Below are 72,089 nucleotides of genomic sequence, written 5' to 3'. Positions count from 1 at the left end.
CCAATGTAATAGCGACACTCTATTCAAAAGCCCGAGCAACAACAGTTATAGGATATAAATTCACAGCAACATTTTCTGAAAAGAAAGTACATTGTTCACAAGTCTCAAATGGAAATAAAAACCGACTTGACCACGAATCATTCTACCAAAGTAATATCGAACGACTTTTACATCTCAATCCCGAAGATTGTAAAAACGAGTTACTCAGACTAAATATCACAAGAAATAAAAACACAGATAGAAAGTTAGTATATTTCCAAGTTTTTGCAGATTCTGTACATCAAGCAGAACTTGAAAGATATCAAGGACATATAAAACTAGATGAAAAATACCCATACAACGGCGCACACGGAAGATTAACTTATGACATACACGATAAACACTGGATACCACACATTGGTATAAATAACCCATCAAACTGCAAAGCAGACACAAAAAATAAAGGATATCAAGAAATAATGTTTTTCGATTGGAAATACAACTCGAAAAAATACAACTCACACGCGATTTATCTGACAACACAATGATCTATCAAGGAATTAGATTACCTTGTAAAAACGATCAAGGCTATTTTGACCCACAACTCGAACACAAGCAACAATTGTTTGGTTCCCCGAAGACACATGTACAACATTTCAAGTAGCAAAAACATACGCCCGAATGATAAATTTTCACGAAAAATATTTTATACAATCAATTCCATATGAACAAGTAAATCCATCACGAAAACAAAGTTCTAATTTTAGGAACATACACAATATAGAAAATAAATTGACACGTTTTCAAATATATCAAGAAACAGAACTTGCATGTAAATACAGAAACCCACTTCACAAAACACAATACTCTGAAATATTAGTTGAATACGAAAAAGGATTTGACATGACCACTGGAAAAATAAAAATCGACCCATATGCCACAGGTCATCCTCCAAACGAAGGAACATCATATATACCAGTTAATTTTCAAAAAAGTAAAGGTCAACCTGGTGGACATCTCAAGCCCCATGACACTAGAAGCACACGTTTACGAGAACTATCACTAATGAATAGTACATATTTCGGTAATATCCACTATGATATTCACTTAGATATGAAACTAGACTACACGATTAGCCGAATTTTTCAAGAAATGTCACTCTCCGAATTAGAAACACTACACCAACTATGCGAATTAGAAAGAACACAAATATTACAATCACTTGCACTAGCAGTATTAAAAATACCCTACGCAGGATATTTACTATCAGGAAATAGATCAAATTTTTTAGACTACGAAGGAAACATTTTATGGTTTTATACTTGTACCAAAAAAAAATCACCACTATACGTTTTTGAAGACAAACGATTCTATAAAAGAATCCCTATCTTTTATAAGAATAAAGTACATTTCGTTGACACACTTTCAAGAAGAACCTATTTCTGGGATACCGCAGTCCCATGTGGATCAGAAAACAGCCACAATGTAGTACAACTAAACCCTGATGAAGATAAATATTACCTTCTCACCCCATATCCCACATTAATGCAATCACTCCAAAAATTTTCACCAGAAAGCATTCGCGCTATCGCTCGAAACCCAAATATAGACTTACAATCAATAGGAATATATTCAAAATCAGATATTCAACATCACATAAGAACACAACAATTTCAAGAATTATTAACACAGATGGACACAATACAAAGACAATCAATTGACCAAAACTTACGCAAACTTGCCGAAACCGCAGGATTTGCAGACATCTATACGCAAGACTATAGCGGATATTTTAAAGACATTAAAGATTATATATATCTAAACGGTGAAAAATACCGTCCCCAAGATATATCACCTATCAATATTTTTAGCTTTGTTACACTCAAGAATGAAATACTTGATTTTCTAGGATGGCCCTACTACATCTTAGAAAAATTAACTATTTTATACGCAATGTTTAACTTTATTGGATTTCTTTTCTCACTTTTAAAAGGAATCTACAACACATGTGCTATACACACACAAGTAAACAGACAAGCAAGTGTAGCACGCATACTATTTGCAGGATTTTTTGGAAATTTTTCTACATCAATAAACAAAATTCTTTTAGATGCACAAATAAAAGAATACAACACAAAAATAGCAACAAGACAGAACACATACGACGAAGAACATAACAATGTAGACACAACGCCAACAGCACCACAGTTACCACCCCTACCACATAACCATCCATTATCCCTAGTCCCACGTAATTTTCGAAATTTAGCCATAACACATAATCAAAATTTTAGACCAACCATATCACAAAGTCCCATCCAACATATAATGCCACACCACTCACAAGATGAAAATACTTATGAACAAATTATAGAACAACCCCATACCACCGCTTTTCAGTCTCAAAATAATAATTTTTTTAGCCCACGATGAGCCGACAACTTGGATCCCTACACCGTTCAAATTCCCATCCAACCAACCTCACTACTCCAATTACAATAATACCACTTTTTGCTTTCCCGCCACCCGATTTCCCAACCAGTAATGTAACATCAGGCATGAATTCCGATACTAATTCACACATCTCAGTTTTATACTCCACCTCACAACTCAATAACCCGAATATTGAAACCCCCGATGAATTTGCCGACTCTGAACCATCTCCATCCAATAATTTTCACACCAACCCCTCAATTTTTTCCCAACCCCCTTTTCAACCAATACTACCAAATAACCCTGTTCCAACCAATTCTACACCCTCTTATGCTTCCCAAGTCACTCCAACCTACTCTTCACTTCATTCAGACCGATCATCCAATTCTCCAGATACCCCCCAAATCTCCCCAGAAGTAGATAATTTTATTACCCTACAACAACAACCCTACCACCTTAACACCCCCACCATAAACCAAATTTCATCCACAATAGATTCATCCAACCCTCCTACCCCTACACCCTCTTCAGTTTATACCGAATCATTAGCACCATCATCCACATCTACTGAATCTTCACTCAGCACTAATAGAGCTTACCGCACTTTTAAAAGAAAGTTCCCCAACCATCCTTTCCCAGCAAAACCAGGAACAGCCCGTGAATATATAAATCATCCAAATCACACTAACACAAAAGAATTTTTAGCTATCACCTTACCCTCATTTCCACAAAACACCTTAAACACCCCTCACGACACTAACGAAACACGTAGCTTTGTAGACGAACACGTTTTAATGCCTACCCTCCCTTGGACCTCATATTATCATTTTACTAATCCCCTTTGCTTACCTTTATCTAACACTCACATCGGTATAGAACGAAATAAGGACATGCTATATCGACTCACTACACCACTAACAACTAGACAATTTACTTACATCGGATATAAAAAATCACTAAAAACATACACTGCACCCCGAGCTAACGAATATACGCTAGAGTATTACGATCATAACATCATCAGAACTAACCAAGATCAATTCTTAGACGATGACCGCTTCGCTAACCCACAAATTACAGAAAAATTTTTCATCAAAACACCATATGTATTTACACTCAATATCTTTGATCGCAAATTTGACCACATCATCTCAGAAGCACTAACAGACACACAAGCCTACGAAAGTTTTAAAGAACGCTTCCAAATATTTTCACTAACCTTTCATTTCCTTGCACCACATGAAAGAGATTTGCACTGCTCACACGATATTATGTTACGCACTAAACAAACTCACACATATACATATTATCGTTTTATCCAAAATCACTTCGACCTACACACTCCCTCCAGACAACCACACCACCGTTTTCAATTCATCAATTCCAAATACACCTCACCATTCTTTCTTAACTTCACATATTGCATTAAAGATACTAACCTTCATGGTATTCTTCCAAATTATGATCCCATAACCCAAATGTATATTTTTTGTCCCATCACCAAGACCTTCAACGCAGAAGAATCCCGACCCTTCCTTGTCCCACACGAGTTTGTTCAACCTATAGAAATCCCCATTTTAGAATTCATCCATAACACTAAATTCAATCACAAATTATATAATCTAATCCAAAACACACCTTATGAGTTTGCAGTTGGCACTGAAGAACTAACCACCATTAAAGCACTTCAATTGCTTTGGCCACTGCTTCAAACTAAAAATATCATCCGCATCTTAGCTAAATTACTAACAACTTCAGATCTCATTCACGACATCTTCCCCCACGGTTTCTTCCCCGACAACTAACAGGTAAGTATGAATTATACATATTATTAACTAATTAAAATAAAAATTAGAAACTAACCATTCTTTATCCATGTCTTCTTTAGAATTTTAGCCTTCATCCAACGATCATCTGAAAAATTCACAAAAGAAAAATAAAAAATAGAAAACTTCTTCAAAACTGTTTAAAACCCTATTAATTTTTTGCACCAACAATTAAATAAATATAATACCAATGCAGTAATTTAATTTAAAAATTTTTTCCCGCACAAGCAGTAAATCTAATTATGATGAAAATTTGTAACTTAATTTTTCCCAACAAATAGCAGTAAAATTTGAATTTCTATGTAATAAATTGATAAAACGAAAAAGCAGTACTAACCTTTTGATATTTCCATTCATTCGCACAAACATTCTATCCACACTCGCACAGCTCGCCCACGAAGAATTGCTTAAAATAATGAATTTCAGTTTCAAACTTTCACACTCAACAACTCTAACACAAGATAACACGTTTCAAACTTTCCTTTAACCCGGTTGGAAAGGAATTATATACTAAACAACACTAACCAACGCAGCTTACTAAACACCACAAATCATAGAATAACAGCATGACTAAGAAAAGGAAACCAACGGTACCCAAACCGGATTAACCCAGTTTAAAACTGGATAATTTATTCTTTTGAAGACTATTATAAAGTCTAAGAAAGAAATAATAAAACACAAAAAAGTCGAAAGACAAACCCATACCACAAACAATTTGATTTTTGAAAAAAGGACACAACCAACAAAACATAAGAAAAACCACAACAAACCCAACATAAAACGTTGTCACATAACAGGACCTCTCACAAAAACCGCATGCAATCATACTCCCACTCCTGGCCTAACCCACCAGAAGAGGACGTCCTGAGCATGCTCTATAGCCGGCCTAACCCACCGCGCTACATCCACGCTTTGTGACTCAAGGGTGAGTAACTCTTCAAAATAACTGAACTAAAACAAAAAGCTTTTGTGAAAACAACTAACCAAAATCATAATTAAAAAACATTAAACTAATAAAAGTTTTATAAAATGTAAATTATATTATGCAATATATAGATCAGCATACAACACCAAGGACGAACATCCAAAGACAAAACGACCCCACCACACTCGAAAAAGAATGGCCAACCACAATCGATATGCCGCTCACAAACACAACTCAAAGGATTTAGAGTACGACTTGACTTCGCAGAAAAGGACTTCATTGAACTAGACCAATGACCACCTCGATGTTCAAGTATACGTACAGATCCGAGTAACCAGGCATCCCCTCCACGCACAATCTCCACGCCATTCCCAGACAAGATCAAACACAAAGAAGTTCTCGACAATGAAACAGAAAAACCTGACATAGCAAACCATTCTGAAATCAGATTTGAGTTTGTTGCGAAAGCACAGTCGTTGTCGCAAGAAGACACAAAGTTTGGTGTCCCTAATTCCAGCATCCTGGAACTTCTCTAACAAGAGAAAACGGAAAAGAAATATGATGTTCGCCAAATACCAACGTCCATCATCCATCCTTCGAATTGCAGAAAAACTATTCTAAAAAACTCTGTAAAACCCGGATGGGTGGAACCTGATCTAAACTACATTTTATGATTGGATAAATTAGATATTTTACCAATGTAAAGTATTTAATATTAACCAATCATGATCCATCTGACTAACAATCCACTTATTTGTAAGTGCTGAAATTACTTGTAATTTCAGCACCAGAGAGATTTGAATTTAACTTAGAAATTAGTTGAACTCTCCCGAGTACTTCAGCAGCCGCAATAAACCAGTATACCCTAGATCTACTGAGCTTAGGAGAGACTAGTTAAACAACCTGAGACTAGATAGTATAAGAGTAAGATTAGGATTGGTATTAGACTAAGAAGTTGCACGAATCTATCCGGCCGAAAATAAGATAGCGTGACGAGCAGACGGTGTACCCTATCCGAAATTACTCTATGAGTTATACCCATCGGTCCTAACTCAAAAACTAACTGTATAAAAGTAGAACCGTTCAATTTTCAGTAATTAATCGGTTTTGATCCATTTTTGCCACTGAAGGATAAGCAGTTTTTTTCCGTTCCAAAAAGTGGAAGCGGAGCTTCGCACCACTTGCGATAGAACACAATCATAAAAAGCATAAGACGAAAAATATTTAGAAACAAGTTGAAAAAAAACCAGATGAACCAAATTTTGGAAAGTCTCGATGAAAGGCACCTAGGTCCAAGCTTCTGCAGGAAAAATTCACGCAACCGTTTTCTTATATATGATTTGATATGATAGTTCTTAAGAAAAGTAAAAAAAATTCTATAAAACTGTCAAACTTCGAAATCTTGACTTTCCGAATTTGTAGCTTTTTAAAAAACAAGTTCATAAAAATTCAAAAAACAGTCAAAAAATCAAAATTTTAAAAATTCCGATGACCATCTTTTTTGTCGCAAAACAAGGCGTTGTTGCCTGAGCCAGAAAAAAAACAATTTCCTAAAACTCGGACTAAACCCAAAATCTCAGATATGACAGGTATTTTTTGGTAAACTTCATAAAGTGTAAAAAAAACACTAAGAAATTTTTTTTAAATGTCTTTTCCGAGATGATAACTGTTTTTAAAAAAATTGGTCGTAGCCGCTGATGCAGAAGAAATTCTCCTAAACTGCGATTTCGTTTGAAAACAAAATGCCAGGTATGGCAGGGTAGTTCTCGAGTAAAGCCAAAAAGTTTCAAAAAACAGTCGAAAAATCAAAATTTTAAATATTCCGATGACCATCTTTTTTGTCACAAAACAGGAAGTTGTTGCCTCAGCCAAAAAAAAACAATTTTCCAAAACTCGGATGAAACCCAAAATCTCAGATATGACAGGTTTTTTTTGTAAACTTCATGATGTCTTCTCCGAAGATGTTAACTTTTTATGTAAAAAATTGCGAGTGGAAAACAAAGAAAACAGGGGAGCTTACAACTGTCCTTTATCTCCATTGAAGCCTCAACCTTATTTTTAGGAGGTTTGTTTTCGAGCAAAGTTGAAAAAAATTCAAGAAAAGGATAAAAATCAAAAAATTGACTTTTCGGAGGGTCATAACTTTCATTAGATTTATTCGTTCAACTCCGTTCAATTTATTGAAACAAAAATCTAGAATTTGGTATGTTAGTTTTTGAGAAAAAAAATTATCGGTCAAGTATTCCCACCAGGGATTTTTTCGAAAAATGTAGACAAAGGGGTACAGGAAAAAAAGACTAATTGAGTACGCCAGCACACAAGAAATCAGGCGGTCTTCTATGAATATCCTTTTTGAAAATTGGTGGAAACGCTTTTGAGAAAACAACTAAATTTTGCAAAAAAAATATTCCAAAGTAACTCAAAAGAATTAAAATTAATATAAACCATTCCCATACGTTTTCATAATACCTGCTTTTATCAAACTGGAGTTATAGGCGAACATGCCATTAAAGACATTTCAAATTCAAATTAGCAATTGAACTGATTTTGGTGGAAAATTGTAAAAACTTTTCAAGCCCCTTGAAACTAACCTGTAGTATCATGTACCCACACAGTAGCCAGTAGTCAATTTTGAGTTTTCATAAAACTGAGCATGTCAGCATGGCAGCAATATAGGTGATAGCAGAATCATAAGTGATTCAAATTAATATGTTAAATTAATTGTTAACCCGAAAAAAAATCTACATTCCGATTTGACAACGCTTGCTAATCGCAAGTGTAACTATATTCACAAACACAAAACAAATTGAAATGTTTCGAGTGTGTCAAGTTTTTTACATACCAGAAAAACGAGATCGTATGCAGATTTTGCGACGGATAATACAATATATCCTCAAATTAAATACGGATTAACAGATTATATACGAATTATAAACAGAAAAAATACCGATTTAATCAAGACAAAATACATTTACATGCAGAGTGTATGCTGATTTTTAACCACCCGCCTATCAATTTTTAAAATTGAAAAGTAACGAAAAAAAGAATGGATTCTTTTCAGATACTTTTCTTTTTCTTGATGATGTTTAACTTGGAACAAAAACTAAGAAAAACAGCCATCTGTAAAAGTTTACCATCAAAACTAATAGATATAGATCAAAACTTCTAGTTTTTTGTAGCTTCTTTAACATAAATCAGCGCTCAATTGGTTGATTTTACAAAAAAAATTTTGAAACAAAATTGCTTAAAACACCTTTTCGCAATACCAAATCTCTCGGCTTTCAAAACTTTGAATTGACCTCACGAAACTTTTGTTTCGCGGTGAACAAATCTTCTCAAGTAATTTTAGTTCTCAAAAACACTCGTGGAGAGTTTTCCAAATCCAAAATTGATATTTTACTATTTTTTCTCATTCTATTCATTTTTCTCTTTTCTTTTGCAAGCAACATTTCAAACGTTTGAACAAAGTTATGATACAGGCCGGTCAAAGTACTTTTCAAAATTTCTGTAAATTCTACATTATTTTTTCAGATAACAAGTTATACCTAAATATCTAAATGTCTAAACTTCAAATTCTTACCTGTGGTTGTTAGATACACTAGAGGACAAAAATAAGCACTAATTCAGGGTTTCACTTTACGAAGGAAATGTTGTCTAAAATGTACATTGAAATCAAATGTAGAATAGAATCTAGAATTTGCGGTTACTTTTGTCCACAAGTATAGTTTCAAAAAGACAATTTAAAATGCACTGAGCTATACTTCATAAACATGCATTGGCATTAAACACTCAAAAGCTTAGATGTCTGAGTGTTTCATATAAACGACCCTGAACAAAGTCAGACAATCAATACTTTCATATATACCAAGAACATAGAATATGCAAAATACATGTAATTTGAATTGCATAGTTAGAACTTGAGCCAAAAACAACTCTTCAAAAATAAATTTTTTAAGCAAAGACATGGAGATGAAAGTTGCTTAGCACACACAACTACGCATGAAAACATATACATGATTAGAATTTTCCCTCATCAAATGTAGTAAAACTCATCAAGGTCATAGCACATCAAATTATATCTCATAAAATGTTACTTTTTTTACTATAGTAAGTACCATGAAAATTGTTCAGCAGCGTAAAATGGGTCCAAAAAAATGCCTTGATCAAGTTTCGTTTCATCCTCTGTAGTAAAAATCATCAACGTCTAGTTATATTATCTTATATCTCAGAAATTTTTGACTTATTGAACACGGGCATCAACACAAAAAGCTCCTCTTCAAAAATTATGTTTAAAAAGTGAACTTTTCAAGTATAGCCTCATCATTTAGAATGACTCATCAAGGTCATAAAACATAAACTTATATCTCATTATTAGTTTTTCGACAACGTTATGAACATGAAAGGTGCTAAGCCTCAAAAATGTTAGCTAAAAACAAATGCCTTGGTCAAGTATTACCTCATCGTATTTAGTATGGAACATCAGGATCATGTTTCATCATCTTTTATCTCAATTTTTTTTTGAACATGGACATGAACACAAATATTTCTCACAGTCGGAAATATTTTCCAGAAAATAATAATTTCTCAAAGTTTGCCTCATCAAATGTAGTACGAATCATCAGGGTCATCTTACATCATCTTATATCTCAATCTTTTTTAAATACGCGCGTGAACACAAAAACTGCTCACAATCGAAAACTATATTTGAAAAAAATGCATTGTTTAATTTTTGCCTCATGAAATGCAATCTGACTCATCAAGGTTATATAACATCGTGTTATATGCCAACAAATGTTAGTTTTTCGACCATATTTATGAAAAAGAAAATTGCTCAGTATTGGAAAGAAAATCTGAAAAGTTAAGATATTTCCAACTATAGCGTTATCATTTAAAGTATGATTCATCAATTTCATGTTACATCATCTTATATCCCATTAGCCGTTAATTTTTTCGACCATAGCTTTGAACGTTGAAAAAACTTAGCATCAAAAAACCTTCATCATCTCCGAGTAACATCATCTGCTACCTCAAAGATTATTCAATTTTTGACCAGAAAAAGAACATTGAAAAAGTTCAGCATCAAAAACAGTTTTTAAAATTATGCTTTGGTAAATTTTTGCCTTATGATATGTAATATGACTCATCGAGGCCAAGTGACATGAAATGCTATCTCAAGGATTATTAGTTTTTTTGACAAAAAAATGAAGGTAAGCCGCTCAGCGAGAAAACCATGTCTAGAAAATTGTAAATTTTGTCTAATTCGCATGAACTTTTGTTGACTCAAAGAGTTTTTTGAATTTTTCTGATATCTTCTATATTATTAAGGGCTTTTGAGCTTAAAGACGTAAGATTTTGCTCACTTTTGAAATTTTTGATAGAAAAAATAGAGTTTCGGTCGGTTTTATGCTTCAACTTATTTGATTTGACTAATCTAGGTCACTCTACGTCATTTATTGTCTTAATTAAAACTAGTTTTCGCCCATGACTATAAAAAGAAACATAAAAACCAGTGAACTTTCTGGTCAAAAAAATTTACGAAATTGACTTTTCCATCGGTGAGTACAAATAATGACTCATTGAGATCGTGTAACATCATTTAGTAGCTCATTTTCGTCTGCTTTTGAGCAAACCATTGAAAATCAAACTGGTCAGCCTGAAAAAATATCCAAAAAAAAACAATGTTTTACAAACTTAGAAGGTAACAATTAGCCAGGTCGTTTGAACGCATTTGTTCTTGCATTGTCTAGTGATTTTTTGAGCATAAGCAAGTTATCTTTTTTGCTATTTGCTCAAATAACAATTTTTTGAGAAAAATATGAAAAAATAGGTATCTTTTTTAAAGACTACCGTTATCAAGAAAGTTGTTTCATTTTCAGAATTGAGTACAAAAAAAATTTTGTTTCCTAAAACTGACCTAAAATGTGTCCTGAGAAAAAGATTCGTTGGCTACCTGAACCTATAAACGAATTGTTTTTCTTTTCTGCTGAGTTCACATTTAAGAAGAAGTATTTTTAAATTAGGTTAATTTATCCTTTAAACCAACCTAAACTCTTCGTTTTTGTGCGGCCATCGTTAACGGACAAAACGCGTTAAACTTGAAAGTTAAAATGCATTTTTCTCAAATTGGGTTGAGTTTAGGTGAAAACTTATGAAGACAAAACTTTCTTAGAATTTTATCAGATATATTATGGTGTAATTTGTTTTGCAAAATTCGGGTCCGAAATTTCACCCCAAAAATGGGTCATTTTGGTTTTTCTTAGTTAATAGAAAATTACGCCAAAAATACCCAGTAGATGACAGACACAATTATATCAAAGTGAGGCCCTTACGTAGCTCAACAAACTTTAAGAGGGGTATTTTCTTCAAAATTAATTGCGTAGTGTTTAAAAAAATTGTTTTTAAAAAAAAGTTGGTATTTTATATAGCAAAAATGACCTTTTTTCTATCAAACAAAAAAAAATAACTTAAACAATTTTTTGGAGATTATGCCCTTCTTAAAGTTTGTTGAGCTACGTAAGGGGCTCACTTTGATATAATTATGTCTGTGATCGACTGGGTATTTTTGGCTTAATTTTGTATTAACTAAGAAAGCCAAAATGACCCATATTTGGGGTAGAATTTCGGACCCGAACTTTGCAAAACAAATTACACCATATTAATTCTGCTAAAATTCTAAGCAAGTTTTGTCTTCATAAGTTTTCACCTAAACTCAACCCCATTTGAGAAAAATGAGTTTTAAATTTCAAGTTTAACGCGTTTTGTCCGGTTTATTTAAATCAGCGCTGTAATAATTCAGATAGTAAATGACAGAGTGACCTAGATCAGTCAAATCAAATATTTTGAAACAAAAAACCGACCAAAGCTCTAATTTGTTTATCGAAAACTTCAGTAGTGAGCAATTTTTTTTTGCCGTTTTGGATTCCTTAAACAAATACCTAAAATATTGAACTGTTCAACATCGCTCCAGAACCGTTTGTGATATCCCCAAACAAATAATCGGACATGTGTATACTTAAAATGAACTATTGCGGAATTGGCAACTGTAAGCGGAGTTCGCAGTTTCTAAGTCGAATCCACAAATTTTATTTGAAAAAAGGATTCCGCATTTTCTTTGCGGATTCCAGTAACATATATGTGTATAAGTAACACAGATTTCATAGAGAAACTCACTGAAGTCAAAACAGGAAAGATCAAAATAGTACTACGATTTTAATTTAAGACTAGGCATGATGGTATTCAAAACTGATAACTAAACATCCATCAATTTCTCTGAAAATATTAGATGATCTAACCATTGACATGACCTAAAACTGCCCTCATGATTTGAGTTCGCTGTATCATCCCAAATACTGCGTTCATGATTTGAATCCACTCTCCACCAACTAGATCCTTATTTAGGATTAGTGGAATCACAAAAACACTGACCTAATTTGGCGATTCAGTGTGCATTGTGTTTCCAAACACTCAACCGATTAACTCAAAATAATGAATTTATTCGGTGCTGTGTTTCCAACACTGTGATCCTAAAAATACTTGTTGGGATATGTATGACAAAAACTAAAGGGTGACAACCACCAATTTAGTTAGCCAATGTTTCGAAATTTGTTCGTATATTCGCTGAAAATGTTTAAGTCATTGCTTTTAAAATCCGCGATGTCATAGTTAATTTCACTAAATACACTTACAGTTTGCAGAATCTGCTTACATTTGCAGATTCCGATAACAAAATTTGCGAATTCCACTTGCATTTCCGGATTCCACTTACATTTTGCGGAACCCACTTTGTTGCGGAATCCAGAACAACTAGCTATGTTCGCTTGCTGCGGAATACTGGCCATAAATGTGCCGACAATAATTTTTTTTACAGATATTTGTACGCGGAATCCACGGAAAGTTTGTAGTCGGAATCTACTTACATTTTGGAACAAGTTTAAGAATGTCTCAGGAATCCAGGATTATACAGAATGGACTATATCCAAAACTTATATGCAGTTCGCAGTTTGGCCTCGTAATGTTTTTCGCGATAACCTAATTTGTAAGCCTGTTGTTTGATAATGAAACATCATTGTTGGTCCAAAATTGAAGTATAACTAGTTTGTGAATTGTCTGACAGCAATAGAGTTAAACTTTTTGCAAACTTGGTAATTATTTCCAAATTTCGAACTTTTCGCAAATCTCAAAACTTATTAATAAATTCTGTCATGATTGTATACTGAGCAAACATAGTTTTTAAATAAATGTTTGGAATAAGACTGTTTTGCACATTGAGAAAACTTGACCAAACGTTCCCTTATATTTCTTTTGTTATAATCCACAGCAAAGATTGTGGATAAATTTCGGTAATGAGTTTGCGAGCGAGAAACAATTAAAATCGACTTGATTACGAATCAGAAATTCAGACCATTGAATCAGCTATGTTGCAATTATAACGACACGCCCACTTTAATTCATGATAACATATTTGAACTCATTTAATACATGATCGATAGTTTTTGTTCAAGAAATCCGCGATAATCGATATTTTGTGGATGTAAGTTGTATACTCTTGTCATAGGGATTAAACTAGCTCACTCATCGTGTCTTGTTATGTTGGTTAAACCGCATCTGTCAATCAATTAACCTTACACCGGTGCAAGACATATTTGACAGGTAATACCCTTCGGAGCGCTTTGCCACCTTTGGTAAACTCCTAATTTAGTTGTCTTTTATGATCTTGATTGAATACAGCTGTTTATTAACATTGGAATTTATTAGCGATCACGGAAATAGCAATTTCAACACTACAGAGCTGATTTCTATTATCCGGACAAAATGAACAAAACTTGAATTTTCAAACGCGTTTTTCTTAAATTGGTTTAAGATTAGACAAAAAAGAAGAGAACAAAAGTTGCTTACAATTTCACCAGAATTAATATGGTGCCACTTTTTCTCCGAAATTCTCAACAAAAATTTTACCCCAAAAATGGGTCATTTTGGCTTTTTTCAATTAATCAAGAATTACGCTGAAACTACTTTGTTAATTGATAAGAAAATTATATCCCAGGAAGCCTCTTACGCAGTTCAACAAAGTTTAAGGTTAATTCTCCAAAAATTTGCTCTCTTAAAATTTTTTTCTCTTATACTGGTTTTTGGAGATTTAACCCATCTTATACTTTGTTGAACTGCGTAAAAGGTTTCCTGTGATATAATTTTCTTATCAATTAACTAAGTAGTTTCAGCGTTATTTTTGATTAATTGAAAAAAGCCAAAAAGACCCATTTTTGGGGTAAAATTTTTGTTGAGAATTTCGGAGAAAAAATGGCACCAGATTAATTCTGTTGAAATTCCAAGCAACTTTTGTTCTTTTCACTTTTTGTCTAATCTTAACCCAATTTGAGAAAAACGCGTTTGAAAATTCAAGTTTTGTTCGTTTGTCCGGATAATTTAAATCAACACTGTACTTTTGCAGCTATCTGCATAACTCGCACCCAAGCAATAACTTTTGACAACCACGTTTACCACCCCTCCTTCCTCTTTTTTACGCTGCCCCGTCATTTCCTACCGTTCAATTCGACCCCAACGCGTGCGACTTAGGGGGCTTGTAGTGGTTCAGCAACGGTGAGTCCCTCCAATTCTAACTATTACCCAATCCTACGTCCAACCAACCCCCTCCCCCAGCTTCACCGAAACTGACCATGTGACAGATCATAGCTAAAAGACAGATGGAAAAAGAGTCAATGAAAGCAAGGAAACTTAACTAATTTTGAAACATTTTCATCTTTCGAATTTCAAAGTAAAGAATCAGCATTTCAAAATTAGGTAAGTTTCCTTACTTTCATTGACTCTTTTTCCAACTAACTTTTAGCTATGATCTGTCACATGATCAGTTTCGGTAATATATACTATATATACTTTGGCGCCAATATATACTAACTTTAAGGGGCAGCGCGCAAAAAAAAAACGATTTTTTTGTCAAAATTTTCCAAAAAGTGCCCAAAAACGGCTTTTTTGACCTGTTTTTTCAAAGATTTGGCTGCTGCGCAGAAAATTTGGCCAAAACAGCGTCTTTTTAGTACTTAAGGAGAGCTTGGAAAAATCAATTTGGTCGACCAAAAAAAAGGTCGTCAAAATTTTCGAAAATCCGCCGATCCCCCCCGCCCCTCGAGAAAATCCTAGAACCGCCCCTGTTTAAGAGTCCTGAATTCGTTCAGTGACTCTTAAACAAGATGAATAAGTGACATCGCTTTTTCGAATGTGAACTAATTTAATTTTTCATCTATTTTTGACAAATTACTTACTTCGCAGCATTTAGTTCTGTTTGCGCAGTAGCCAGTTACTTTTTGGATCATAAAGACTATTTTAGAAAATGTATTCTAATCCAAGTAATACGGTATTAACGTGCAGTACAACTATACCCGCTTTATTAAGACTAATTTAAACAATTTAAGAATTTACTAATATAGCTGCTTAATTAACCTACAGTAAAATTACAATTGAATTCAAGTATTCGCACCAATAATATTGAAATGAATGAGAATAGTTTGCACCATTAAATTTGTAAGTTTTTTAAATTTTTTTCCCTTTAAGTCGATTATGTCATCCAGCTGAACCGCTGACACTGCTTGTATGTTGAAAAAGTGTTCGCTAGTCTTCGATCGTTAAACGAATCATCTATTCGAAAAGTGACCTTCTTTGAAATTCGGATGACGATAAATATAGTTGACAGCTGAGGATAGAAATACAGCAATCTTTGATTCCGAAACGATCTTTGGATCGATTATTTTTTCTGATTTAAACTGCCATCCAATTCAACGACAACAAACTCTCTCCCACCCTTTGAACTTATGGCCGGGAGGGGGAGAACTGGGGATCTCGAGGCACTTCGGTGAATGTTCTTAGTTCGTAATCGTTCCCAAACAGTCCTTGGTCCACTTTTCCCTTTCCAATACTGGATCCTGATCCCGAGCCAGTGTTAGTTGCTGAGTCATACCCCTGGCTACGGGAGAAGATACATCTAAAACAGGCAGATCAATACAATGCAATAACTAAAACGTTCGGTTAGATGGACAAAGCAGTGCCAGAATTGGCAAAGAAAAACGCGAGTTTTCGATTCAAGATTTATCATTTTATACAATGAAAAAAAAAGGAACATGCTCATTTTTGAGCGTCTGGGAGCACAAATCGGCTCTTAAAACAAAAAATTAAAACAAAAATTACTACGAAGTCAACTGGTTACCTGATGTCTGTGTGTAGATATATTTTGTTGCTCGAAGTTGACTGGAATCTCAGATGCAACAGATACTTGAGCACCGAGCCAGAACCAACTCCACCTGGTCCAGAGTTCGAACCAGATCCCACGCCTTGCCACCTACTAGCACACATGACACGCAAACTACCAAAGACAAAAATCTTCAGTACTTTTCAAATCTTGCATTTCATAAGGATTTCAATCAATTCAGTAGTTACGAAACTAATGACCATGGTATGTACATCGCTAAAATGTTCCTGTGCCAATTAATTCTCAGCTACAACATTTTCAAGACTGATCTAACAAATATGTAACAACTCGAAAGATGCCCCTGCCTATCATCAGAATTGCACAACCGTATCTAATATTCAAGAAGTATGATAAGAGCTAAACTACTTGAAAATTGCATGGTGTGATAATATCGAATTTATTAATTTTTCAGTCCAGCTTCTATAAGAGCTAACATTTTTAGTAAAATAGAAGTCTTGTGCGAAAAGATCCGAATATTCTGCCTCAATTTTTTTTAATATAGATAATTTTTTTAAAACAATTTTTGCGTTTATTTTGCTGGAGAAACAAAGTTTCAACGCAAACGCAAAGCGACACTGCGCGAAAAACAACATTGAAGTTTAATTTACGATGAGGCAAGCTAAAACACGAAAAATATTTTTACGTGCGGAACTTTGTGAAAAAACCTTCTTTACGGGGAAAAAGTCTAGTACCAGGTTGCAATAACCCTCTTTATCGCAAGTGTACAAACTCATCACTTATACCGTATAAATAAGGAGATCAATAACTTGGTCTCTTTGCTTGAAACTACATTCAGATTTACAGTTCATGAATTAAAATTCAGTTTTTTTCTAGAATTTCTTAGTGAAATTGCATTGAAATTGAGTCCGAATCAAGATTGCTAAAGCTCCTAATTAGTATACCACTCGACGTCACGCTAATTTTAATTATGGTACTTCATTTTTTCATGGTAAAAGCATCCAAATCTAAGGGTCTTTCTAAATTACGTAAGCGAACATTAATTATCTCCAGAATTAACCTTACCTCCTGCTATTACTGGATGAAGAAGTGTTCAGGTTGTTATTGTTGTTTTCTAAGGCATTGCTGTTATTTTGGGTAGTTGGTACTAGGAAGGTTCTCTGCCTGAGGAATGTCTGATGAAGGGGCGGCATCTGTTCCAGGTCATACATCACAATGAACACTTTGATCACAGACCCATTAGGGTTGAACAACGTCTGAACAATCAAAAAAATTAATGTCATTATTATCACGAATACCTGAAAAATATCAGATGAAAATTAAGAAAGGCAAACTTTTGAGGAGCATACAATTTCTAGCAGCAATCGAGTGTTTAAAAATAAGCTTTGAATGTCTTGGGCAGCTCTTCCCATACTTTTTTTTTATTGAAACTTTTGTTGCATTTGCTTGGAAATTATTTTTTGCATAATTTCAGTTTGTATATTTCACTTTGTATTACTTCGCACACAAGCCTTCGGCAACTCATAATTATGCAATTCTCTAACAGTAAAACTTTTAGGTTTTTTTTGTTTCAATTGATTGAGATTTCTTTTGTAACATAAGGTTTTTAAAAAGCGTTTTGGCAGCATTTCTGGGTGTTCCAAATTTTTTAATCAGTTGATGCGTAAACAAGGACTACATATTGTAGAACGGGCTGAACGAAAACTTTACATGCCAAAAAGGCTGTTTTTTGGTCAACGTCAACAACTATCTCAAGTCACCAAAAAAAGTCATTATTGGCTCATTTTTTTTCAAAATAATTAATTTGTTTTTAAAACGTTAATTTGTCATCTAAAAATCATCAAGATATTTAATTTCTTAACTTAGTCTATTTTTCGCCATTTATTGTTGTTTCTGTTGAGCGTTTATCGATTGACTTTTTACCAAAAGGCATAGTTTTAGTTTCAGTGTTCAACGTAAGTTTTTTGCTGTTTAACACAAACAATTTTCGTCTAAGACTTTGGTGATCTTCAACATAGTTCAATTTTTGAATTTCAAATTAAAACATATTGCTTTGAAGACATTCGAAATTCAAGAACAATTTAGTATTGACACTTTTTTAGACCCACATTTTTTTTTTAAAATGGATCATTAGATAAATGTTTCATTCCATTGGGGAATCTGAAAATTTAATTCCAATTTCGAAACTACAAATCGATCACGTTTTTTGTGACCTTCACATTTTAGCTGTTCGATAGTGGAGTTTTCATTCCTTGAACTGAAGGAAATGAATCAACTTGGAAAGAAACCATAAATCGAATCGCGAAAAACCAAATTTGATGGTGAACAAATTTCAAGACTTTTCCTGAAAAAAAAACAAACACAAAAAAAACGAAGGGAATCTAAACTATAGGAGACTGAATTAGAATTGAGCCTGATAAAGATCCATGCGGTAAACCAAATTTTAATTCCTCAGTTTTGATTTTTGTCGAGATGAATAATATTATTCTCTGTTCACTAAATACGATTTCAAAAAGGATAGCCTGTTACTGAGCAATTAGCACAGAACGTTTCGATCATAGTTTTCAAAAACAACTACCAAATTTTTTTTTGATCTGGAATAATATTATAATTTAGGTACATTCGACAATCATAGTAAAATAGGCAAAGAGGACAACAGTTTTTGATGGAAATGACTAGAAAAACAAAAAATATTTTTAAAAAATTTCAAAAAACCAATTTTTTTCCAATTTTTTTGCAGAATTTTTTTAAACTTTGAAGTTTTTGATTCGTAAAACGGCATTAAAATCTTGAAAACTAATTCTACTCAAGTAAAATTAAAATTAATTATAAAAAGATATTTTAAAGCTTAAAATAAGCATAAATAAGCCTGCTCGCTGGCTTTCGTCGCTCGAAATTGGACGAAAAAAACACAGAGGCGAAGCTGAGCTTCGCATCACTCGCAATAAAAAAGTTCAAATTTATTAAAAATTTTCAAAGAGTTCCAAGAGGGGTTGAATTTTAGCATTCAAATTCTTAAATAGAGGACAAAGGCTTAACTATCTAAACACAATCAAAAATTTGAAGGAAACAAAAGATAAGGTAAATGAGCCGACCAAATTAAGGCCCACAGCCAATTAGATGAAAATCAACCAAAATTGTTCGAACGTTATTGGAAAATATACAAGTACTAATCAAATAGTATCCACGAAAACCAAAACTTTTCTCTGTCATCAAACATTAGAGGGCCACTAACTGCATATGAAATAAACCGAAAACGATTGCACCAAAAAAGGAAAAAAAAGTTTTAACAAATCGAGACGGTAAAATTAAAACCAATCAAAAGCAAATTTCGATTCAGCCGGCTTTTTAAAAAGCTAAGACAACTAAAGCAAATGTTGTGAAAATTGTTTGCACCAATTCTCAGATCTGGCAACTAAGCCGACAAAACATGAGCAGACAAATAATAGACTGAAATCTTTTTGAACCGGAATTTTTACCGTCTAAAAAAAACAGGTCCTGGCCAGATTCAAACCCAAGACCTTTGCCTTTCCAGGCGTATTTGTTACCTCCAGGCTGTGTGCAGGAGACAGTAAGAAAATTCTATTCCTTATGAATCAAAGTACCAAGGGGAGTCGAGTCCTGTGGACAAAATTGTTAACCGGAGAAAAAAAATCTAATACCCGATTTTAATAGGCTTGCTGATTGCAAGGGTAAATTTTTCAAATCAGTTTCTCTCGAAACTGTAAAAAAAAATTGGGAATTTTTAATGTTGTTCGAATCACGACTGAAAGGGCTTTAAAAAGAAATGTCATTCAACCACGTCCGATGATAATTTGTGGTACCTGATATTGCGTGGAAAACAAAAATAAAAAAAACACACCCGACTACAAAGTTCCTCTTCATTTTCAATGGTCGGAGCAAAAAAATTCATGGTAGGTCCCATAACTATATCACTCTCAGTTATTCAGCTCAAAACCATAGTCGACTGTATTAAAGCTTCTTTACAGATCGACAAATGTGCACTGGAATAAAACGGAATGATCATTCCAATAAAACCTAATTTCTCCAATCAGCGATACAATAGCATCTATTGCATCGCTGGTTGAAGAAATTAGGTTTCATAGGAATGAACATAGCCAACTGACAGTTGGAAAAGAGGAATGAACGCAAGGAAACTGAAAAAAAAAACGATTTGTTTTCAAAAATCTTCAAACTTTTGACTTTCGAAGAAAATAGATGGCCTTAAAGCACTTTGAATTTGTAGAGCAATCCATGATGGACACTTTTATGTTAAAAATAACCCAATTTGAGAAAACTGGATACTTTTATTTCGCTGGGAAATCTGATAATTAATATACATTTTCGAATTTAAAAATCGATCACGTTTTTCGTGATCTTAACAATTTTACTGTTTGATAGTTGAGTTTACCTTCCTTTTAACAATAGAAATGCACTGAACAAGTTAAACCGCAAAAAATCAAAAGAGCGTGAACAAATTTTAAAACTTTTTCCTGAAAAAAAAATAAGCAAGACCTGTAAGCGAACTCACTACGTTCATTACTCTTAATCAATCCATTTTAACCGAGGGCACATTCATCGATCTGAAAAAAGCTTTCAATACAGTCGAGCATGGTTTTAGGTGGATGAATGAGTCATATAGACTTAAGGGACCTATATTTATTTATTGAAATCGTATTTAGCAAACAGAGATTCACTTCCGAAAGTAGAATTCGACGACGTTTCTCGTGATTATTACACTTATGCTGTTCGATACTGGGTTTTGCCATCATTTTGAAAGAAAAAAATATAAAAATATACCGCAAACAAACAATCAAACTTGAGCGTGATAAAAAAAAACCATGCCAACCTATATTGGTGTCTTCATTACGTTCATTGTAACTTTAACAGACAGTTGCGATTTACTTTGGAAAAGTAGATAGAGTGACATTACAAAACAATCGCTACTTGTATACTCCATAACGAAATGTGACTTTCATAAGTTGAATTATGATCAGAATTAACTAACCACTTGTATCTGTCCTTTGCGTGGCACTCTGTGCCCTCTGCTAATTCCATTTCCAGCTCTCCCTCCCCCTCCTCCGCCACCTCTCACTCTACCCCTTCTACTGCTGCTGCTGTTATTCTCATCTAGTCCCACATTCTGCAGACTGATGTAGCCCTATTTAATCACAAACAATCAGGGCACTGGATTTTGATAAACAGATCCCTGAAATTACCACTAGACCCGATAACATACTGATATAATAATAGACAAAAAGCCTGCTTGAAAAAAAAACTGAAACGCTTTAACGGCGGTTGCATTCCGAGAATTAGTAATTATCGATATAAATCTTTATTTGACCATTCATTTCTCGGCAAAACTTAAACAAACCAAAGGATTGATTGAATTTACGTGCAAATGAGACTCCTACTAGGTACCAACACAGTAGCGTGCCGAGGGCGGGGGGACGACCTTCCCGTTCTCAATTCTAGTTGCCACATTTTTCCAAAAGATCCACGTTTTGGTATAATTTCACTAGATCCATTTTTGGCTGACCAACAAAACTTTTCTAAAGGCGCCAATTTAACTAAATTTGCGGAGGGAGGGGGAGCGCACACCAAAAAAACTCAATTTCTTGATCAAAATTTATTTTTTCATTGCTAAAAACGTCATTTCAGCCTGTTTTTTCATAAGTTTGTCAGCGGCGCAGAAAAATTTCAATTTTAGCCATGGCAAATAGGGTCATTTTAGTCCTCCTAGAAAAATTACTGCGCGAGCCACTGTACCAACCAACACATCAAATTTTGCCGAATGGACCTGCTTGATGGACCGGGACCGAGACCGAATCAGCCAAAAACAGCGGGTCAAAAAAAAACAATTTTTTTATATTCCAGTTCATTTGCTCTAATTATTTCAGATGGGTCCTTTTTCAGAGCTTTCTGAGCATGATTTAAGAATAAGTTATTTTAGTTAGTGACTCCATTTAATGCGTGAAACAATATGGTACTATCACGCATGGAAAGTAAAACACACTGAAACGTTTAAAGCATAGCAAGCAAATACTTATTAGTCACTCTCTTTCCGTCTTACGTAACACGATATAGATTAAAATTGAGCTCTTAGAGAAGTTCAATGTGAAGTCAAATCATTTCTTCTTAGTTTGCGATAAACCTTAAAAATATGCGATGATAGCTGGTTGGTTTGCAAGTAGCACAAAAAATTTCCGCCACACATATTTTCGATAAAATGAAACATTTTGTAAGCAAAAAAAATGAAAGCTATAAAGTAAGTACATAAATATAAAAATAAGTAATAAGAGCAAAAAAAATTCAGAAATCGAATAACAACTAGTAGGGCTTTATTAGCACCGTTGACCTGGGCTTTCTTCGAGTTACTTAAATTTGAGCGCACAAAAAATCCAAACTATGCTCTAGTTTCTTCCAAATTTAAGTTTTTCAATTAAGGTTAAATTACTAATTACTGAATTTTGATTTCCGACTATAGGATATTTTTTCTCCAAATTAACAAAATCCATGTTTGAAAAAACAAGCAAAGTTATTTCGTCATAGAAACAAGAGTAATCGGAACTACTTTTGATCACCTCTTATAGCACGACCGACAGTTTTTTCGAACCGACCCTCCCTCCCGCAACACTTTAAGGAACCTATTTAAACAAAACTATTCCCCTCGCGAACACATGTTAGTGGTTTAAGTTACTGAGAGTATCGTTGTCTTACAAAATAGGGCGACGGGGATCCGTCGTCTGACAGGTGATAGTAACAGGCGGAGAAGTCCACTGATATGTGGCTGGGACAGAATTTGGCTCCAGCAGCTCCAATGTCAGCTTTGAAACCCTGCAAAAAACCCAAAATATCATCATAAGGGCTTTTACCATGATACCTAGAATTAATTATGAGAGATTGTGTAATAAAAATGTGTGGTAAAAAACTCTCTCTTCAATTTTCACCAAGCTTTTTAAAGTTAACTTGAACAAAGTTCTTACACAGGGACAGGGGCGGATCTAGGATTTTCTCGAGGGGGGGGGATTTTCAAAAAGTTTTCGCAATTTTCTGGACTTTTTTTTAGATTGAGCAAATTGATTTTCGGAGCTCTAACGAAGCAGTAAAAAGTCCCTGTTTTGGCCAAAGTTTCTGCGCCGCAGTCAAAATTTCGAGAAAAAAAATAGGCCAAGAAGGCGTTTTAGGCACTTTTTGGAAATTTTTTACCAAAAAAAAATGGCGTTTTTTCGGCGCGCGCTCCCCCCTTTCATTTAGTATATATTGGTGCCGCAGGCGCCTTTAGAAAAATTTTAGGGTCCGTCAGCCAAAAATGGATATCTCAAAATAGTTCAAAAGGGGACCCTTGTTTTTTCACAGGCATTGAGTTTTCTTCAATTCGACAACTTTCATTTTTTGATTATTCGGGACTTCGCCCACATACTGCAAGAAAACTGAACACAGAAAAAGAACTCGAAAATGTGCGACTTAGTCTAGACAGCAAAAATGTGGACAGCTAAAACGTGCTGGTAAAGTTGAACTCGCATTATAATACAATCGTTCACTTGGGTAGTTATAAAAATGCATTTTTAAGACCTATCAAAAAAAATAAGTTCACCGCTATTGTCGACCATTTTTAACATGAAGTATATTATACCTGTATTATTCCGAGTGGTTCCATCCTGCCATTGAGAACACTCTCTTCAAAATTGACCACCAGACTCAGCTGACTGGAACTGCTGCTGGATATGCTACTTGACACACTGCAACTTCTACTAGACAGAGACCTACACAAAACAGATGAAAATACGATCACAATTCAAGGCAAACTAAATTAAAATAAGAAGCAATGACTCAGAAGGAAGGAAAGTAACGACTAAAAAAATGTTAAACAATTAAACAATTGACTCTCAATGGTACTTATTGTGCCTTATGTCTAACCCCTCCTAGTTATTCAACTTGACGATAACTTTTGACAGTTGATGATTATTTCTTAACGAATTCTCGTTCAATTACTTTTTTTAAAAGCTAATAACATCTTCTTTCACAGCATACTGCCAATGTCCCACTTTCGACTAGTGCCTCTCTCTGATCACGTTATATTAATTCAAATAAACTAAAATTTTCAAATGTTTAAGTTAAACAGGTTTGCTATATGACTTCTTGTGTCATTACTTGAAAATCTGGCTAGTTTGATCAGTTCAGTGAAGTCATTGAGGAGAAATTCTAGCCTACATTTCAACTTGAAGCTCGCAACATTTCAAGCTCGCAACACGTTGACAAGACTGGGACGGTCACTATTAATTCGGCCAATACAACTTTTAAGCGAACGGTAGAAATCGGATCTTTGCCATACTTTTTTTTTAAAATGTCGGATGTTTGTCACAGTTAATCTTTTTTCAGATGTTTGCAAATTTTTTGGGTTTTTCGGATTTTTAACATGTCGGATGATTGCACGGTACCCATTTCACTTACCTGGGTCTTGACAAAGTATTCAGTGGGGGTGAGAGAGGAGAGGATAGAGGTATGTTTTTAGAAGCTCTTGAGGAGTCCCTACATCCACATGAGTCACAGTTGGACGAGGCAAGTGAAGGAGGCATCAGTCTGTTAAAATGAACAGAATGACAGCTAATCATGTTCAGAATCGAGACTTTTCTGATGATGATAAATAGCTTGCGCTATTATAACGCGTATCCTATCTCAGTTAGAACGCCTTTAATAGCATCCTAAATTGAGTTTAATACAAACAACGATCACTCGGATACAAGAAAGCAAAATATAAATAATGATGATCGTTTTGACGATGACCATGAAACTCTCAGCTTCTCAATATCAAATATTTTTCTCAGGTTCTCAATATCAAATATAGGTTGAACGGATACAAGTTCAACCTATATGAACTAATATTGAGAAGAATATAGGCCGAACAGATACTAAAAGTTGTGAAATTAAGCAAGTTAAAACTTGTCAATGAGTTATTAAACCATGTTCAAATTGGGCATTTACTTTTTCAGATAAATTTCAAAAGCCAGGCAGTATCCTTGAAATATAAGACAATTTACCCTTTAGTGTCGGCAATATTGTTCGGCTGTTTCCCTCCAATTCCTGCTGCGTTATTGTTGATTAGAACATCCTTCGAGTGGAATGAAATAGATTTGCTCATCCTGCGAAAAGCAACCTGAACACAGACAAAAAGTAACTTAACTGTCGAGCACTGCAAATGAACCTTTTTAGTCATCTCAATTTAAAAAAAACGAAAACAAATGTTTTTTATCTAATAATTCACACAGAGGCAAATCTGCTCTTCGCAAACACTTGCGAGAACACGACCAAAAAGCAGTTTTATCATGTGAAATTAAAAAAAAGTAGAAATAAGCCTCGAATCAGCAAAAATTCGTCTACGTGTCGGATTCGAATCTGCGACATAGTAAATTTGAGTCTTACACATTAACCACGCATTCACGGCTGGTCAAAATCCAAAAAATTAGCCACCAATAACGCAGCTACATATGCTAATAAATTGCCAATTCGATACAGCAAAAGTAGCACCAAATACAAAAAAAACACAATTTTGCATGTAATAAATTGGAAAGCATAAAGCCAAGTTATGTATAAATTTTGCATTTCGAAAAATTGCGATATACATTAAGTTGCAAAACTTCTGAAATCGAGCTTTTTATCATTGTACTGCTGTTTCAACAAATAACTTTTTTTCGGCTAATTTGATAAATTAAAAGTGCATAAGCTGTATTAACTTTTTACTAATCAAATGTCGAAGAACATGATATTATACTGCTACCGCAGCCTACAGATTCAAAAGTGCCACCAAAAGTCGCACTTTTATTTGCGACTTAGGTTGGAAAAAAAGTTCGTGCTAATACACTTTGCTTCGCAATTGTAATAAATATCGACAAAAGATAAAATTATGTCTACACGATAAAATTTGCCTTACAACATGAAAAATAGCAAAAAAATGAATGCAATCAACGGCTTAATGTTTTTTTTCTGCAAAACTAAGAGGAACGGCGGTGAAGCGACTAAAGAATCCGTCTCAGTTAAAATTTAACCAAGATCAAGAATTCGAGAAATATCAAATAGTTTCAGAAAATGGTCAAAAAATCACACAAGACTTTTCCGATGACGATAACTTTTTTTGTAAAAAAAAATAGGCGTAGCCGCTAATACAGGGGAGCTTCCCACAATCTGTGCTTTCGATTGAAATCAAAATCTCCGGTTTAAGAGGGTAGTTTTCGAGAAACTAAGAACAGATCGAAACAAGGATAATCGGTTGCTGTGCAAGTAGCACAGAATGTCCGACCATATTTTTGAAAGAAAAATTAAATTATTTTTCTAATTGAATATCGTTTTTTTTTGTGCGTGGTTTGATAAGAAGATGGACGAAAGCCTAAAAAATTGTAAAATTTGCAAGATAAACAACAATTTTAGTTTAAAAAAATGACTAGAAAAACAACAAGAAACGTAAGACAAGTTTTGAAAAACTTATCTGAAAATTTAGTTTTTTTTTTAATTTTTAAATCCCAAAATGGAGCTCAAAACTTCAAAAACTTAAATTATCAGAGTTTGAGTAGGCTTATCATTCAGTAAAAAAAACCAATTATATGCCAGCTCGCTTGCTACTTTATTCGCTCGAAATTAGACTTTATAAATATCAAATCGGTTTTCTTGACACCGAGAATTAATTTTTGAATGTTCGAATCATGACTAAAGGGTTTTTAATACGATATATCACTCGACACTGCCCGATGATTAATTGTGGGACCTAATTTTGCGTGAAAAAGAATAAGCTGAAAAAAAAAGAAACTAAAACACCCGATTAGAAAGTTCCTCCCCATTTCGAATGGTCGTAACAAAAGCAGTCAAAAATCCAAATTTTGACTTATGCGAGGGTCATAACTTTTTGTGGAAAAAAGGTTAGGGCGCAACCTCTTCCGATTCTCCCACAGACTTTTTCAAAGGCTGTAGCAAGTGAGGTATGGTAAAAAGGGACTAGGCTAGGGCGGTCACCCAGATGCGTGGGCGATCTTTCCATTGGTATGATTTTGTGAGCAAATCAAAAAAGTAGTTTCAAAAGAAAAAAAATTTCCAAGGCGTCTCAAAAAAAGCAAATCCCATACCATTCCATAATACCTGTTCTTATCAAGCAGGAACTTTGAACGCAAATACTGAAATCATCATTCTTCTAAGTATGAGGCTGTTCTCATGAGGGAGGAACCGAAAGATGATAAAGTTTCGACCAATCGAATCGTTAGACGTTTCAATTCACGAAAAAAAAAGTTTTTGCCAAAAACCAAAGTCAAAATTAGCAGAAAATAAGTTTTAGCAGTACAACAAGTTTTGCTGTACTAGTCATGCAGATATCAAACAAACTTTATTTTGTTTTTGAATTGTCTTAAAACCGGCTTTCTTCAATTATTGAAAATTCATGTCTGCTTATTTCGCCAACTTTGATTTTGATGACCTGGATTTATCTGCTTAATTTGAAATTTTAAACATTTTTGATTACTCAGACTTACATTTTTGAATACACCAATCTGATTCTAAACATCTAATTACTCACCCTCTAAACAGAATAGAATTGAAAAGCTCAGATAGAGAAAATTGTTTGTCAGACTAAGCTCTGAATTTTAGCTCAGATTATCAAATCATAAGAAGTGACCATTTTTTTCAAAACGGCAACTAATTTGGCGAAACAACCTCACAAGTCAGTCGATAAATTTGGCAAAACTTCATGCGCTAGAAACAAGCTGTTTTCCCAGATAAGTTTGCGAAAGGCGAAATTTTTCAGCCAATGGAAATATATTATTTGAAGCCGTGATAGCAATTTATATTCCTTGCTTAATCGACGTGTTTTGTCACATTTACCCTCACGACCACTAACTCCATCTCCTCAACATTTTCCAGGAATGACAACTGATCGCTAGTTTTATCAGACATGTTGCTAGTCCCGCCCTTTAAATGCAGTCATCTCACGCCCTTCTTTATTACTCAATTTAATACCGGACTTGAACAAGGAGAATCTGCCTGCCTGAACAGGGGTTTATACATCTATCGAAAACACACCACAAAATCGCCCGGAAACCATTATTAAGCCATGCCAAGACCTGATGATGTTACCATCTCTAGCGAACAGGCACCATTTTATTCGGTGCCTTATGATAAGTTTCTCATTTTTCTGAAGCAGCTTTTCAAACTTATTTGATTCCAGGCCTAGGTTTTGAGGCCCCCCCAACTTCCATGATCCGTGCACGATGTTTGAGCCTGAAGAAAAATTTTCACACCGATAACAAAAATCACGTAAGTAATTTCGGTCCGTATAACCAAGTCCGAACCCTGAAAGGAAAGGTCGACAAGAACGACTTCTACTACTGTTCAAACTAATCTGGTATTGGTGGAGACGGTGTGCTCCATCAGGAAGTTAAGCAGAAAAGTATTGAAATGCAGCGTATCTCCGACAGAATCATCATACTCAAATTGATGATAGGGAATAGACTTCTCAACTTCGTCTGTTTATGCTCACCAATCTAGCCTGCCCGCTGTTGTCAAGAAGCTTTTCTTTGACCAACTGCAAGATGTTGTTGCCAAGGTTCCAGACTCTGAGATACTCATCCCGTTAGGCGAATGGAATGGAAACCTTAGCTCTTTTGCCAGTAGTTACCAAGATGCACACGATGGACACGGGGTTACAGCTCGCGTAATGCCAAAGGCGATCGGCTCCTGGAACTTGCTGTTGCCAAAGGCCTTCGAGTCGGCAACACCCGGTTCAAGAAGAGAGACCCTCTGCTAATCACATACAGCTAAGGTGGCCACTACGCAACTGTACAACACACTATCGCAAGTCCTGTCGCAGTGCAGTTTCCACCCGACAAGGAATGCGTACAACAACATCCCCTTGTCGGGTGCTAACTCTCCGTGCACTTATCCTGTGCTAAGAAGTCCGATTTCATACCCCTCATAAGCGCATAGAAGCTTAAGGACGCTACTAAAGACGATCAATTCCAGAAGGCCCTTCTCGTCTAAAGCTTCTGATTTTGAAGGTAGCCACTGAAGCCAGACATATCAAAGAATTGCAAGTAAGACCTGGACTTAGTTGTGGATGAAAAAAATGGCGACGTTGTGCATGAGAAGCGCGCACGTTTGAAGATTTGTAACGCCGTGGAGAAGTGTTTGATTGGCTCAGTGTAGCGTTTCACTGGATAAAAGAGACGCTTCCGAAGACTGCGTCGATTGATAGACTGCCGCCTGAAGTTTTCCAGTTCCCTCAGCAAAATTACGTGTGACAAAGCCACATGCCCGTCTGGGATTGTTGTTGAGATGCTGAAAGCATTCAGAGATTTTGGCGTGGAACTGTGAGGCAACTAACTGGGGCTGTTTTAACAAATGATGTGATCCCAGCAGAGTAGGAGAACTATAAGGTAGAAGGGAGGTCCTGAAGCGTGGCAACTTTCGAGGCTTCGAACTCACAAACAGGGTCAGGAAGCCGATAAAACGGGTGCTGGAGTCCAGCAATATGGTGCATATAGAACATGCAGTTTGGCTTCGTACCTCGGAGACGTACCACTGGCACCATATTCAAAGTTCGACAGCTGCAAGAAAAAACATTGTGCCAACAGACCTCCCTCCAGTGCTTTCGTTGATTTCGAGAGAGCTTATGACCGTGCACCCCGGCAGGTACTGTTGTGGCTCCTTCGAAGTCTCTGTGGCGAAAAATGTGCCCTGCGTGTCGTCCAGGGCATGTACTGCAATGCCCAGAGTCGGATTGGTTAAACGGCCAGAACATCGATAATTCAATGATGGTGTCGGTGTAGATCAGGGCTCTGTTCTTAGTCTTGTTCTCTTCCGCGTCGTCCTCGAGGCCCTTCCAGAGAGATTCACGCAACGTTAAAGGGAGAGTTGGGATTTCCGCCATGCGGATGACTTAGCGACTTAGCGCCATGCGGATGACTCATGGAGAGCAGGGGGTCTCCGCTTCAACATGAAAACGACATATTTCCTGATCTCAGGCATCGGCCTTGAGCTCCTCAGTGCAAGCTCTATGTTCACAAGAAATACTGCAAGTTATCAGACCGACTGGTGGCCAATCCAGATGTACTGGATTGACACGCCCTTCGAATATGATCGATTTGGAGAACTACGCTCGATGTTGAGCTTATCTTTTGCTACCTGGGTGACTTGCTCAGTGCTGACGGGGGCTGTGATAGTGCAATCGCTGTCCAATGCTGCTCGGCTTGGGGTATGTTCAAGAAACTACTCCCTGCATTAACCTCAATGCACACTTGGGCTCACAGTGAATCAGATTATATGGTCCCAATGTATCAGATCTGCAACGACTTGGAAGAAAAGACCGTGCAAATGATCCGTTGGATCTGCGGTGTTGAGCCTCGTGTTGATGATCCAGGTTCACTTCTTGATAAAAAATTGTCGTTTGACATTATCGACGTTCTTCTTAGCTGACGCCTCAGATGTTTTGGAAATGTTGAGCGCGCTCTATTTAAATCATGCATCAAAATGGCCTAGTAATATGACGATCTCATCCATCGAAAATGTGGTAGACCAAGAAAGACTTGTTAAAATTGTGACAAAAACGATATAAAGAAACGTTGCCAAACCCACACTGACCCGCAAGACCGTATATTATGGAGAGCTGAAGTTCAATGATGCATAGTGCTGCCAACCCCATCTGATAGGATATAGACATCAAATCAACATAATCAAAAATCGGATATGATGATGATGCTGTATTAATCAGAAACAATTGTCAATAAATAATCTCAACTGTCAAGTTACATCAGATATAAAAAATATATGTCATTTGCAATCCGCGAGATCAAAAATAGAATTACTTGCCAAAACTATAGAAGTCCTGTCAGATTTTTAAAAAAATTTAAAAAAAAAACAGGACTAACTGGACTGCTGGAGAGTGGCAAGCCTGTGTTGGGATTGAAGCCCATTCCAGTTCCTACCCCCATCACTGTAGGACTACTGCAGTAGGAAAAGGCTCTCTTCATTACTACAACACTGGGGTCTGCCAAAATTCCTCCTCCCCCACCTAAAACAAAATATTTTTACTTTCGTCCCAGAGTAGAACAAAATAATAAATAGCAGTAAATAAACTAACAAATAGAAATAGAAGTAACATATTACTGAGTAGTAAAAAGTAGTAGCACATATTAGCCATACTAAAAAATATTAAATAGTAATAATAGACAATTATATGAATTCATGCCAAAAATAAAGTTTAAATAAAAAAAAAACTTCCAAGTCTTGCAACGAATCTAAAAGCAATACTTCAATTGTATAATCATACGAAGGCTCTTATACATTCCGATTATTTTTATTAATTTGTAAAAAAAAATTAACAACAAATTTCAATTTAAATTTTAACTCAATCGTCTTTTCAGATAAAGCTACCTACTTGTGCCCAAACTAACTCCCCCAGGCGAGACGGAAGAAGCGTTGGGAGGCTGGTGGACATCTTGAAAGTGACAGTGGCAATGACAAACTAGCAGAGGGCCGATGTCCGACTAAAACAGAATTTGACTCCTTTACATTTTCTTCTTCATTGAAAACAAACATGATTTCTGTATACCAATAATTGTACATATTTTTATGAAAACAAAGACAAATGTGTTAGATTATTCAGAGCTAGAGCAAATTTTCACGTCACTTTTACATGTAAACAAAAACGAAAGACGGTAAGAAACTGTCTACTAATTTTAAAGAGCAGCAATCATTCGAATCACGAGCATCATGAGTAAACTGCCCTATGACGGCAACTTGAGTGACGGTTTTTAAAAGAACATACTTGATAACAAGCATAGATTATAACAATATTTGCGCTCGTAATCAATAGATGAGCCATCAGAATTATTTTTAAAAAAACAATATCTTATTTATCAATTTCCTATAACAATAAAATGTAATTTGATGGCATATCATAAAAAGCTCGAAAGCTCTCACATTTGTTTCTTCAATGGAAAATTCCGAACCTGTGGCGCTGATTTCGCAACTGATTCAACCCCTGAACAGGAATACAATTGTTGTCTCGCTCCATTACCACTACCGGTGTCTATCCTCTCGTCTGATCGATCTCGCCTCTGCTCCCGTTTCTTCTTCTTCTTAACCCTTTTTTCTTTCGTGGTTGCAATTTTGGATGGATCACTACTGAAAAAAAAATATATATATATATAGCCAAGAGAAGTTATACACAGAGACAAAGCTGCGCTTCGCACTACTTGCGATGCAACAATATGGGATGAAAATAACAGGATACTCAAGAACTATCAAAGAAGATTTAGAGCGTTGTTATCGTTGAAGAACCAATTAGAAAAACAAAAAAATTGACAACCGACTTTTTTTATGTTAAAATATTTCTATGTGTAAGAAGTTCTAAGTAGTAAATTTTTTTAAATAGTTTCAAGTGGCGTTGCATTTCAGCATTCAAAAACTTAAATTTTGGGCCAAGACTTTAATATCTCATAAACAAAATCGGAAAATTGTAGGAAACAAAATATTAGGTAAATAAGCCGACAGAATTAAAGCCAACAGCTGAAAATCAACCAAAATCGTTCGTCAAAATCTTATAGGAAAAAATAGATGTACTGCCCAAAAACTATCCATGGAGGCCATATATATGAAATCAACGTAAACACATTTCGCAATATAAACCGAGAGCTTTATCGAAAGCCGAAAAATCCTAATATCGATGTTACTACGTAATATCGATGTTTTATCACTATACAAACAACTAGATCTATCAAAATGAATAAAGATAGTTTTGAAAAACTTGCTCAGGCAAAAGATTGCAAAATTAGCATCGGAACAAAACTTACCAAGCGGCAACAAAACAGAAAATACCTCAGCCGAAACACTTCAAAAGAAAAATTCAAAAAAATCTTAATAAATAAAAACTGAGTCTCCCTTCCACTCAGCACACAAAAAAAAGTTCGATCATCCAACGACGCAAAAAGGAACGATTAAGTCATTAAAAAAGCCGAAACCGATTAAGCCCAAAGACAGAATTGAAAAAAAAACGAAATTTTAACAAATCGAGATGGTAAAATTACAACCAATGTAACAATTTCGATTCGCGCAGATTTTTAAAATACAAAAAACTTAAAGCAACTAAAGCGAAACTTAATTACAGCAAAAATAAACGATTCTTAGATTGGCAACTAAGCCGAAAAAATATAGGCAGACAAATAAAAGGTCGAAATTTTTTTGAACTGGAATATTTATCGATTGAAAAAAAAAACAGGTCCTAATCAGATTAGAACGGTGGACCTTTGCCGCCACATGCGTATTCGCTACCTCCGGGCTAAGTGTGCAGGAGACAATGAGAAATTTGAATTCATTATGAAACAATGTCCTGTGAACAGTTATTTACGGGAAAAAAAGGCTAGTACCCGATTGCAATACCCTTGCTTATCGCAAGAGTAACTAAGTTTTAATGAAAAAATTCAATCCTTTCGCGGTTTTACACGCGAAGTTCGTGTTTTTATTATGCTCTCATATTGGCTTTTTGTTCATCTTTTTGTACTTGAACACTGACAAGACAAACAGACAAAATACGTACCGTCTCAACAATCGACTAAACGCTTCAAATTATTTTGCCCTGGCTAATTGTTTGTATAACAGCTTATTTTTAACGTGCAAAGTACCGTCTTCATGCATGAAAAAATAGTCTCTTTAATTTGATCACAATGCTTTCAAAGCAGTTGAGTTTAAATGGCACGTCATATCTGTGTATATATCCAACACAATCAGCGTATACTTGACATATTTGCTCTCTCATAGTACCTGCAGATTGTTTTTGATAACAAAAGGAGTGTGCTTTCTTGTTTGATAATACACACCACCAATGACCTCTATTATAAATTTGAACAGCAGCATGTTCGAATCTAAGATTTATGGATCGTCGACGACAAAAAAAAGGAACGAGAAAAAAATACAGTACCTAAATAGACAACAAAAGACAACCTTAACAAGTGAAAACTCACTTTGTTCACCAACATATAAGATTTTAGGAACTTTTTCATATTCTTTCTGGTTTTGAATGACATTGCGATACAATGCACGTAAGACTTTTACTGAAGCATTAGATTATTGCAAGAGTAATGAACTCGTTTCCTTTAAGGAATGGGGAACACGAAGATACATTTTGCATTAATACCGAAGCCCATTTTTGAGAGCAGCTCTCTGCTCATTTTGCTCAGAAGTCCATGAAAAACGATCATGTCGCATTTTGTATCCGGTGAAACCCACTATTATATGTGCATTTTTGGAAAAGGTATTCATTCTTTACCATGAACTCGGCCAAGTGATCAACCGAAAGATCTCGTTTTGACTTATGTCATTCATTTGAAAAAATTTAAAGAAACGAAGCTGAAAAATGATGCTCAGAAGTCCATGAAAAATGATCATGTCACATTTTGTATCCGGTGAAACCCACTATTGTATGTGCATTTTTGGAAAAGGTGTTCATTCTTTATCATGAACTCGGCCAAGTGATCAACCGAAAGATCTCGTTTTGACTTATGTCATTCATTTGAAAAAATTTAAAGAAACGAAGCTGAAAAATGATGCTCAGAAGTCCATGAAAAATGATCATGTCACATTTTGTATCCGGTGAAACCCACTATTATATGTGCATTTTTGGAAAAGGTGTTCATTCTTTATCATGAACTCGGCCAAGTGATCAACCGAAAGATCTCGTTTTGACTTATGTCATTCATTTGAAAAAATTTAAAGAAACGAAGCTGAAAAATGATGCTCAGAAGTCCATGAAAAATGATCATGTCACATTTTGTATCCGGTGAAACCCACAATTATATGTGCATTTTTGGAAAAGGTGTTCATTCTTTATCATGAACTCGGCCAAGTGATCAACCGAAAGATCTCGTTTTGACTTATGACATTCATTTGAAAAAATTTAAAGAAACGAAGCTGAAAAATGATGCTCAGAAGTCCATGAAAAAAGATCATGTCACATTTTGTATCCGGTGAAACCCACTATTATATGTGCATTTTTGGAAAAGGTGTTCATTCTTTATCATGAACTCGGCCAAGTGATCAACCGAAAGATCTCGTTTTGACTTATGTCATTCATTTGAAAAAATTTAAAGAAACGAAGCTGAAAAATGATGCTCAGAAGTCCATGAAAAATGATCATGTCACATTTTGTATCCGGTGAAACCCACAATTATATGTGCATTTTTGGAAAAGGTGTTCATTCTTTATCATGAACTCGGCCAAGTGATCAACCGAAAGATCTCGTTTTGACTTATGACATTCATTTGAAAAAATTTAAAGAAACGAAGCTGAAAAATGATGCTCAGAAGTCCATGAAAAAAGATCATGTCACATTTTGTATCCGGTGAAACCCACTATTATATGTGCATTTTTGGAAAAGGTGTTCATTCTTTATCATGAACTCGGCCAAGTGATCAACCGAAAGATCTCGTTTTGACTTATGTCATTCATTTGAAAAAATTTAAAGAAACGAAGCTGAAAAATGATGCTCAGAAGTCCATGAAAAATGATCATGTCACATTTTGTATCCGGTGAAACCCACTATTATATGTGCATTTTTGGAAAAGGTGTTCATTCTTTATCATGAACTCGGACAAGTGATCAACCGAAAGATCTCGTTTTGACTTATGTCATTCATTTGAAAAAATTTAAAGAAACGAAGCTGAAAAATGATGCTCAGAAGTCCATGAAAAATGATCATGTCACATTTTGTATCCGGTGAAACCCACTATTAAATGTGCGTTTTTGGAAAAGGTGTTCATTCTTTACCATGAACTCGGCCAAGTGATCAACCGAAAGATCTCGTTTTGACTTATGACATTCATTTGAAAAAAATTAAAGAAACGAAGCTGAAAAATGATGCTCAGAAGTCCATGAAAAATGATCATGTCACATTTTGTATCCGGTGAAACCCACTATTAAATGTGCGTTTTTGGAAAAGGTGTTCATTCTTTACCATGAACTCGGCCAAGTGATCAACCGAAAGATCTCGTTTTGACTTATGACATTCATTTGAAAAAATTTAAAGAAACGAAGTTGAAAAATGATACTCAGAAGTCCATGAAAAATGATCATGTCACATTTTGTATCCGGTGAAACCCACTATTATATGTGCATTTTTGGAAAAGGTGTTCATTCTTTACCATGAACTCAGCCAAGTGATCAACCGAAAGATCTCGTTTTGACTTATGATATTCATTTGAAAAAATTTAAAGAAACGAAGCTGAAAAATTTGACATAAATTGGTGAAATGTGGCAATAACTCGACTTGTCGAATTTTGAACCGAGTGAAATCCTCCATTTTTGGTGCGCCAATACTGGTAAGGGGTTATATATTTCTTTCCATGAGCTCGATTTTATAATAAATCCTAACTTTTCAAGGAAAAAGGATAGCCGTTTACTGTGCAAAACTAGAATTAAATTTTTACGGCCTAAAATATGCATACATAAGCTATTGTAAGACTGCTCGCTTAACTCGCTCGAAATTAGACGAAAAATCAAAAACTTTCACAGAGGCGAAGTTGCTGAATGAGTAAAAACTTGGGTCTATAAAAATTCTTAAGTGACGCACGCCAATTATGAGTCTACACAATTCGTAATTGAAGCAAGCCAACTATGACGCATTAAGAGTGTCAAACAACTTGAAAAAAAATATATATATATACCAACTTACATGCCTCAATTGATAGAGCGGACGCATTTTATCTAGTTAACGAAAAAATTCATTACAAACATTCGACCCTACCCAGGTTCGAATCCTCTCACTATGTTGCTGGTCTCCTTTCCTACCTCTACGCTACAATATTTGCGACTTAGTTTGAGAAAAAAATAGTTCATACTATAACACAAGCCTAGGCTTGTAAAACCGGTTTTTCTCCACAATGGGATTTTTTGGACAATTTTTAATCACGTTCGAATCACGACTGAAAGAGCTTTAATATGATACATCAGTTAACTGATTCCGATGATGATTAGAGGTAGCTGCTTTTGCGGGGAAAACAAAATTAAAAAACTAAAACACCCAAACATAAAAATCCTACAATATTTCAATGGTCGTTAACAATATGGTATTAATTAAGGTAGAGTTGGAATAGTAAAAACGACATCAAGTAAAGCAAAAAAAAAGACTACAGAGAGTTGGAAAATGTCTTTGAAAGCAAGAAAACAGAAAAAATATATTGACTTCTATTTTAAACCAATTTCAACTTTCGAACTTCCATGAAAAAAAAAGACATGCCCTTCGAATTTCAAGAAAAATTTGATTGTCTCATTTTTCATTCATAAAACCAATTTCAGAAAAATAGTGGGTATTTTTTTCCGCCGAGAAATTTGAAAAATCAAAACTCACTTTCGAAACTAGAATTTTGTAAGATTTTGCCGTTTGATTGAGAGTTTGCCTTCCTTTTAATAAAGGCAATGAATTGAACTTGAAAACATTTCAAAAACCGAATCACGTAAAGATATTTCCCTAAAAACATTACCACCTATATAAAGGTATTCACTACCTTAATTGACACTTAAAACAATCCAGTTTAGGTCTTTTGGAAACTCAAGCATTATTTATGCTCAGGTTTTGATACAATTAATTCAACAAGAGAAAAATAAAATGCTGGGTAATTTCTTATTCCGCTGGAGACCTACAAATTAAAATCCACTTTTGAAATTAAAATTCAGTTGCCTTTTCTGGCAACATTGGCATTTTATATATATTTGAGAGGCAAATACGCACAATTGGATGCATTTACTTGATGTTTAATACTCATTAACTTTTCAGATGAATCGCATTTTCTCTTATACAAGTTGTTAGTTACTCAAATTTTTCGTAAATTTTGTTTTGAAGCGGTAATCACGACAGAAAAAATCTACTTTATGTATCATCGACCCTGTCCGACTATAATACTAGGATACAGGGGCGGATTTAGGGGGGGGGGGTGTTGGTGGACGCCGACGCCCCCCCCCCCCCCCCCCCCTCAGGGATTCGACCCCCTGCCGACCCAAAGGGTCCCCCCTTTGATACTTTTTCAGAAATCCATTTTTGGCCGACCGACCCTAAAATTTTTCTAAAGGCGCCAATATATATACTAACTTTTAGGGGGAGCGCGCGCCAAAAAAAACGCGATTTTTTTGTCAAAATTTTTCAAAAAGTGCCCAAAAACGGCTTTTTTGACTGTTTTTTCAAAATTTTCGAATTTTTTTTAAAAATCCGCCCCCCCCCCCCTCGAGAAAATCCTAGATCCGCCCCTGCTAGGATATCCAATTTTGTCCAAAAAATAACACCCAATTTCAGATTCTGTGGCCATAACGATACGATGGAGAGCGGCTATTATTAATATATTTTTTGGCAATTGGCACTTAATCAATATGTCGGAAGAACTCACGTGTTTTCCTTTTTGTACTGCTGTTGATAATGATTGGCCGATTTGTCTAATTCTACTCCTGAGTTTATAGCACCATAAGTTGAGGTCCCAGCATCATCCAAGCACATGTTATGTTTAGAGGCACGATTAGCTTCGGATTGCGCTTTTTTATTCATCTCATCTATCCAAATTTGATCAACTACTCTTTCACTTGGACTACTTTTTGGACTTTCTTCGGCTGACTTAACATTGCATCTTGATGGATCCTTTGATCGTTTTTCTGATCTACTTGGAGACGAGCTTTTTATCCGAGCAAATAGATCTTTCAGTGACATAACACCCTTATCATAGCTGCTGCTGTTGTTTTTGGTACTTGTATCGCCGCTATTTCTGAAATAGGTTTTGGTGCTGTTCGACTGAAGGGTATCGTAGTACGCGGTATCTTCATCGTCATCTGTTACTGATGGATTTTGACTATCACTGTCGAACACAGAGTCACAGTCTATGAATACTCCTCCTAAACAACAGTCCAAAAAGACTTAATTAGAAAGCGTACGAGAAAAAATTTCACTTAACTCGATTTGTTTATTTGTGCAAAGAATTAGATGTGTACCTGTAGCTCCCGTAGGCAAAGACAGCGATGTGAGCAGAGGTCCTGGTCCCAACGGGGAACTCAAGGGATCCGCCATAATCCCCCCATCCAATGAAAACAACTTCCTATTGACTTTGTCCCCGTCTCCTTTCAAAGCACCACCTATTCCCTTCTGTCTACTGATGTTATCACTGACTCCAAAACTCCCCCCACCCAACTGCCATTTATGTTGTCCCTGCTGGTTGTTGTTCCATGCTTCCGTGATTTGTTGTCTGTTCAGCTGCTGGCAAACTTTGTCCAAATTACTCTCCACGTCTAAGTCCCAATCATCAGGCACAACACTACAAATGTAGACTAAATTAAACTAACTATGCGAGTAAAAAAGTAGACATAGTACTGCGAAAAATGCAAAAAAAAATGGTAGAATTTGTAAATTATTGATAAGTTTTTTTTTTTAATTTTTGGCCTCTTTAAATCTTCTTCAAGTCTATTTTTGGCCTTTTAAGTGTTCTTTAAAATTAGCTAAAGCAACGCATATTCAACTTACCTGGTTACAACTCTGTCTTCCATTGTGGACACCAATATCGCGGGATCCCTCCACTTGCCCCTTCCCATACCACCACTGGATCTACTACTTCGACCGGAGTCTGGCTTACTGGCACTTCCACTGCTACTACTACTATTCTTGCTGCTAGATTGCAAAGATTCATAATCGTCTTCTTTTTCCTCTTTAACATCTGGCTCGAGAGAAGGCAGTTCACTTTTCTAAAGCAATTATTGAGCTTCTCAATGAGATACTTATCGTTTCAGCACAGCTATTTTTTCTATTGTATATATTAAGTAAATGCAGCCGGATAAATTTTTATTAGCTTAACGCTAAATGGCTTATAAATGCTTATTTGATTTTGTATTGAACTTTAATCTGCTTTATGATCTCTTACATGATGATTCTTAATTAAAATCTTCCAAAGAAGATAGCTCACATGTTGGCTTCTGTTGAAACGCAGTGTTTCACTTAAGTAGTCATCGCCATCTGACAAACTACTGTTGCTAACGCTACGACTTCTTCTACAGTCTTTGCCGCTGCTTTCCTCTTTCTTTCCCCTTTTGTACTCTTCTTTCAAATCTCCCGACGCTGACATAGGTTCCTCCAATGAAGCAAGATCTGCAGATGCCTTGACGGAGAGTGGATCCATGTTCGATTCACTAGTCCTCGGAGGACTTGGACTCGCGCCCCTGCATCGGAATCGAACACCACCACCACCAGTAGCACTCACATTATTTTCTGCGTTTAAGTTTTCCTTCCTGGAATATTTTTCATCTATTGTAGGATCCAGAGAACTTCCCTGGGTTCCCGTTTTTTCGATTGATTCTTTCCTTCTCACAGCAGCAGTAGGAACTCTTGCGCGGTCAATCACTTTCGGATATTTCTCACTCGCTTTTATACATTTTTCGCCATCTCTAGGTGAAATCCTTTTGATTTTAATTAGCTCGTTATTTTTCTTGTTTTCTGGAATGATTCCACAAATTACACTTTCTGGGCTACTGGATAAATCTGAGCTCAAAGGTGACTGGTATCTCTCTTCAATTACTGCTTCTCTACTGCAGCTCTTTCCAAATGCGGCTTGACTTCGCGGCGACTGCAGCCTTTGCTTTAAATTACTCCTAAAAACCATGAAAATCCGTCATTCTTGAAACGCTAACCTGATATTCAGTTTTGAAATCGTAAATTCGAACAATAAGACAAAGACCTCAAAATATCGCAGCTATTTTGAGAAAAAATTCTATGCTGATTTTTCAAGTATCTATTTTTTCACCTGATGTCAGAATCTACATTATCCATAGTTATTGAACCATCTGCTTTGGCTTCTTGTTGAACATGCAGCTGAGAAGGAATCGTCTGTTTCCGGGGATGCGCGGTACATTTTATCTCTGGACATGTAGAGTGTATATCTCTCTTCAGAAAGTGCACTTGAGTTCGGATTGAGATAGGGGCACTACTTGCTCCTGTTGAGGACGAAGTGGGCGTGGGTTCAGAGGTAAAGAGAGGGAAACTATGGGAGTCAAAACTCCTTTCGCTCAGTTTGGAACTGGGGGACAAGACATCGCCACCAGCACAGATCCTATTAACATTTAAATGAAGTAATTGAGATAAACAGCCAACTGAAAAGTGTCAATGAAGCAAGGAAAAAGAAAAAAAATGTTTTAAAATTTTTCACGGACAAAACATCATCAAGACATTTATAAGTCTTCACTACGATTATCAACTCGATAATACACTACGATTAATTACTTCACTAATCACTTCACTACGATTAATTAAATGAGTTATAAGCAAACAGGGATGGCCGGTTGCTGTGCTAGTCGCAATAAAAAATCCGACAACATCCAAAAAAAAGAAAAACGTTTTTTAAAAAAATTGTCATTTTTTTGTACTGGGTGTGATGAGAGGAACTAGATAAACGCTTAGAACCTTAGTCAAGCAGGCAAAATCTAATAGCTAATTTCGAAAAAAAAATAACACAGCTGCGAAGCGTAGCGTCGCATCACTTGTGATACAAAGAAAGCGTATCATTGCAAGCTATCAAATACAAAGTGAGTCGGACAAAATTTAGTTGAAAGAAAACTTCCAAAAAGAAACAACATTTTGAAACAACAGTCAACACTCAAAAAATCAAAATTAACACTTAAAAAAAAACTGGAAACGACCATTGATTCGAAAATAGAAAATCACAAACATAACTGGCATAAAAAAAGTTTGAGTGATGAAATTGTTTGAATTTTTAACTTCTCTAATGCAATCGACCTGATTTATTTAAAACAATATTAAATTGTTTTTGTTCTTAAACCGACTCAAATTTCACACGAAATTGACACACTGTTTTGTCAGTTTAGTGAACTTTGCGTCGGTTTAAGAACAAAAAAGATTACAAATAAATCAGGTCGGTTGCAGTATAGAAGTTAAAAATTCAAGCAATTTAATCAAATTTTTTCTGACAGTTTTCATTTTCATTTTTTGTTTTCGAATCAATGGCTGTTTCCAGTTTTTTTTTTCAAGTGTTCATCTTGATTTTTTGAAGTGTTGATTTTTGTTTCAAAATTTTGATTTTTTTGCCAGCCGAAGTTTTTTTACCAGCCGAAATTATTTACATCGAAGAAAAATTTCAAGCGATAAAAAATAAACCAAAAAGAACGGAAAACATACCGGTCAAGATAAGTAAAATCACAAAATACAGCAGGTAATCGAGGACGACACACTTTTGAGACTACAATGAAAACTGCTTACAGTGCAAACGAAATTCGTGGAGCGGCAGCAAGCTGACAAAATGTAAACCGACTTTCCAATTTTTCCTGGAAAAAATTCTATTTCAGACGCTGAAAAAAAAACAAGGTCCCGCCGTTCAGTGGTTGGAACAATGACTTCTAAAAAAGAGAGTAGCACTTTTTATCAAGTTTAAGATTTACACTCAAAGGAATTGCAGCGCTATACATGCAAGAATTTTGAAGTTTATTCTACCTGTAGTGGATGTTAAGGGGACCCAATATTGCTCCGTATCCCGACTGTCTGGATGATTTGGAACTAACAAGCCAGGAGGCCAGTTGGGAAAAGGAGAGATGGGACTGGATTGCCTGCAATAATGACAGACAACTTCCTCCGCCTGTCCCAGTCACCGTAGTACTACTATTGGTTGGGATATGCTTCGTACTTCTGATGCTCGTAGTGCCAACTGATTCGAGCCTTAAAAAATTTTTGATGTCAAATTTGGTTGTCTCTAAAAGAAAAACTAAAATCCGTCTTATATTATATCATAGGCTAATTTAAAATCATCCACATTTTCATGCTTCATAGCGACGAAAATATCATGAGAGTCCATCAAGCCTGATGCTTTTAAAAATAATGCACATTGAATGCTCTCGTTGGTTAAACAACACTTATCCTTCATCTGAGTCAAAATTCACTGGCCGTCTTCTGTGCTTTGTTTGATGAAGTTTGTTCAGAACTATTTCATAAAAACTGTTTCTTTAGTTTTGCTAAGATTGATTTTCTTTCATTGAATTTTGACCAATGATCATTCACCTGTGCTGTATCTTGTGAAATGTCCATACTTCCATTAACACTCCCTCGCAACATGGCTGATCGAGACCCAATCCTAGTGGTTTACCGCCAGTATTCCCAACTTGTTCAGACCGAGATGATGCCGCTTCAGTTTGCTCCTGTGGTCTGGAGGCGTAGCACTCAGCCACAATCCAAACTTCAACTACCAGAGGGGCCTTGCTCTCCAGGACTTCTTGCATGACACGCAGTCGCTCCCAATTAGCCAGACACTAAAACACACTGTTGTTCAACATAATTCCAAACTTTTAAATAAACCTTTGAGAAACGTCACCTGTGTTATTTGTGATGAGCATGTGTGCGCTGTTTTAGCATGCAAGTAGGTGGGTGCAGTTGTGGTTTTTTCCAAGTTAGGGAAGTGTAAGCCTTTGGAGTAACCACTTTTCGCTTCTCTATTTGGACATCTTGACTCGCAAACCACGAGCGCTATTTTCTGTATAACCCGATCTACCACGCTCGCTCCCATTACATCATACACGATTGCTTTATTCGGATTCAAACTGTTTTGAGAAGTAGCACAATTCTCTTTAGTTGAAGAGCTCTCATCATATGGAGATTTTTTAACTGCACAGCTATCCATTTCAGTTGAATTGTTGGGCAAGCAATCCGGTGCTTTCTGCCGAGGTCCGCCGATATAAACTGGGTCCTGGGAGGCTAGACGCATTATGGGTGAAGTAAATTGTAATTCTTTTTGATAACGCTACAGGATGTTTTGGAGACTTTAACTACAATCACTATGAACTGTCAAATTTGAATCTGATTTTAGATGAAGGAGGACTATGAGGAATATTTTTGGATAGCGAACAGTACAACAGAAACCGCACAACAGAGAGGAAGAAGGAGATATGATTAGCATGTGTCATGTTTTGGAAAGAAGGGACCCTTTGCTGTCCGATCTACGAATTGAACGTTTTTTAGAAGAAACGTCATATCTCGAGCTAATTCCGAGACAGTTTACCACAGTCCGAAAAACTGCCATCCACGATCTTAAAAAGAAGAAGGACGCATATTACAGGCTAGCTTAATTGTTCCGGCCATTGAACATGGGGAGGAATATTGTATTCTGGTGTGTTTTAGTCTAAAAAAATGAAGACTTCAATTACTGCATAAATGTGCCATTCCGCCGGATCGACACAGCCGAACTTTAAGACGAGCAAGAAAAAGAAAATTAGCGTTGGCATCACATTTAAATATTTGAATTGCGGTGGAACATTTTTCAGAAATTAAGAACGGCCATATTTGGTAGAAAAGTTTATTAAAAACACATAAACCGATATACAGGACGAAAAACGGTCGATAGAAAAACACGAGAGTAACGAGACGTCTGATGGTGTTAACGATAAGACACGATAAGACACTTGGCAGGAAAAGAACACACGAAAGGAGACTTCAATGGGGTATCCGAAGTGGAACAGTACCCTCCCGTGCCACGAAATTAAGGAGGCAACGACGCTATCTCCAGAGATGCACGGAATTGGAAGCCCGGTGCCTGGAGACTGACACAAGCTGAAGGACTGTATTAAAAAAAACTAAATTATAAAAGAGGCCCTTCCGTTTAGTTACGGAAAGTGCACAAGCTGGATAGGGCCATACCAGCGTTACGGGTTACGCTTCTTATTGAAGAAGCGTAACCCGTATCGATTTTAAATCAAAAGGACTTAAACACTTGACATCTTCTTTTATCATTATCACTTCCATATCTAGAAAATTCCAAGGATTTTGACTGGAACACATGATGAAGGGACTCATGACTGTAACCTCGGTTACTATGATACTTTTGACCTTCTGATTACCTTTAAGTCAGCATTAAAAGCATCGTTGTAATGTTAACATATCTTAGCCGTCCTTCCTCTATAATAGCGCTTATGGAGTTGTCAATAGATTGAACTTCACGCTGCGATCTGCAACCCCTTATAATAAATAATATGTGAATTCAACATCTCAATGAGACAAAAAATGGAAAAAAAGAGTATTTATTCAATTCCACTTCCAATATCAGTACCGCTCATGGATTGTGCCAGTCGGTCATATTCGGAAGTTTGACCTTGAGAGAAGCAAAAAACACTTGATTTTGGAGTGAAATTTAGTTTTTCAAAATTTCGAATGGAACCTGTCATGCACGATTTTCTCGCGATAACTGAAAATCAGAAAAGAGAAGTCAGAACAATCGAGTGACAATCGCGGGAAAGTTGCTAAATAAAACGGTGGGAAGTTGCTATTCGCAATTTCTGTCACAATAGAACAAGAGTAGAGCTGTCCCATCTGAAACAGAGACAAGCGTATTCCCGAGAACTGGATTGTCATTACTCGATTGGATTATTATTTGAACTGGACTAGAGTGAACCTTCGGTGGAAAGGTGGACAGCTTGAGTGTCCCAATGGTTCACGAGAAGCTATATCCTAGAGTTAAAACTTGTCCTTGTCATTGAAACTGATAAACATTAAAACTCATTTAGTTACATTATTTAATTCTCGAGTTGATTACCGACTGAAGTACTTCCCTTTCTTGAGCGTGCTACGATGTGAGTACCTAATTTAAATTTCTAGAGTGTGTTTTATAATTGTTATGTTGAGGTAAGGCGAGTTTTAGTTTGATCCATCTGAAATGGATCAAAGTTCCACTGTCTAATAAAAATAAACTTAACGGATTGTTCTAACCCGGTTTTTAACGGCGTTCATGTATTTTGGGTATCTAGAGACCTAAGTATGGGGACGTTTCTAATTCTAGAGTGGGGGGATATTTTAGTAGTAGCCTTTAAGCTGTAACGGGTCGTAGTCTCATGTCACAAACGAACCGAACTGGCTCCGACCGTTCTTGAGGTAGAAAAACACAAGAGATGGTGTCCCTGACCCTTGAGCCAGTGGTTATAGGGCCTATTTTTCTTAAGCCTCATGTGTGACTGCAGTAGACGAATGTTACATAGTGTTTTTATGGCGCTCCTGGGTGTTTACGACATCAAGACTACGGAGTCGAACCCACTTGAGACAGCTTCGGGCTGAATGCCCATTCTAGAGTACCGGTGGTACGGTTCGACAGGGACGTGCAAACCTTCCGGTTGTACCGTGATAGCTTTTTAAGAAAACTCGAGAAAATTTCCTGGTACGCTCTCCGAACGAGGCTTAGCTAACCGAGTAAAGGGGGGCAACTAGGGGGACAAAAACACGAGCAAAAAGACAAAAAGCAAAACAAAAACCAAAAAAGAATAGAAAAAGGAACAAAAACCATAAAACGAAAAAAGACAGTGACTTTGACACCAGATTAGTTGGATCAAACCTTTATATTAATTAAATAGTATACCCATACTGTTTTACAAGTTCGATCGTTTCGATCAACCTAGCAATTTAAACCAGCAAACTGAATAAAGTGCCCGAGTGTGGGGCGTTGTCAAGGGTTTTCAGATAGCTTGGAACTTAGCTGGACCAATAGGAGACTTGACTGGAAGAGGTGACCAGCCGAGTGGGAAAGTGGTTCAGGGACACTTGAGCTGAACCAATAGGAGACTTGACTGGAAGAGGTGACCAGCCGAGTGGGAAAGTGGTTCAGGGACACTTGAGCTGAACCAATAGGAGACTGGACTGGAACAGGTGACCAGTCGGGTGGGAAAGCAGCCAAGAAGGATTTGGCAATTCTCGAGTTCTCAAGTTGGGCAGAACGGGTATCGTTAAAATCCACATTACATTATAGGAGATAAGTGTAAAATAGGATAAGCGACATCCCCCGGTTTTGAGGAACGTTTTTACTTGAGCAGGCCTGGAGACAGGTCTACGGTTTTCTCTTGAGAGGTTTAGCACCCGGCGCTTAAGGTAATTTTAGGCTTAAGAAGGGGGGCTAAAACGGGGGGAGGTTAGAAGGGGGGCTGGTTAAGTTAGAGGTTGGCGGTTGTAAATTGTAAAAAGGGGGAAATTAGAGTAACTAATTAGTCGACATCGTTGACTTAGTTACATTAGACATTAACACGCGTTGGTAATATTAGGTGGATATCGAAATTTGAACTCGAGTTAAGGAAGGTACCCTGGTCGGATTGGTAGGGGGGAAGGGACATATACAGTTTTTGTAATACCCCATAAGATCGCTAGCAGGGGGGAAGGAAACGCGTGACAATTAGGTACCAGACATTTTTTAGATAGAAGGTAGACATTTGTCACCTTTGAATTTTAGGTGGGCTCATCTTTCTGTTTTTATTACTTTTTCTTACTTAGATTTTTGTTGCATTTTGGTGAGGATTTTTGTTAAGATTTTGTACGAACAGGTGATCACAAGATACCTTGGCACAGGTTTTGGTCTCAAGTTACTTGGAACATTGAAATAGAGGTAGCCAAGAAGAGAAATAAGAAAAAGGGGGGTCAGCATTTGGCTTTTAAGAGAGGATTTTCGGAAAATTTTACTAGAGCTTGAGTGGTGGTACAAGGTACAGTGAATCAAGAAGTCCCCATAACGAAGTGGAAAGAAGTCCCACCACCCAGACACTTGTCAACAGTCTTGGGACAGTACAGTCTTGGGACAGTGGTCTTGGGACAGGGTCTTGGGACAGGGTCTTGGGACAGGGTCTTGGGACGGGGTCTTGGGACAAGGTCTTGGGACAAGGTCTTGGGACAAGGTCTTGGGACAGGGTCTTGGGACAGGGTCTTGGGACAAGGTCTTGGGACAAGGTCTTGGGACAAGGTGTTGGGACAGGGTCTTGGGACGGGGTCTTGGGACAAGGGTCTTGGGACAAGGGTCTTGGGACAGGGTCTTGGGACAGGGTCTTGGGACAGGGTCTTGGGACAAGGTCTTGGGACAAGGGTCTTGGGACAGGGTCTTGGGACAGGGTCTTGGGACAGGGTCTTGGGACAGTAGTCTTGGGACAGTAGTCTTGGGACAGTAGTCTTGGGACACTAGTCTTGGGACACTAGTCTTGAGACAGTAGTCTTGGGACAGTAGTCTTGGGACACTAGTCTTGGGACACTAGTCTTGGGACAGTAGTCTTGGGACAGTAGTCTTGGGACACTAGTCTTGGGACAGTAGTCTTGGGACACTAGTCTTGGGACAGTAGTCTTGGACAAGAGTCTTGGGACACTGCCGGAAAGTACTCGGACGGTACCGAACAGTCTTGGGACAGGAGAAAGAAGCCTGGGACGGTACAAAGAAGAGTAGGGACGGCAATTGGAAGTCTTGGGACAGTGTAAAAATTGAAGTAAAATTACAAGAAGTGTTTTAAGACAGAATTAAGATAGAACAAGACTAATTGGAACAAGGTACGGTTGAGACCACAAATAAGGAAAGTTTCTCGAAAAGTTAATAAAGAGAACTGAAACAAGGTTTTCACCACGTTGTATATATATTTTTTCTTCCTTACCGAAAGATTTTATTCTTAGAATAGGATTGTGTATATAGTAAAATTGTAAATAAAAGCAATTGTAAATAGAAATAATGAGGCGGAGCAGGGTACCGGTAGCTGAAAAAAGACCTACCGAAGCAAAGTATAATTCGTCGCTACGCAAAACAACATCAATGGGCCCAAAGATAACAAAGAAGAACTTTTCAGTTAACATGGTCAGCACAAGGAGTACAGCGGAGAACAGAGCAAGAGAGGGCATGGAAGGGGAACGAGTAGAACCCACCATCGAGATTGATCTAGAGACACCTGATCAAAGTGTTGATGAAACAAGGAAAATAGCGACGGAGTCAACTCCAATGCCCAATGCAGAAGAAACAAACTCGAAACCCATAGAATTCTCACCAATAGACAACGTGGAAGATGCAATAGGCAACACCGAAGAAACGGTGAAAGAAGACTCTCAATGGTCAGTCTCAAGACCGGAGCTTCCCCCGACGTGGAGGGAACAGCCGGTTAGGAGTGTCGTGATCTTGAGTTATAAGAAGAATACAGAGGGGAGGTACCACAGGCACAATCGGCTGGACTGGAGTACGGAGCACCGAAAGCAGAGATGTTTGCAGTGGTCACCTTTGTCGAGAAATACAGGGCATACCTAGGCAGTGAGCCCTTCAAGCTGAGAGTCGACAATCGAGCACTAAGTTGGCTGAAAACGTACTCAATGGACCAAAGTTACATTGGGAGGTGGATAGTTCGCTTGGACGGATACAACACGATAATTGAGCATAGAACGCGAGATAAACATCAGAATGCCGACAACTTGAGTAAGAAGACGGAGTTCTATGAGAGACAAGAGCAAAGAGAAGCAGACAGACCTGAAATCAAAGATGGCTTCTCATTCATGGACAAGGAAACGTACGACAGTCTTCCACTCACGAGGTGGCTGGACAAGTCAGGCAAACCGATAGAAGATCATCCTGAATTGCCTAAAGAGCCTCCAGAGAAGACCATCTTGAGGAAGAGCAAGAGGATTCCGATTGAGATTATACTCAAGTCGAAGATCGTGAAGGAGACGCTCAAGGCAAAAGGCTATGATCTTAACCAGGTGGAAGCAGGAACTGCACAGATAGATGATGACTTAATGAGGTTGCTCGAGAAACTATCAGATGATAAGCCAGTGATCCAGGAGAAGGGTACAGAGAAATCGGAATTCACTATACTTCGGAGAAAAGAGACAGTGAACGATACGGACTCATCAAGAGGAAGCGTCACTGACAGCAAAGATGTCGTGCGGTCACTAGTTGACAAAATCCCCGAAGACATTCTGGAGCAGACCAGGGTTAGGAAAAAGAAAGTGACGTTCAAGGAGGATACTGAACACCTGGGACTAGGTCAAGAGTCCGGGGAGTGTTCCAGGTTCACGGAAGAAGGAACCGGAGAAGGAAAATTGTCCGGGGAGCGTGAAGGATGGGATGAAGACTCGGATGAGAGCAGCGAAAACCAGGACAGTCTGTGCATGATACTGGCGGAAGAGAAGACAAGGCACCACGACAGGGAGTTACAGACGGATCCATCATCAGGAACGTACAATCTGGAGATACAGGAGATACGAGGTGGTGAGGAACTTGAAAGAATTGCGGTTTCAAGGAAGCCATACAGAGAACTATCATGCAACTCAAACGTCAGAACAAATCTGGTGCCAGAAGATGATATGAAAATCGTGAAAAGGATGATATGCGTGAAGCTGAGTGATGACATCCACAAACCTGGTGAGATGAATGGACAGATCATGGCGCTAAAGGAGCATGTCAAGGCAAGATATAGGCTGTCAGACCTAATAAGAGCCCAAAAGAATGACAAAATGACAAGTAACCTCTCCAAATGGATCCAGTCGGGGGTCAAGGAGAAGGGGGAACTCGAGGAAGACAGCTACAAGATCTTGAGCCAGTTCTACAAAGAGAAAAAAGACTTACTCTACCACACAGCTGATGGGGTGGTAGCATGCAAGAGGAAAGATGAGGAGAAGATATTACACAAACACAACCACATCATACTGCCACAGTTGTATCAAACGGAGGTGCTTTTCAGATCGCACGACCAGATGGGGCACCAGGGGATAGACAAAGTACAACAAAGGATACTTCACAGGTTTGATTGGCCAGGAATGAGAAAAGCTTGCGAGAGATGGGTGAATGCCTGCCTGGCATGTCTCCAGGTAAAAGACCCAAGGAAGATGAAGTTTCCCCTCAAGTCCTTTGAGAGCTCAGAGTTCAATGAAGTGGTGCAGATAGACCATCAAAAAATCTGCATGACGGAGTCGGGATATAACCAGATACTGGTTATAATAGATCACTTCACAAAGTTGGCGGAAGCGGTCCCGTGCCAAACAGCCTCGGCCGAGGAGACATGTGATCATCTGATAACGCATTGGATATCGCGGTATGGTTGTCCAATGACTTTCCAGTCGGACAACGGCAAAGATTTTGTAGGGGACTTGACAAAAGAATTGATGAAGAGATCGCACATTGCTCAAGCCCACTCGACAACCTATCATCCACAGACCAATGGGTTGGTAGAGAGACAAAACAGGACACTGGTCAACATGTTAAGGGTGTACTGCTCAAGATACATGACGGACTGGGACAAATACCTGCCACAGGTAGTAGGAGCCTACAACAGTACACAGCACTCAACTACGGGCATCAGTCCTTTCATGATGTTGACGAGCAGGGAGAGAGCAATGCCCCTGACATTCTTTTACCCGGAATACGAAGGGAAAAGGACGTCGCCTCAGGCATACGTGAAAGAAGCGATCAAAAGACAACAGGAATTGAACGAGCTATGCAGGAGGAACACGGCGCAAGCGCAAATGAGGCAACGCAGGAAATACGACGAAAAAATATTACGAGCAAAGCCATATGAAGTGGGCCAATACGTGTGGGTCTTCCAAAATGTCATACCGCCCAAGGGAACAAAGAAACTACTCAAGAAGTGGAGGGGACCATTCATGATAACGGAGGTTCATCAACAAGGACGGTTCTATCGCTTGAGTACTGGGCGAGCGGCACATTATGAAAATCTGAAGCCTCACGTCCCGTCTCCAGAGGATTGGTGCATACCGAAGGACATGGAGGGTCTTGAGTACCTGGTGGTAGAGCCAGCGTGTGAAGTGAATGAGAAAGGCACTAGAGAGAAAAATGATGGTAATGAGAACTTGAGTTTGGACGACAATGAAAAGATAGGAGTGGAGTCTGATGCAGGATCATTTGTAGAAGAAGACTGGAACGACCCGGAGCAAGACGAGGTGCCGAAATGGATGGAACCGGATCGAACAACACCACCGGAAACCAGGACTGGCAATCGTAAACGCACAGGCATGAGGTACAACAGGTACGGGGATGACTTCTTGATCGATAAGATACAGCCAGACAAATTGGGCGAGGAATTACTGAAGGCAGGCGAACTGGAAGCTGGAGAGGAATGGCAGGTCATTGACGATGGTGGTCATTATCCGCAGGATGATTACTCGACGCCAGAAGTAGAAACGGATCTCGAACAGAGTGAGATAGAGAGGAGGGAGAACACGAACTTGAGGATTCTAGAGTGGATGCGTGATGTCAAAGACGAGAGCCGCGAAGGACAAAGCATTCAGCAAGTCGATGTATCAGCAGCAAGTTACATGAAGACAGAGGACCCTCTTTTCGGATGGACGGCAACAGACAGGCCACTGGACATTCCTCAGGACAATTCAGACCCGACAACATCGACGGGGACGTCGATAAATATTTTTGTCCGGGGAGTGGGGGTAGGACTTACCCACACCGAAAATTTGATGATAAAGAAGCTCAAGGAAGTGAGAGAAACGAGCGAATTGGAACTGGAGGAAGAAGAGCCAGAGCCTACTATAGGTCGGAATTTCAAAACGAAATTCGAAATACCCAATGAATACTCGGAGAACATCATGATAACAGATAGCGACTTCATCCTGTCAAACAGGACCAGCGCGATCTGCATCACGGCGGACATGAGTTTCAAATCAAGATTGGAAGCTGACTTCAAAAGAGAGTACCAGAATGTAGAGTTTCTGTTCAGACAGAGACCAGGACTGGGAGGGATGGCAGCGCTTCCACCGTCAGTGGCACAAGTCCCGGGCAAATATCTGTGCTTCCTAGTAACGAGGGTCAATGACAGGAATACAATCGATCCCGAACACGTGATATTGGCACTAACAAGATTACGAGACTTCATGATTGAAAGAGGGATAACAGAAGTCTCAATGCCGGTGTATGACCCGAACAGGGGCAAACTGAGCCCGAGGGAATTGTACGCTATCCTACATGTGGTCTTTGCAGAAACTGAGATAATGGTGTATCTTCATAAGAAGTACTACTTGAGCATCGCCTGAGTCGGGTACATGGGGGTATCGAGTCGGGTGTGAGGGAGGAATCTTGAGTTAGGTACTGGGGTGCGGCGCAGGTAAAGGGATCTTAAGATATGATTGGCATGACAATTAAATTTTAAAACGAGTTAACGGTGCTAAAACATAAAATGAATCTGCATGCTTTTAAGGGAATTCCAATTGAATTGTTTTAAGTGATATGAAAATGATAAGATTTTAACCATACTGGTAAAAGGGGGGTCTCTAGGTTAGGAACATGACATGTCAAGTTTCAATATGCTTTCTGTTTTCAGATCAAGTTTGAAAAACAAAGTTGAAAATCCAACTATACTCAAGCGAGAAACAGAGAGAGAAACCTTGATTGAACTCGCGATAATCGGCACTTACAGCAAGTATTTGCAAGGGAACATTTCGAGAGAATTCTTGAGTTGGGTAATACTTGAGTCGGTAAGGTAATTCTTGAGCTGGTAAGGTAATTCTTGAGCTGGTTAACACATACCTGTATACATCCCGAAGTCACGAAGAATGGCAGACCGATTATGGAAATCCGTGCCCGCGGCCCTGAAGAAGCCCACTCTTGATGAGCTGTACAGACGCCTGAGGGACTTGGACTACACCCAAATAGACGAGGGAATGGCGGTGATGCTGAATGCCATCCTCCAGTTGGAGGACCAGGGTGAGTGCAGGGAGTCTGCAACGGAGGCTGTCTTGATGATCGGCTACACCACCGAGGGAATATCGAACCAAGAGCAGACCAGATGGTTGTCTTGGAATGTGGATGGAGGAGTAAGGGGTTTTGACTTGGCAAGGAATCCTGGCCTGAATAACAATACCGAATATGGCGCAGGGGAATTCCCACTACCGACTAGGCCAACAGTAAGATCCACAAGCCAGAGCTCGAGTAGGGTGCCATCGATGTCACGAACGCAACAGACGACCGAGGTATATCCGGATCTAGGTGTTCTAAAGAAAGAGCTCGAGAAGACGCAGAAGGAAAGGAATAAGGCGAACCTCGATCGGGATCAGGCAAAGCTGGATCGGGAGAAGGTTCAGCTGGAAAGGGACCAGGCGGTCAACGAGCGAGACCAGGCTCTGAGGTTGCTTGAGATGCAAAAAGCTGAACATCAACAGGAGTTAAGGGTGCGGGAGAACGCCGCAAATCGTGATCAACTGAGGTCGGAATTGGACAGAATAGAACAACGACAACGCGAGCTTGATGCACAGAAGGGAGCCAGGCCGAAGGAGCGAGTGGTCACCAGCTCGAGGCCAGAGTCACGTATGGAGGTGGATGAAGCCCCCAGAGCAAGAGCACGGTTCAACCTTGACCGCGAGGCCCGAGAACACATGAGTGAAGGGTTGGAAGTTTGGATACCGAATGACGCAACGTCTTCCTTGCGTAGCCTAGAGACGCAACCCATACGCCCACTGATGGATGTGGAGCTGCCGGGATATACCCCAACCTCGACCTCGAGTGACAGTCAGGTGAGCGGCGGCTCATCGCGTCTGAGAGAACTGGGCGAGAGATTGCGACAAAAGAGTCGTGAGAGTTCGGCAAGACCGGAGCTTCCCCCGACGTGGAGGGAACAGCCGGTTAGGAGTGTCGTGATCTTGAGTTATAAGAAGAATACAGAGGCGAGGTACCACAGGCACAATCGGCTGGACTGGAGTACGGAGCAGAAAGCTAGGAGAGACTGCTTTCATGATGCGGCCTGGGTGCAGTACTTGGCGCCACCCCGGGTACCAGAAGGTCCGGTTCATCTAATCGTAGGGGACAGCCTGGTGCGGGTGTTGACCCGGATCCGATCGCACTGGCAGACGGGAATCTTGAGTTTCGCTGGAGCTGCCACGCCACAGATGTTGGCAACGCTTGACATGCTGGGGATGACCAAAGTATACACGGTGACCCTGATGGTCGGGACCAACGATGTATCAAGGGGTGAAGCGAGGAAAATAACAAGGCTGCACGATAAGGTGAGCTGCCTTCTTGAGGAACTGAGGATTCAGATGGACCCCATCCTGTTGACGATATGTACTGTCCCCTACAACATGATGTTTGGTCAGCACGCCTTGGAGATGAACGAGAAGGTGCGGAACCTAAACAAGGTGATAAGAGACATCCACCGGAAGAGTGTGCTCCCTGTCAGACTGTTGGACGTGGCAGAGCGCATGGAGAAAGAGGGATTCCCTGAAGACACCTCCAGTGATGGAATCCATTTTGATAGACCGAGGGGAGCAGAGTGGCTAAACGACGTCTTCCAAGAACACATAAATGCGCTGGAGGCGGATCTGCTAGAGACAGCCCAATTCACATTAGGACCACCTCCGAACCCACCATTCCTTGCCTCAAGGGCCTTGTCTGGTCGCTTGGGACCGAGAGTTGACACTAGAGACAGTTCAAGGAGCAGCCAGACCAGATTGCAGAGTGCCACGCCAATGGAGTCTGAGGAGGTGACGTCATCAACACCTCCAAGCTCGGCGATATCCTCAGTGGTAGTGGCAGAGAGCAAACGGGAAAATAAGTCTATGGAGACCGCTCGCTTGAGATATCCTGAGAAGGTGAAAGAACTGGATCTAGAGAGTTTGGAATGCAGGCAAGAATTGGCGGAAACCCTGGGGATCGAACGAGTGTCACACGAGGATTTGAATAGGCATCGTTGCGTGGACTGGTTGAAAGCTCATGAGGCGCACTTCTCGAGAGCGAAGTTGATGGAGACCACAGACCTGACTGGAATTCCCACAAAAGCGATCATGGGACCCATTAACTACAGACCTCTCAAGCTGCTGGGGAGTCCTGGACTTATAGCAGAACCTCCCAAGCACCGAACTAGCATCGCCAGGATCAGGTTGGCAACCCCGGCACAGTTGAAGGTGGTAGACAAGCTACTCAATCCGGGAGGAACGGGATTGCCAGATGCCGCTTACGAAGGCTCGAAATTGGCGGAAGATCCCAGGTACGGGAAGCCCTGTGGGAGTACCCAGCTGGCCAAAACCCTGGCAGTTTATGATAGAGCAGATCCAGCTGCTGCGAGAGTAGTCATTGTGGCGGGATCAGACTTCGAAGGAACGTCTCCCAAGTTGTTCTGGCCGGAGACTTTGATATACTCTTTGCCAGGAGCTGAATTAAATCAGATGTTAACTCTGGTAGTGGCAATAAAGTCGGAGATGCCCTGTGAACCTGAGCTGCTGTTGTTTGCAGGGATGAATGATCACCTGCACGCGATGGGACTTCTTGAGCAACTAAAGGGCGATGAAATTCCGACATCGAGCGTTGTTTGCGGCGATGAATGAAGTGCAAGAGAATGTTGTCTCGAGATTCGGGTCCAAGACGAAGGTGGTGTTTACCACATCCCCTGGATACGCGAATATGCCACCCGCCCTACAGTTCGTGTACGCGGTCTTGATCCTGATAGCAGAAGGGAATGAATGGCGGATTCTATTGGCAGCTCCCAATCGGGAGTTGGAGCCATCGAACCTGAGGCTTCGCAAGTCAGAATTGGCGGCGGCATGGGCGGACATATCTCATGCACTGAGGGGCTTTTATGGACTAGCCGACATCCTGATCGTATTAGACGAGGTGCTCTTGCTAGAGATATCGAACTTTGCCAGGCAACTCAAGTTCAGCCCAGTCATCGGGGACAATCACCCGGCGATAAGCAAATTAACGGCCAGCTTGTGGTTTCGGAGTATGGATGTGAAGATCACAAACTCCACCAGCAGGTCTAGAGGTCCCAGTAACGAGAGAAGAAATGTGGCCGAGACGGAAAAGCAATTAGAATCGATGAAATATCGTTTGACTCAAGAGAATGGCTGGTGGCTATTTTTGACACCAAGGCTGGAGAACGCCACGGATAAGACAAGGGAGGAAGCACCACTCCTCGTGAAACAAGTCTGGAGTTTTCTAGAGAAGCAACTGGAGCTGGCCGAAGTAAGAGACATGACGGTGGCTAGATTTGTCTCGGCCGCCAATGAAGTGACGATTGGAGGGTTCTGGAGAGAGCACGCCAAAGGCGAATTGAAGACTAGGAGGGATTACGAGATTCTCAAGTTCTCGAGTCCTTGCTGGGAGAAGGAATTCTTGGCAGGAATATTCGGTACCACGGCGACTATCTTTGGAGCCTTCGTGCAGGAGATACTGGGCATGCCCATCAGCCTGCTCTTGGCCCTGTATTTGGTCTACCCCAGATACTTGTTCAACATGGGCCCAGCATACATGTTTAGTCGGGGAGTGGAGACACTTCGAGTTGATGGGTACCTGGCACTAGTACTCTTGACCCATGGGGAATTGGTGTCGTTTCATCGATTAATGGAATATGGAGAGCCTCTGTCTATGGGGAGAGTCCACACGAGCATTGAAACCAGCTCCTACAAGTGTGCCGCAGGGTTGAAGACGTTGCTAGTACAATACCTCATGATGCAAAATCGGCACATGACGGGTGAAGATGAGAATCCAACTTCGAGAGAAGAATGGAAGAAGACGAACAGAGGGATGCCTCTGCTGACGGACCTATGCCTGGCAATGAGGTCGGACCCAATGGGGATAATCCGGGGCCTAGAGGAGGTGGTGACCTGCATTTATGGTCCAGCAGTGACGTACGCGTTCCCAGACCCCCTGGTGACAACGTATCGTCACTCTGTAACGCACTTGAGCCTTATCAGTATACTGGATGGGACGGCGTTAAATTGGTGTCAGCAGGAAGTGCTCAGAGGGCGAATGAGCAACACGGTACTCTTTGGAAAGGTGAAAGATGCCGAGCTAATAGTGTACAACTTCAGGGGGCAAATGCAATGTAGAATGGGAGGCAAGCGAGAGGGTCCCATCGAAATGTATCCCAAATTCTGGAACTTGAACCCATTGACGGCGGACGGACGAGAGATCTTGAGAATTCCTGCCTGGAAGGAGTGCTTCGCACTGGTGAAGAGGGAGCTGGAGACCATAATGGAGAAAGAAATCCTCCCAGCCACCATGCCTGAGTTCCCAATAGTCAGGAGGATGACCTTAGGAATGAATAGTCCCTTGGTAGTTCCCTCCATAATGGCGAGGATGACGACGGAGGAAATGCAGAAGGATTTCACTGATGGCTGAGACCCCCTGTTCATTGGCTACACGGCGGCGGTCTACTTCCATACCAGCGAGATGAAGGTAAATTCGTGGACGACGCAAGCGAAAAAGAGTAGAGGTTCGCAGCCCCCAGGGTATGAGGTGCGGAAGGTCTTGAGAACTCTAGAGAAGGAGGGACTTGAGAACATGTTACCCATATGGGATGATGGCAGGATGATCGTGATGGAGGGGCACGTCGCACTGGTGGACGACATGAAATTTGCCACGAGAAAATATAAGGCACCCTATGGCTTGGAACAGGTGGAAATAAGACAGGAAGGAACAGAACTAGATGCAGCAGGTCAACTGCATGTAGCACTGACGGAATACAAAAAGCTGGATCCTACGACACCATCACCACTGTCCGTGGACACACCTGGAGACAAGAGGAGCGGACCCGTCGAGGACCGATTTAAGAAAATTCTCGAGAGAAGGAGACATGAGTCAGAAGAAGAGAGTATGGATGAAACTCTCAGTGAAGCCGGTGAAGACATGGAAGTGGGGAATACGCCTGAACCAGGGCCATCAGGGGAGGAGCTCACCACTCAAGAGCTGTTGAAAGACTTGAGCGAGGAGAATTGGGCAGATACTGCCACACCACCCCTGATTCCGTCCCCCCGGAAGGATCTGGAATTGCCATTGGCAAGTGAGACCTTCAATATGGGGATGATACTCTTGAGCTCGGAAGAAAGGGAAAAGAACACTTTCGAAGGGAACAGGGACATATTCCTGGGATCACTGAAGGACGATGCTTGGCAAGAGTTCTTGGAAGAATTCAATCAAGAAGTGGGCAGCGAGACGACGCTGGACAAATTCAAGGAGGAACTGTGGGACACAGTCGTAAGATTTGGAGAACCGCTTCTGATAGGAACGGGCCTGGATGAGAAGGCGAGAAAAGAGCTACTGAGCAAGCTGGTAGAGCTGAGGAATTCACGATCGAAGACTAGAGAAGAAAAATGTGAGGACAGCTCTACTCGGAGACAAAAAACTGTAGATAAAATGGTTGATAAGGTTGGGACTAGTAATATGATTAAAAGTACTAATATCCTTAAGGCTCGAGCAGGGGGGAGGCAAGAGTTGGAAGGAGTGGATGGAGAGGTCGAATCAGTGATGGTAGCTACAACACCCTCAAGTAGAGATGTGAAGACTCGCAAGAGGAAGAGAGAAGTGGAAGGATTGGGTAGTCCTTCAGTGGATGCTGTTTCGGAAGGAAACTTGAGAGAGACGGCGCCCATGGTTTTGGCTAGATGCAAGACGGCGGCATACAAGAGCAGCTCGGAGCTCAGAAGACCACTTGAAGTAGAGAGGGAAATAGAGGTTTCCACCAATTCGACATCGGAGGAAGACTTCAAGCCTCAGAAGATAAACGTGAAGAGAGGTTCAACGAACGGACAGACATGGGAAGTAGATGTCGGCAAAGAATGGATCTCGAAGGCACACCAGGCCACGGGCAAGCGAGTGACAAGTGATCCATTGGAAAGGAACAAGACGAGGAACACCTCCCGGACGTGGTGGGTGGCCCTTGAAACATTGAAAGAAATGGAGGACTGCTGGAAGAAGTTGGACAGTGGAGTAGCTCGCAAGCGACGTAATTGGGCCACCCAGCAAAAGGCCGAGGTTAATAGAATAGAAATGGCAAATCATCTGAAGAGGTCCTGGCAGAGTTTGTTGAAGGATCATTTTGAAGAAGCAATGAGGACACCCTCATCAGCACCACCATTAATGGCGAATCCCTTCGTTAGAACTGCAGGACAATTAATATTCACCTGGAGTCTGGTGGGGATAGAGTTGGAAACACTGACCTCGTATGACAGGCTGAAGTTGGGAAGCAAGAAGCTAGATATGTATCAGGCACTGATGCAACACGTAGCCAGGGACAACTCAGGCTTGAGCCTGGCCAGAAGAAAGGATGCCACGTGTTTCTTGAGATGGATAATGTCGATGATGTCTGATAGCACCATCCTGGCATGCCAACAGAGAGCAAGCGCAAGCAAAACCATGGAAAAAAGAGTCTCAACGGTCATCTTGAACGTGTATCAGAGCACAGGAATAGAAAAGGAAGAGGGTTCCAGACTATCCCTAGAGAACCATAGGAAGCTAGACGAGGTACGGAGGTTTTATAATAAGAAGTTCGAAGAAGAACATGATGTTCACCGTAACCTGGCCTCGTCAGAGCAGTACTCGAGAATCAGCGAGAAGGGGGAATACCAATATGTGTCTGGAGTGATGGGAATGGCCTACAACCCCTTCTTAGACTCGGAAGCTGGAGGCGCCCACAGGAACCATGAGGTAGCGGAGCTACTGAAGTTTTGGACAGAAAGAATAATGGAAATAGACGCGGTGGAAAAAGAGGGGCCGAGCCTGGGCCTGATTCTTGAGAAAACACCAGAGGTGGTGAGCATACCACGTTCAGACAAGAGAGTTGAAGTGAACATGGGCGATGGAAATGGCTTGTTAACCACGAACTTGGGGGTGGTATGGAAACTATTAAGACCCTCCTGGTGTCCACATCCCCACGCGAGTCTGATCGAGGAAACCACCGAGCGAGTGAGGTTAGCACCAACGGAAGATGAAGATCTGGCAAAGTTGAGTGTGCTGCATAAGCTAATTTCACCTCAGATGCAAGAGCCAGGCGAAAAGACTAGTAATCCCGGGTCAGCAAAGAAATTGGAGCCGGGTAGCTGTCTGGATTCGACGTGTGGAAACGGAGAGCACACCTGCGATGGACGGTCATGCGTTAGAATACTGTCATTTCAAAAAGAAGACCTGGTCACTTGGTTCGAAGACATAACAGAAAGGGAGAAAAGTGAAGTGCAAATAGTAGCGGAGTGTTACGCGAGAACCACGGTGAATATAGCGACAGCTCTCGGATTCTTCTCGAGAATGTGTAGTCTGCAGTCACTGGAAAGACTAGAATCTGAACATCATTTAGTGACGGCGTTGAGCGTAGAATCATGGCCCGGGGTGTTGCAGGTGACTCAAAAACACATCCGGAGCTGGAAGGTGGGTCTCGAGGCGGAAATGGGATTTCCCATGAGCGAAGCTTATGGCTTGCCATTGAACGCGAAATCGCTGATAGGGTCAATGATGGCCAACTTGTGCGGAAGTCACTACCCACTGCACATGGTGATGGTGGAAGCATCCAGCCAGAGAGTACTGGTGGACAAGGCCTTCTCAGTGCCCAAGTGCGTGAGGTTGGCTCGGATATCGCATCACTCGCACAAGTTGTTGAGAAAAATCAGGGGGACAGTACCAAAAGAATTGAGAGATGACTTGAGTGAAATCTGGGGAGAAGAACTTTTGAAGTTGGGAGAGAGAACACAAGCGATCACGAGAGACAAAACGTGATCGGAAAACCTGTGGGAAGTGCTCCAAACCTGGAAAATAACGACACGATGCATGAGAAAATGATGGAGCTTGAGCCTCTCTTGGAAGCCTCGGGGGAGCGTAACCTCAGGGGCATTGAAATCACCCATGGAGAATGCCCATGCCACTGTTTAGCGCAAACGGTGTGGTATCCAGATCACAAGAACCTTTGCCTGGTGTGGGATATGGAAGAAATCCGGTCGATCGGACTACCGGATCACCGACAGAAGGTGACGATCTTGGTAGTGAGTACGATCTTGGCTCTGAGATGGATAGAAGAGAATATAACGAAGTATCGGGAAGCGGGGACGCCAACGGCAGAGTCAATATACGCGATAGACTACAGTAGGAGACTCGAGTTGTTTGAACTGCGTGCAAGGTATTCGCCATACCAACGGAGGTCAGACATGTCTGGAGCCGTTTGAGGTATTTCCCATGGTTTCGGGCGACGCTGACGTCCTGGTTGTACATGACAACGAAAGATCACATGAGGAAACATCAAAAGGAGTATCGACAGTTCCAGGCCGAGATTGGGCCGGAAGCTTTCAAGAGACCCCTGTTAACCCATCGTAATGCAATCACGACAGGATGGAAGAGAGTGGGTAAGATGTCTAGAGACAATACCAAGGCGAGGGAATCGATACTAGAGGAGGACCTGGCGAAGAACGTGAGCTTGAGCCTGCACAACTCCTTTTGTTTGAACCGGGAATCTAGGGTGAAGGCACTACCCAACCAAGCAAAGAGGTTGCAAGAGCAAAGAGAATGGATGCGATCCTACGAGCAGCTGAAGGCTTGGGAGGAGATTGTGATTAGCTCCGATGATGAAGAGGAACTGTTGAGACAGTTTGCCGTATCTAGTACTTCAGGGTGCAGTACCTCCAAGGCGAAGAGTGCGAGATGAGCAGGTGGCTCGAATGGATCTTGAGTCTTGAGAGGGAAAAGGGGGCTTGAGCGTGGATCCGGGTGAAACTTGGATTCACGAAAAAGAAGTTTTAACAAAGCAAATATTGTTATTAATATACTATATTTATTATATAAATGAAAATGCTGCATGACAATTTCCTGATTGAATAGGACAAAATAAAATTTTAAATGATTGGCTTGGAAAGCAAGAATTCAAGGGTGCAGGTGTGTGCAGATTTTGATTGCTGTTTAGCGATAGTGTGAAAATTTTACATGGCTGTGAATTTTGGGGTGTAGTTAAGCTTAAGTCTGCTGCAAACTTCTGTAAATGACCACTGGCACTGTATCTTGAGTAACACTCGGTTTTCTGGGACTCACTGGCAGAAGACAGCACGCGATGAGGACATCGATCTCGAGTCCGGGGAGTATGTGCCAGTCGGTCATATTCGGAAGTTTGACCTTGAGAGAAGCAAAAAACACTTGATTTTGGAGTGAAATTTAGTTTTTCAAAATTTCGAATGGAACCTGTCATGCACGATTTTCTCGCGATAACTGAAAATCAGAAAAGAGAAGTCAGAACAATCGAGTGACAATCGCGGGAAAGTTGCTAAATAAAACGGTGGGAAGTTGCTATTCGCAATTTCTGTCACAATAGAACAAGAGTAGAGCTGTCCCATCTGAAACAGAGACAAGCGTATTCCCGAGAACTGGATTGTCATTACTCGATTGGATTATTATTTGAACTGGACTAGAGTGAACCTTCGGTGGAAAGGTGGACAGCTTGAGTGTCCCAATGGTTCACGAGAAGCTATATCCTAGAGTTAAAACTTGTCCTTGTCATTGAAACTGATAAACATTAAAACTCATTTAGTTACATTATTTAATTCTCGAGTTGATTACCGACTGAAGTACTTCCCTTTCTTGAGCGTGCTACGATGTGAGTACCTAATTTAAATTTCTAGAGTGTGTTTTATAATTGTTATGTTGAGGTAAGGCGAGTTTTAGTTTGATCCATCTGAAATGGATCAAAGTTCCACTGTCTAATAAAAATAAACTTAACGGATTGTTCTAACCCGGTTTTTAACGGCGTTCATGTATTTTGGGTATCTAGAGACCTAAGTATGGGGACGTTTCTAATTCTAGAGTGGGGGGATATTTTAGTAGTAGCCTTTAAGCTGTAACGGGTCGTAGTCTCATGTCACAAACGAACCGAACTGGCTCCGACCGTTCTTGAGGTAGAAAAACACAAGAGATGGTGTCCCTGACCCTTGAGCCAGTGGTTATAGGGCCTATTTTTCTTAAGCCTCATGTGTGACTGCAGTAGACGAATGTTACAGATCAAGTGTGAACCTGTAAATTTCCTTGACTTTTTGCAGGATTGTTCTGTGTTGTGAGAAAAAGACACAAGTGTCAAGGTGCATATCTGAGATAATCACACAACCGCAGTACTTGCAACTACATGTCTCATCGTCCGCAGATTCGTAACAGCGCTCTTTAAGACATAAAACATGATGAAAACCGTTGCTGTAAAAAATACCTAAACTACAGTTTTGTAAGCCCAAAAAGTCATTATTGAACCAAAAATGCAAATTTTGTGTGTTCTGCTATAAATACTTATTCCGATCCATTTCTTGAAATAAAATCCAGCTACTTTGGTAAAGTGTTCGTCTCTTTCCTTCTGTGATAACACATCGCTGAAAACATCGAGAGCGTAAGAAGCAGATGAAAATATGACGCTCTCATAGAGTCTAACCGAGGACTTAAACTAAAATTTTCTGAATTGGACTTTGGATTGTAAAGAGCAAGAGGCAGCATAGGCTTTTTTCTTGAGATATTCCAGGTGCTTGGAACCTGTCAATTTAGTAGATAGCACTATGCCTAAGTATTCAAACGAATCCTTGATTTCGATTTCTGTATTGTTGAAAACTAATTGGTCGGTCCTGGCCAGTCTTCCGCCATTTCTGTGTTTCACCACCCTACATTTGCCAACATTCTTTTCAAGACTGTTTCTCGGGCAATATTTTTCGAGTACAACATTGCGTTTTTAACATTGTCAAGTTCGGTCGACCCAAACGCTAAGTCATCGGCGTAAAAAATAGTGAAGCAGTCTGTGCTTTCAAGTTCTGCAGATTAATCTGCAAAAATAATGTAAACAACAGCGGTGACAACTTATCGCCTTGTGGAACGCCAAAAGTCTGAGATATTTTGGTGGACAAATACCCATCCGAGCACACTTGGATATTATTTTGAACATAAAGCTTGTACAGAACTTAAATGAAGTGTACTGGGAGGCCTTTTCTCTGAAGCTTGGTGAATAGAAGCAGAAGCTGTCTGTCAAGTTTGTCAAAAGCCTTCTCGAAATCAACATAGCAGACGTAATACCTTTTCATAGAACGGATTCCTTTTCTAATTGACTCAATTCGCTTTTTCGCGGCAAGTATGGTACTCCTACCCTTTCGAAACCCATACTGCGTATCTGGAAGTAACTTTTGAAGTTCAACCCAGTTACTTCTTAACCGATTGTTTAGAATAGCAGAATAACATTTGTAAACACAATAAAGCAAAAATATACCTCTAAATGAAATTCGATCCACTTTTTCACCTTTTCCTTTGTAGAGTGGTCTTAAGTAAGCATCTCGCCATACAACAGGGCATGTAGCGTCAGCAAAACAACTATTAAGTAATGTAACAATGAATGGAAATACTAACCTGAAAGAAGATTTTAAGACTTCGTAGTGATACCGTCGGGACCAGCAGCTTTTTTGTTAGGTGAGTGGGCTACTACACGTGTCATTTCTGCTAATTTTATTTCACTGCTCATTTCGGGTCTTGGCTCGCTCAATGAAGTTTGATAATCATGAAAACCAGTCATTTCAGCATTCTCAGGATAAAAGTTGTACGATAACGGAACATTCAAAAGTTAATCAAAGTGATCAAATCAGGAGTCAGAACTGACAGCGCAATGCGCGATCGGTGGTTTTCTGGTCTTAAGTATAGTCCAGAACTGAAATTTGTCAGACTCTGCTACGCTGAGGGTAAGTTCTTATTTCGTTTTCTCGTGAGACTGTTTCTTAGATTGGCATAATTTTTTGAATTTTTTTTGTAACATGCAAATACACGAAGATTTTCTGTATTTTCTTGTCTTCTGCAGAGATCCCATTGTTTTTTGACTTGTGCGTGGAGCAAATAACAACTTCTGTCGAACCAGTCCTTCGAGATCCGTTTCTTGGCAGCTGGAACTGACTCTCTAAATGACGAGATGAAGTTTCCGTACCATCGATCCAACGACTCGACACACGGCGTGCTGAGGATTTTAAATTTGTATTCTAGCTTTTCCAAATCGATTTTTCTGATATGAGCAGTCTTACTGTCAGCTCTTTCAACGCGGTGTGAACTTTGAATCAAACGGTGCAGTGCTTTGAAGCAGAATTTTCTGTTATAGTCACATTGTCTGAAGTTAGTTGTAGTTTGTTCGTAAACACGAAATCAATGGCACTGCGGCCATTGTGGCAGTAGTATGTTGGTGGCTGGGAGCTATTGAGACAAGCAAACCCGAATTCCCATAAAATATTCAATAAGTCAGTGCCTCTCTCGCCCGATCCAAGCGACAGTTAAAATCTCCTGCAATGATCGTAAGCTCTGCTTTGTCGATTGTGGATAGTCCTTCGGATGTGTCAAAAATGATATCCTCTAGTTTTGTACAAGGTTGAAAATACGATACCAAAAAGTTCATTTCGCAGTTTTTGACTCTCACAATAAGAACGTGTTGGGATCTAAAAATGATGCAGCTACTTGATTGAATGTTTTTACTGATCGCAATAGCGATACCGCCTGACGGTCTTCCCACATCATGACTAATTGCTGGCAAAGAATAACAGGTAAAACCAGTTATTTCTGTGTCGTTTTCGTCCATAGTCTCTGTTAACAGCATAAGGTCGTGGAATGTGACAGAATCATTCGGTTGTAATTCAAGTGAAGTTTTCAGCCCCTCAACGTTCCAAAGCAGTGCCGATAGTCAATTTTTCTTTGTAACTCGGTTGTGCTTGATAAAATAAACCCCATTGGGATCTTCCCGTCGCACAGCTCTCAATTCTTCTCTGAGTTTTTTGTTTTCAAGCTGTTGGCTTTTTGTCAAGTCTTTTTTGATGCCAATATTTGCATAATGTTCGAACTCCTTGAGCTTTTTTGCCAGTTTCAGGATGTTTTGAGCTTGCAGATCTGATGTCAAAGAAACAAGTATCAACTGATCTCCATTTTCGTTCTCTTTACCAATTCGTTTTGTACTAGTAACGTCAATATCTGTTCCTAAGTCTGCACTCAGCGGCAGCATGAATTCTTTGTCTTTCGGTTCGTCAGCTTTTTTGACTCCCCAGACAATGACGTTTTTCGCTTTCCGTTTCGACTCCGCCTCTTCCTTACGAACCCCTTGTAATAATGTGCTGTAATAAGGTGCGCTGCTTTTAGGCGCTTCGACAGTGGCGGTAGACGCTTGGAGTTGGTTCTGTAACTGCTCGATTGCTTTCTCCTGACTGTCTAAATTTCGGCTTCACAAAAACCGCAGTACAGTGGTAGTTCGAGGAGGTCCTTTGGCACAACCTGCGGTATTCAAACCTCAACCCACGCACCACAGCTGTCGCCCATCGAACATTTGAACCAGTGTGTTGCTCCTTCTTCTCCTTTAGCTTTTCTAACCATCGTATATAAAACTATTTAATAAATTTATCATAACAATTATCATAGAGCACCCCCTTATACAAAATATAGAGTTTCTCAAAAACGCGAAGCTTATTTTAGTTCGTATGTAGTTTATAGTTTCTGGATAGCTTTTTTGTCTTTTTCACTTACTTTTTCGGCTAATTGCTACACCGTCCGCGTGGCTGCTGGAGCAGCGCCACCGGTGCATGCAAAAATAAGCGGGCAGAAGCTACTCTGCTCTAAGTTTAAAATTTTTTGCTGATATTTGGAGTTCTTCAGCATTTCGTGGTATTTGTATGCATCCTTATGTAGTTTTCGCGACGTATTGGCATGTGGGTTGAAAATTTTCACATCAAAGAAAATGCTGCTGAATCGTGAACCCCAGAGTCCAATTGCGTTAATGTTAAGTCGTGCCTCATCTTCAGTTGTAGTTGAACTGTTGACAAAGATTTCGCTTTGCAACGGCTGAAGTTTCGGCTCAATCTCGACGTCATGGCAAACCTCGTTCATGTGTCTCTAATTTCATTTTCTTATGTGTGTGTAACCAACCTTTGCACAGGGTAGCCCATGTGTCAAGTTAAAATTAGCACCACACCCACATGTGAGTGGGGTTTTGGTTGTTTCCCATCCGTATCTTAAGTAAATACTATCTGTGAACTCTGATTTATTCAGGTTGTAGTTGTATCTGCTCAATGGTAAAGCATTAAGCCAGTTAGAGGCTCCTTTTTTAGAGGCCAGATCGATTTCGTATTTTTCTGTTTCGTTTAAGGAGTTAATGAATTTGTTTTTTTTTTATTTATTCTATCAGTTTTCAATTTTTCTTCAATTTTCGTACAAAATTATTCTTGCTGTGTTACGGCTGTTACAGGATCTTGAAATTCCAGTAATAGTGATGTTTCCTTAGACCATTTTAGATAGTTTTCATGATCAGATGGCAGCTTGATGTTAACTCCGCCCATTTAAAGGTTAAAAAAGATATCTCACGGAAATGGTGGTTCAAAGTGTCTATACCGACTAGGTTACGTAATCATCGTTCTCTGATGAAATTTTTTACATATTTCTAAGTTTTCCATAGTGTTAGGAGTTGTCCTGGCAAGAAGTGAAAACTTTTCTTGATATCCTTTAGTACAGCAGGCTTAAACATTTTGGGGGGAGATTTTTATCGATTTTCGCTAGTTTTTTCAAAATTTTGATTTACTCATTCTGTTGAAACTCGACGAACTTCTTTCACTCAGATTCTGTTCCTATAACTGAACCAAGCTTTCGGGCTCCTGCTTTTCTAGTGATTTCTGCATTCGCGAAAAATTTCTGAGCTTTGCCAAGTTTTTCGTTCCTGACAAAGTGTTGGCATTTGGATGCTTTAACATGGTAGCCGAAAAATTCACCTAGTGATACAATTTATTGAGGACGGTTTTTAGGTTGCTTAAATTACCGACTGTGTTTCCGTCGTCTGCGTACCATTTCTGGGTTGCATTGTCTACTGATAAAAGTTTTATGAGGGGTATTATGGCTAGACCGTACGTGGCCAATGCTACTGGATCCCCCTGGGTTGTCCCTTTTTGAGTGTAGATAATTTTTTTGTTATTGAACAGTTTAGATGTATTAGAATAAGAGTTCTTAATTGCTGTTAAAAGAGAAGGGCAGGTTTTTTCGATGTTTTTCAGTGCCAGCTTTCGGTTTAGCAAGTTGAAAGCGTTTTTGGCATCTATCAGTAAAATAGTATCGGCCGAAGTTTTGCTGTTTTGATCTCTTAGCGTGTGGATTGCATATTCAATGTCCCATTTTTGTCCTAGACAGAGTTGGTAGTTTGAACTGAGCGACAAGAGTTCGTTTTTAGCCATTTGGTTATTGTTCGCCCTATTATACTACGCATAACTTCTCCTAGCCTATGGGTCTTACTCCTGGATTCTTATCTAAGGGTCAAAATCTACATGCGTTAAATGGTTCCATTAGTTCTGGATTTTGTTCTTCGGCGGCCAATTTTCCGGCAACTTTAGCAATTGATTCTGAAATTTTAACTGATTGCTGCCCGAAGTGTGTTAAAGTTCATTTGCATCGAGGTCAGATAGATGGTCCAGGCGATCCGTGCGTTCTCATGGCTGCTTTCTTGATATGTTGACCGTTTACCTGATCAATTATCGATAGATGGAAAGGAATTGTTTCTTTTTTGACTGGTGTAATATAGCTCTCATCAATTGGTTAAGATGGTGGGTGCTTCCCTATGAGAGTATCTTCTACTGTCTCACCTTTGACGATCTCGTCTAGCGAAAGAACGCCTTTGGATGTGTCTGTTAGTTGGCATATTTTAGCTACATTAATGCCCTGAGCGATTGAATTAACTCCAATATTGTTTGTTATTTCAGACCATGAGTAGCTAGGAAGAGGAAAGGGTCAATCCATCTTCAATGGATTTAGTATTTGACTGTCGCTAAAAAAAATAGCAAAGTAGGATATTCGAGCGGTGTTGTTAAAAGTAATCAGGTAGTCTCGGGATCTGAGACAAGGCTATGTGGTTATCTTCGCATGTAAACGAAAGCTGATCAAAAGTCATTTGACCGATGGCCTAAAAACAATATTTTACTTAGCTCTAAACAGACCAGAAATTCAACTGGCTAGGTCAAGACGGTGAAAACCGAGTAAAATTTAGGTAACTGACGCTTGCTAGTTGTCAAAAAGTGCTTGCCGTCAGCCGTCTCCCTCTGGTCTGGTAGTTCTTTGGTGTCAATGTAAGCGGCATCAGCCGTCTTTCTATGGTCTGGTCGTTCTGTGGCGTCAATGTACGAGCAGTCAGTCGTTTCCCTCTAGTCTGGTAGTTCTGTGGTGTCAATTTTGGAGCCGTCAGCCTTCTCCCTGCGGTCTGGTCGTTCTGTGGTGTCAAAGTACGAGCCGTCAACCGTCTCCCACTGGTCTGTGGTCTGGAAGTTCTGTTGCGTCGTTATGTGAGTACCTAATTTAAATTTCTTGAGTGCATTTTTTGTAATTAGTTTGAGATAAGGCGAGTTTTAGGTTGATCCATCTGGAATGGATCAAAGAACTACTGTCTAATAAAAACTAAGGGTATACTAGAGCTTCCAACTCTCTTTTTAACGGCGTTCGCGTAGTTTAGGTATTTGGGGACGTTTTTTTTCTAGAGTGGGGGTATTTGGGTAGTGGCCTTTAAGCTGTAACACAATTTTGTAGTCTCATGTGTTACGCAAATTGAATTGCCTCCGACTGAATGAGGTTTGAAAGCCCAAGAGATAGTGCCATTGATCTTTGAGCCAAAAATTATTGGGCCTATTTTTCTTAATCACACATGCAACCTACGTAGACGACTGTTACTTAGTGTTTATATGGCAATCCTGGGGGTTTTACGACATCAAGACTACGGACTCGAACCCACAGGACACAGCTCCGGGCTACATGACCATTCTAGAGTACTTGTGGTACAGTTCAACTGGAACGAGTCCTCTTCTTGTCATACCGTGATATTTTTTTAGGTGAGTTTTTAAAATTTTCTCGATGCGCTTTCTGATACGAGGCCTAGCTAACCGAGTATGGGGGGCCCTAGAGGAACAAAAAAAAGGTAAAAGAGGTAAAGCGAAACAAAAACCATAAAAAATAGAAGTAGAAGAAACCGTAAAAGCTGAAAAAGGACAGTGATTTTGATTAGCAGATTGGGTGGATCAGACCTTCATATTAAACAACAGTATACTCACACTGTTTCCCAAGAAGACCGATGGTTTCGATCAAAACAGCAAGTATTCAGCAGTTGCTCGGCTTTGAGGCATTGAAAGGGTTTTCAGATAGCCTTGCAACTTTGGGGAACCACTGAGAGACTTCACTGGAAGAGGAGACCAGACCGATAGCAAAGTAGCTCGTAGGAGTGGGAGCTGGGAAACAAGAGAATACGCTACTGGGAGGAGGCTGCCAGTAGTGTGACCAGAGCAGTGCGATAACAAGAGGGCATCATAGGGGTGTGCTGTTTGTTCTAACAGGTATCGTTAAAATCCATTTTATATTATAGAAGATAAATATAAAAGTGAATCAGCTCTCCCCGCAGTTTTGAGGAAACGTTTTTAGTTGAGAACTGCTTGGAAACAGGATCTACGGGTTTTCTTTTAGGAAATTCAGCGCCCCCATCGCGCTTAAGCTGTTTTTCGGCTTAAGTTGGGGTCTAGAAAGGGGAAGGTTAGACAGGGGAAACCCCACAACAACGGAAAGTAAACATCCAACAAGAGCGATAAACTGGGAGGAGCAACGCATGACAACCAGGTACCAGACAAAATTTTTGGAAAGACGATTTCGTCAAATTTGAAGTATAGAATTTGTCCTTTTTTTATGTTTTCGAATATAATCGAATTTTCACGGAGAGTTTTCAAAAAGAATTGTTACATTTTCAACCAAAACCTGGTGTAAAAACCAACTGCCTTTTAATTTGCAGTTGGTTGAGGAAAAACATGACATTTTAGGAATTTCAAATAACTTTTGGTGAGAAAATTGAAATTTGGGAGTGGTGTCTTTTTACACGAGTTCCTGATGCAGTTCTGGGATAGTAAATTGAGTGTCCCAACAGTGAAACGCTTCACGAATTCCAGAGGTAGTACTGAGAAGGTTATTTAAGTGTCCCAACTCATTAGTTCCGGGAATTGGGCAATTCAGACGGATTTTATGAGGCAGTCCTGGGATATTAAATTAAGGGTCCTAACTTTTTGTTAATTTAGGGGTCCTAACATTTGAGCACAGCGATAGTAATTTGAGGGTCCCAACACTTGCAGAAGGGGACAGTAAATAACGTGTCCCAACACTTGAGTCTTGGGATTGTAAATAAGTGTCCCATTACTTGGGTCTTGGGATAGTAAAAT

General features: G+C 39.2%; 1 protein-coding gene across 3 annotated transcripts; it reads right to left on the bottom strand.

The window, feature by feature from the left end:
- Positions 1 to 15,526: 15,526 nt before the first annotated feature.
- LOC134855139 (uncharacterized) lies at positions 15,527 to 44,451 on the bottom strand. Of its 3 annotated transcripts, none has more exons than XM_063871552.1 (19): positions 43,744 to 44,451; positions 43,434 to 43,681; positions 42,873 to 43,094; positions 41,173 to 41,478; positions 40,339 to 41,020; positions 39,903 to 40,120; positions 39,377 to 39,696; positions 38,785 to 39,280; positions 32,365 to 32,539; positions 31,791 to 31,899; positions 31,282 to 31,424; positions 25,420 to 25,535; positions 24,833 to 24,961; positions 24,015 to 24,144; positions 23,099 to 23,215; positions 21,387 to 21,539; positions 17,444 to 17,634; positions 16,379 to 16,513; positions 15,527 to 16,156 (listed from the first exon to the last, which is right to left on the bottom strand). In XM_063871552.1, the coding sequence occupies exons 1-19, from the start codon at positions 44,131 to 44,133 to the stop codon at positions 15,985 to 15,987; spliced, it is 4,452 nt and encodes a 1,483-aa protein (XP_063727622.1). In that variant the 5' UTR covers positions 44,134 to 44,451; the 3' UTR covers positions 15,527 to 15,984. The 3 variants fall into 3 exon arrangements, with proteins under 3 accessions (XP_063727622.1, XP_063727624.1, XP_063727623.1); XM_063871554.1 differs by having other exon boundaries at positions 16,379 to 16,510; XM_063871553.1 differs by having other exon boundaries at positions 32,365 to 32,536.
- Positions 44,452 to 72,089: the final 27,638 nt, after the last annotated feature.

Source organism: Symsagittifera roscoffensis, chromosome 10 (genome assembly GCF_963678635.1).
Source record: "Symsagittifera roscoffensis chromosome 10, txSymRosc1.1, whole genome shotgun sequence".
In the NCBI taxonomy this organism is placed as follows: Eukaryota; Metazoa; Xenacoelomorpha; order Acoela; family Convolutidae; genus Symsagittifera; species Symsagittifera roscoffensis.
This window is presented reverse-complemented; position numbering and strand designations above follow the sequence as displayed.

What these genes read in the sequence shown, in the direction of transcription:
- LOC134855139 (XM_063871552.1), bottom strand. Translation starts at nt 44,133, where the DNA reads ATGCGTCTAGCCTCCCAGGACCCAGTTTATATCGGCGGACCTCGGCAG. An exon ending in TTTGCCTACGGGAGCTACAG is followed by an intron (nt 39,281 to 39,376) that starts GTACACATCTAA and finishes ACTGTTGTTTAG; the next exon opens with GAGGAGTATTCATAGACTGT. An exon ending in TATCTACACACAGACATCAG is followed by an intron (nt 16,157 to 16,378) that starts GTAACCAGTTGA and finishes TGCCTGTTTTAG; the next exon opens with ATGTATCTTCTCCCGTAGCC.